The 71,625-nt window shown below is 38.6% G+C and overlaps 2 protein-coding genes across 2 annotated transcripts; both read left to right on the forward strand.

Annotated features, from left to right (window-relative positions):
- The first annotated feature begins 37,428 nt into the window (after window positions 1–37,428).
- Window positions 37,429–41,336, forward strand: LOC113466745. Its single transcript, XM_026822408.1, has 2 exons — window positions 37,429–37,668; window positions 40,472–41,336. The coding sequence occupies exons 1-2, from the start codon at window positions 37,598–37,600 to the stop codon at window positions 41,334–41,336; spliced, it is 936 nt and encodes a 311-aa protein (XP_026678209.1). The 5' UTR covers window positions 37,429–37,597.
- A 5,618-nt stretch (window positions 41,337–46,954) lies between these two features.
- Window positions 46,955–48,345, forward strand: LOC113466746. The gene is made up of 2 exons (XM_026822409.1): window positions 46,955–47,256; window positions 47,664–48,345. Exons 1-2 carry the CDS (start codon window positions 46,955–46,957, stop codon window positions 48,343–48,345), a joined length of 984 nt encoding a protein of 327 aa, XP_026678210.1.
- The last annotated feature ends 23,280 nt before the right edge of the window (window positions 48,346–71,625 follow it).

Raw genomic sequence — 71,625 nt, forward strand, 5'->3', positions numbered from 1 at the left:
TATGAAAGCGAACAGGACAGGATAGGAGAAAGCCGGCCGTTCCGAGAACGAACCTTAAAGGAGATTCCCTAAAAAAGGAAAGAGGAGAGAAAAAGAGGGAGAGATAGAAAGAAGAGAGAAGAGAGGGGGATAGAGAGAGAGAGAAATAGAATAGAATAGAATATAGGTACCTCTTGTTTATACTACCAGCATAGGACTGAAAAGTCCCTTTACTCTCGCAGTCTAAACAAGGTCTTATGTATTTGATTGGTAATAACATTCGAACTGTTTTTCAAGATCTTGCAAATAAATAAACAGAATGAAGATCCAAACACTTGATACTTGATATTGATATCGAGGTTTGGACTTTGCACATTGCATAGTTGACAAAGACTTGTAAGGCGTATCAAATAAATACCGAATCACTGATACTAAGCAATATCGGAGATGATTGGTATCTACACTATCTACTATGGTGACTCTTCACATCCTTTGTTAACTCCTGCTCGAATGGGATTAGAGGAGTTCTCCCTAACGTTTTGCGAACACCAATAATAAATCAGCATGTGCATTGTGCACTCATACCTACCTAGCTACGTCCCGAATATTCTCCGTCTTCGACAAGTCGACAACCCAGTCGAGACGGGGATAAACCTTATTCGGGACGTATGTGCGCTGCTTTGGGCAACTAAAACTTTTGGCCGTAAATTATAAGTTACGGAATCCGGTAAACACCCAAATTGTCATTTTCAATTTTCATGGGTAGGAAGTCAAACAATCAACCTATGAAAATGTTCAACAAATATCAAAGAATTGATTCTTCTCTTTGAAATCAAATAACACCATTTACCTATGAACACAAAAATACAAAAGATATAGGTACACCTACCTATAACAAAAGAAGAGGAAGAACAAGACTGCAAGATACAAGAGATACCTAAATACAAGACCTTTCTCAGACCTATTGTAATGGCGTCCGCCCTATAAAGATGATCTTTCATTCAAATGTTACATGTATTATTCTATTATTTAATGTTAACTCTATAACTATCCATGCTTTGATTCAAATGTTACTATTAATATTATATCTATAAAATGTTACATCTATCTGGTTTAATAATCTACTTGAATTACAACTCCGTGACCAATCGCTTTGTATGAACTCTTGGGTCCTTGGTTATTGAGATACCGAGTGCTGAGTGGTTCTTAGAACGACTGCACCAGAAGTTCAAGAGTGATATATAAGTGATAAAAGGAACCGCCAGCCTAGTTAGCTTGGTAGGTACGCGTCTGCTTTGTAAGCGCTAGGCTTCTGGTTCGAGTCCTGTGAAATCTTTCTCCTTTTTTTTTTTACTTTTCTCTGAAGAAATGTTGAGAATTGTGAAAAAACCTAAATGGGCAAGAAAAATTTTGCTGTTTCTGACCTACACTGGGGCTTGGTAGGGGCCCCTTTCTACAGCCCACATTGGGCTCAGCTAGTTAATTTGTTTAAAAATAAAAAATTAAAACCACGAGAAGACCTGCAGATGTACCTGTAGGTACTACATATTTGAAAAAGACAGATAGACACACATTGTCAGTACACCTGATGGGCACCAAGTCTCGAACCTCAGTCCCTCAGGTTGACAATCCACCTGTCCACTCGAGGAAAGATAAAGAACTGAGAGAGAGAGAGAGAGAGAGAGAGAGAGAGAAGAGAAGAGAAGAGAAAAAGAGTTTCTTGGAAAGAATACTCATTTTGAAAGTCTGAATACAAGAAAAATAAAGCAAGGCCTTTTCTGCAAAATAAAAAAATAAGCATTTTTTCCAACCCCTGCCTAAGGGAGGCCGGGAAAAGTGAGCAGCACGCAATTGCCCAAATGGTCACTCGTCCGAATACCAACCACGCGCAACGTTACCTAACTTCACTGATTCATTGGGAACTGGGATATTCAACCTGCCATCACCACTGGCTGGCTGGATGCAATGGGACAGAGGAATGAAGAACAGACGAATACGGGATGTGTTTAGTGGAATAGTGGCACATGTTGTGGTTTAACAGAACAGCTTACAGTAGCTTATCCATCTCCATCACCACATATCCACTTTCTACAAATCAATTGATGGATGAGTTCATTGGAAGTGAGAAAACTGGAGGGGGGGGGGCGTAGTTTTTTTTTTTTTTTTTTTTTTTTTGTGTGTCCATGTGACCCTTTAACGTTAAATGTCCCGAATTTTGAATTGAATAGAATTTACCACGTACGAATGGAAAAGTGTTTTTCAAGACAGGTGAGTGTTCTCCCGGGAATTAATTGATCATTAGACAGCATTTGGTTGATTTAGTAAGAACTAACGGGAGTTGGAAATTGGAGTCACCTATGTTCTCTGTTCATTCGTGCTTGTAACAGAAGTGGAAATTGTTCTTTATTTTAACAGAAGTGTTCTTTATTTTAACAAACTCCCTGTCACGAACAGAAACTTTTACCACCAAAAGCATTTAAATCCTACCTCGAGAAATACCTTATATAAAAAGGCATTCTATTCGGGGGATGAATTCCTGACGTGTTCCGATTCCGATTTAGTGGCCTAGAATGTGCCTGATGTCCCCACAAACCCCCGTTACCTAGATGATTGTTATCTGGTTACTAGAAATAAATAAAAACTCTTTTTAATTTTAATTTTAGATTTTCTATTTCTATTTTGTGCTTGTAACATGTAAACAATTTGTTTTGAGTTGAAATACATGAAACTTTGAAATTTGCTGATATGTATCAGTGGATAGGTAGGTATTGGATAAATGGATAAAGGCAAAGGGAGACATACTGAAATTTGTCAAAAAATCACATGATTTGACAAGGATTATACGAGGAGAACAGAAGAAAACTGTTTATTTTTCATTCATTGGTTTTACGGTTGTTTCCACAGTTTTTGCGCAACACAACTGTTTGGAGGATTGGACATTCAAATGGGATTTCTGCGTGACTGAAAGGGTCCCACTTTCCCACTCCAAAATTCCCGCTTAACATTTTTTCCCACTTTGTTGTCGAAACTTGCATCCAATATGTTCATTTGCGATGGTTTCGTCTGTGACAGGTCCCGACTATTTCGCGTTGCGGCCTTCAAAATGATGTATTTGTTTTCGATCAGTCTTTTTCTCGAATCGTTTCACCCAAATCTCTATTCAAGAAAACTCTCCCTACATCTCGTTTTGCCTGCATTTCCATCCCATCACATCTCATCAGAGATTCCGAAAAATAACACTCCTTGAGTTACACCACTTTCGACACTTTCAAGTTCATCAGTTTTCGCGAAACTTGAACTAATCCAAAGAGAAAAATATAACCAAAGTTAAAGTAGAAAACAGAGGTAAGTAAAGTCCTCGGCCTCGACGGCCTCTCAAAACATTCGCTTAGTGGATTAGCTAATAGCTAATGGTGCCACAATTCCAACCTTCTAAATTCTAAACAATCTGAACTGTAAACGAGTCTAAACCATCAACCCCCCTCAAGTTTTTTCGGGAGACAAAACATTTTAATCCCTTCTACACGAATTTTTTAATACTCCCATCGTTGTCAGTGGATTAGCTAATGGTGCCACAATTCCAACCTTCTAAATTCTAAACAATCTGAACTCTAAACCATCAACCCCCCTCAAGTTTTTTCGGGAGACAAAACATTTTAATCCCTTCTACACGAATTTTTTAATACTCCCATCGTTGTTTCGTAATTTGCGTTTTTCCGGGAAAGCTTCTGACAGGCAATTTGGACCCTCGCTTTCCAAACCCTTCCAACCTCTTTTCTCCGTCAAACTCCTTGTCTTTTTCATTATTTCCATCAACTCCCACAATGTTCAACAAACCTGGACCCTCCAGCTCCGACCCTCCTTCCAAACCTTCCTCTTTTTTTCCGTCAAACTCCGTCTCTAATTTTCTTTTCCACGATGTAATTACCATCAACTCCAACCGCTGTTCAACAAACCCGCAAAATGTCTTCGGGTGAACTTTGCTCCTTCCAAAGGTTTTGCTGATGGGAGATCTCATCAGCTGATGGGAGATGGGAGACCTGTAGTACGTCCCCGTCCTGTGCAGCTTTCGCCCACTCCGATTCTGCCCACCCTTCCATCTTCCATTCCTGCCCACACTCTGCCCATAATTCTGATTCTTCCCACACTTCGTTGATCTTCAGTTGTCAAGACGCTCGCCTGGTAATCAGGAGGGCATGGGTTCAACCCCAGCCGATCATAAAACAGCACATTAATCAGCAGGTAGTGTGTAATGTAAGTGTGTAATGCAGGTAGTGTGTCAGCAGGTAGCAGCTAGTGTGTAATGTAATCGTGTTGACTGTTTTGATATCGTATAATTCCTGGTTTTATCAAAGATCTCGATTTCCCCGTAGCCCGTGGGAAAACAAAGCAAGGGGAAATGAAGGGATAACAGATCTAGCAAGGATAACAGGAATTAAGTCACAAATAAACAAATTTCCCAGTCCTCCTCTTCCTCTACTTATCCTTCTCTTCTTCCTCCCTCACGCTTCTCTTTCTTCTCCTTCATTTCCTATTTCCTCCTTCTATTCCTCTTGTTATTCTTCTTTCCTTCCCTCTCTTTCTCCTCCTTTCTATTTCTCCTCATTCATCTCCTCTTCCTATTTCTTCTCCTCGACTTTTCTTCTTCCTCCTCCACCTTCTCTTCTCTTTCCTCGTTCTTCTCTTCTTACTCCTTCTCTTCCTTCTCCTCTTTCTTCTTCTTTTTCTCTTTTGTCCTATTCTTCTTCCACCTCCTCCTCCTCTTCATTTTCCTCCACCGTGTCATGTTCACCTTCCTTCCTTCCTTTTCCTCTTGCTTCATCTCCTATTTCTCCTCCTCTACTTCCTACATCTCTGCTGCTTCTTCCTCCTTCTCTTCCTTCTGCTATTTCTCTTCCATCCTCCTCCATCTCTCCTACTTCTACCTTTAATATCACTGGTTCTTCTTCTATTCTTCTTCCACCGACTCATGTTCACCTTCCTTCCTTCCTTTTCCTCTTGTTTCATCTCCTATTTCTCCTCCTCTACTTCCTACATCTCTGCTTCTTCTTCCTCCTTCTCTTCCTTCTGCTATTTCTCTTCCATCCTCCTCCATCTCTCCTACTTCTACCTTTAATATCACTGGTTCTTCTTCTTCCTCCTCCTCCTCCTCCTCTTCTTTTCTTCCTCCTTCTCTTCTTTCTATTATTCTCCTTCCATCCACCTCCACCTCTCCTCCTCCTCCTTTTCTTTTCTTCCTCCTTCTCTTCTTTCTATTATTCTCCTTCCATCCACCTCCACCTCTCCTCCTCCTCCTTCCTCCTCTATCAGACACGGACCATTTACATTACTGTAGTACAATTTTCATTACTCTCATCCGCCGAGAAGTGGAGGTGGGGATGGGAAATCAGGACGAGAAAAAAAAGGGTAAAAAAAGTAATAAAAAATGTTATTCCTGTTTTTTTTTTTTTTTTTTTTTTTTTTTTTTTTTTTTTTTTTTTTTTCGACCTAATTTTTGACTGAAGTTCAAAGGGTTAGGGGAAAGGGTTGGAGGTAGGTTAGGGTTGGGGGTGTATGGAGGCCTTTGAAGATAGCCTACATAGGGCCGACCGGGAGGGGTTTTTATCTTCGAACAACACTTCATTTTCAAATTAAAACATTTAGAGTGAAAAAAAAGGAGAAAAAATGCAAGTTAAAAAAAAGGAGTAAGTTGTCTTATAATACACAAACAGCCCTTTATTTTTTCTTCCTCCCCCCCTTTTTTTATTATTTTTTTTTCCTTAGAAAATAAATAATAAAAAAACTCATTTTCGGTGCCGCTTTGAGTGGCGTAGGTGCTGGGCGACCATTGCGCCATTCAAAATAGTGGAGGGAAATGCCAGTTTTATTTATTATTATTATTTTTTAAAGATGAGTGTTCCACCGCCGTTTTTATTTCGTAGCAATGGAACAACTGCTACATTAGACGCATGTGGCCTGTGTCGTAGCATGCCCATCCCGTAGTATGCCTCTCATCAGATGGGCGAGAAGAGACACAATACTTCCCATTTAGGTGCTGGCTCAACACGAGAACACCAGAAAGTAACCCGTTGAAATATTTGCAATCGAAAAACGAGTACAAACTTTTGTCGATGGTGGGATTCGAACCCGGGACCTTCTGCATGGCAAGCAAGCGCGCTACCACTGGACCAACCGTGCCCCCTAGTAGTGCCAGTCAAGGTCCAGTCACGGTCCGGTATCGGTCCGATCAAATGATTGTTGAAGGCAAGTAAATGTGAGTGTACACACTAGACGTTCTAGTCAAGTTACGGTAACGGTCAGCTCACAGTCAAAATTTGGAACATTCTCGCGACGAATCTTTTTGATCGGACCGAAACTGGACCGTGACCGGAGCGAGACTGGCACTGTAGTGTGAATAGGCAGCGATCAAGCAACGATCAACATTCCTTCGTTCAGACCAACTAGAAATGAAAGAAAAATGACCGAAGCATGACCGAAGCATGAACGTTGCTTGAACGATAGTGTGAATACTCAATCTTTTGATCGGACCGTTACCGGACCGTGACTGGACCTTGACTGGCACTATAGTGTGAATCAGGCTTTAATCTGTTAGAACTAGGGGCTCCATAGGACGCTTCGATCTCGGAATCCACACAGAGTCGACATCGTCGGTCGACTTCGAGAGAAGAAACCGTACATTGCCTCGACAATCGACAACATAGATTCACCTCGTCGATCGACGCGGTCGACTATGTGTTTTGCCGACCTTCAAACTGTTCGATTTCCGAGACGGTCTAAAACACATGGAAGCCAGCCTAGTTAGCTTAGTTGGTGGTGCGTCTGCCTTGTAAGCGCTAGGCCGCGGGTTCGATTCCCGCCCGGGGCGGATTTTATCTAGTTAAGCAAGGTCTTTTTACTGAATTGTTAGTTGTATGTATTATTCTTTAACCCATCAAATATACTTCCACGATGTAATTACCATCAACTCCAACCGCTGTTCAACAAACCCGCAAAATGTCTTCGGGTGAACGTTTCTTCTTCCAAAGGTTTTGCTGATGGGAGATCTCAAAATTTTCCTGTAGTACGTCCCCGTCCTATGCAGCTTTCGCCCACTCCGATTCTGCCCACCCTTCCATCTTCCATTCCTGCCCACACTCTGCCCATAATTCTGATTCTTCCCACACTCTCCCTCCCAATGAAGTGTATGAAGACAAGTTGAAGGGGCGAGATGATTTTCGGAAGGGGCAAGAAGGGCTTTTTGGAAGGGGCAAGTCGTTCTGGAAAGTTGAGGAAAGCCGCCAAGCTTGGTCTTCTGTTCCTGACACATTTCTAATTAGTGCCTCTCTCTCCTCCCGAAGTATAAAAAAAGCTCTAACTTTCCCCCAGTCGGGGCCACCCCGAAAAAAGGAGCTCTCCGCCACCCCGAAAAAAGGCATATTTGTTTTTGAATAAATTTGTTAATCCTTTCCAAATCTACTTGAAGGGGGTGGGGGGTTGGAGGAGGATTGAGAAACCTCTTTAATCGTCTCAGCGCGACGGGGGGCCCTAGGAGTTTCAGTGACGCAAAAAGACCGCAGAAACACTTTGGGGGAATTTTGTAAGGTGTTGTGTCAATTTTTTTGGGGGGAGCAGGAGTTTGTAAGGTGTTGTGACTGTAGTTTCAATACTGCCAATTTCTGGTTTCTATTTAAAGAGATGACCGGAACCTTTTAAGTCATATTTGGACAGCATTGAGCAGAAAAGAACCATCCATATTAAATTATGGAAATTTTCCCTATGGGTGATTCTTTTCTGCTCAATGTTGTAGGTTTGTCCTGCTTTTGAAGCTTAGTTGGTTGGTGGTAGCTCAGTAAGTTTTACATGAAAAATCCCTTGTTTTTTTTTTTTTTTTTTTTTTTTTGGGCTTGAAACAGGTCTACCTGATAGTGTGTGGCTCGCCTCAGAGCTAAAAGAAACTAAACGAAGGAGCTTAGAACTAAATTCAAATGTGAAAGTAGGTACATAAGTGTCGCCACTGATTTTTTTTTCCTCCTGCTAATAATTTTCATTTAGAAAAATAAAGAAAGTGTTACATAAAATAAAAAATTATAATAAAGAAAATAAAGAAAGGAAGAAAAAAATAATAATAATAATAATAATAATAATAATAATAATAATAATAAAGGATGAAAAGGATGACATGATGAAGGTCACAAAAAATGTTGTTTCCCCCTTAGTAGACCTGTTGAATTTGAACTTGAAGACTTGAACCACCAACCTCCAGATCCGAAGTCCACCGTGGTAAGCACTATCAGTGGCGTAATGGGTGGTTTACCAGTGATTATAAGTCTCTGATTGTACCATCGTCAGAGGATACACTTGAATATGGAACGTCTGTCTCACTTGTTTCATGCTTTAGTTGTGAAAACCAGCTGAAACTTTGATCTACATAATGCGTTTGACCTAGTAACACCTAACTCTCGTTTTACTTCCACAGTACATTTGACTAATAAATTTAGGAAAAACGTCAACTTGATCAAAAACAAGGTAGCTACAACCCACTAAATCACATTTTCCCTCCAAAGGCTGCCGATTTTCTTCCCTCGAAATCTGGGGTAACGAAAGGCTCTCCTGTTTTTACATTATTTTGTTTCGGCAGAAACATTTGTATATCTTTGTAGTATGTTTACACTACTATGTATTTATCTATGTATGTTTATATTTACACTATAGGGTACGTATGCGGTGCCGTTGTAAACTGTATTTATACATTTATTACATATTTATGCCACTAGATTTTATATGTATTTACCCGCCTTTGTGTTTTAACTCCAGAGCTTTTGTATAAGCCTTTGAAGAAATCTCGGGGTTTTTTATTACTTGACTTTTTTTTTTAAGAGGTTTGACAGAGGGAACTTTAACTGCTATGGTCTTATCGTCCCGAAATCGAAGAGAGAAGGAAGACAAGATTGGTGCCGTTGTAAACTGTATTTATACATTTTATTACATATTTATGCCACTAGATTTTATATGTATTTACCGCCTTTGTGTTTTAACTCCAGAGCTTTTGTATTTAAGCCTTTGAAGAAATCTCGGGGCTTTTTATTACTTGACTTTAATCCTGTAAAGATCCTGTGAATTAAGGAACGTCTTTGGTATGGTCGATCGACATAAACAAGTTCGCATTACGAACTTTTCTTTATTTTCACCAAAATACTATGCGTATGGATTCCAGGCGATCTGGGTCGACTCCGGTAGACTGTAATGTGGACTCCCCTGAAGAGTCACTGAACAGCATATTTATTTTTTGACTGACAGACCAAGGAAGAACACTTCTTGACAAAAGGGAAATGGACTTTTATCAGTCTTAATTCCTTACTGAAGGATCAAACAATCATTCTGGAATTCTGGATCGAAGTGACAAGTTGTACAACACTGTCCAAAATGTCACTTCATGAGTAGTGTTCCGAGTACCTACCTACTTAACGAAGTTTTTGACAGCAAAGACACGAGTATAGCGACAGCTCAGATACTTGACAATAAACTTGATAAAACCCAGGTACTTAATTCGAAACTCGTGCTGGACAAACTTTTTTCATTTAACAATTTTTATCAAACTTTCATAATAATTTAATTTGTTTGTTATTATGATTTTACAAAATCCTTTGCCACTGGTTTCTTGCCTTTGTAGTCCTTCTTCTCCTCCTTATTCTTCTTTTTCTTATTCTTCTTCTACTTCTTCCTCCTCCTCTTCTTCGTCTTCTTCTTCCTTCTTCTTCTTCCTTCTTCTTCTTCTTCTTTCTCCTTCTTCCTTTCTCGTTTTCATTAAGAGCAATTCTCTAGTGCCTCCAGTGAGAGAAGGAAAGGGACGAAGGAAGAATGGAGAAAACAAAAAAAGAGGAAAGAAGAAATTTTTTTAGTGATAAGATAAGATATAGACTCTTGGATAAAAAAAGGTGAGTTCGATTCTCGCCTGGGGTGAACGTTTTAAGGTTCGTTTTAAAATAAGGTTCGTTCTCGGAACGGCTGACTTTATCCTATCCTGTCCTTCTGTTTTTGATTTCGGGACGATAAGATCTCTGTTGTTACGGTTCCCTCTATCAAACATTTCAATCATTTCAATCCTCTCAATTTTAAGACCTACATTTTAAAAAAACATTTTTCTCACTCATATCAATCAATCTTGCCAACCACGAAAGCCAATGTCACTAGTCGCTACATTACCTACCTATTTTTCACTTTTTTTTATATACAAAAAGGACTTTCTCTCTCTGGCTGATAATTTTTATGGATCGAGAAAAAAATGGAAATACTTAATTACTTGATTGACGAGAGAGAGGGAGAGAGAGAGAGAGAGAGAGAGCGTAATGGGTGGTTTACCAGGGCACCCAGGTGACTTTATCCTATCCTGTCCTTCTGTTTTTGATTTCGGGACGATAAGATCTCTGTTGTTACGGTTCCCTCTATCAAACATTTCAATCACATATATTGGAAAGATTCAGGATACAATTACGGCGCTGTCAATTTTCACCTTTTATTTTGTTTTTATAAAACTTAAATAAATCATTATTTTTTCTTTCAGTAGGTGAGTAGATCCATAATCAAAATTAGACAACAATAAGACAATTTATTAACTTACTTCGGGTTAACCTGATGTTATTGTCCTATTTAGTATCAAAGGAATTCTTCGCGTATTCTTCTTACTTACCAGCTTTAATGATACCAAAAGTCTTAAATGTAATTTGGAACAAAAATAGGAACAGATAAGTAGAAAATGATTTAGAGCGAAAGAAAATTCAAGAGACATTCACGAGATAAATTATACATAAATAGCCTCTTTGCGCTCAAGCTCAAAAAGTGTTTTGTAGTACTAAGCGCCCAATGTCCATTTGAATGGACAATTTTTTTTGTACACATTCGGCTCAAGATAAGGTTTCTTAACGATGAAAAAAATAAATAAAATAAGTGAAGCACTTTTTATTTATCTATAATCGCCATTTTTGTAGACAAGGTCAAATGTCCATGAAAATGGACACTGAGCACTTAGTACTACAAAAATTATTTCTAGCCCGGGCACTTACTACTACAAACATTTTGTCCATTCAAATGGACATCGAGCGCGAAGAGGTTTTAAATACCTATGTATAGGCACATCATAAAGAGATAAATAATAAAATCATAAATACTCGTATAGCTGCATGAAGAATAAGAGAGTACATAAAGAATAAGAGAGAAAGGGAAACTAAAGAGCAAATTTATAAATAAGTTGTAAAATTTATAAATTAATTCAAAGATGGCGGAAGAAGGGTTAGAAATGACTCCGATAAGGAGGAGTAGTGAGTGCGAATGGCATATCCACTGAATTCTTCCACATCCACCAATTACTTTCTAGATCAATGAAGCGTGAATTATGAAGCATAATACGTTGAAAGTGGAGCATCAAAGATAATAAGTTGAAAATCGAGCATTATTATAAACATAATTATGATAATACATAGTAAGTTGAAAGTGGATATTCTCCGAATCTTGAAATTATTTAATGAGACGGTCAAATGTTCAGGAAATCATTGTTCGTTTTAAAATTATATTTAAGAAGAGTAAGAAGTTCCTATTTAAAAGATAAATCCCATTTTGTGTTTTAGATTTGATATATTGGGTCATAGATTTCATAATTATGCATAGATTTCAAATATTGGGCCTTTCTGATGATTTCAAGGACTTTGTAGGATAGGGATTTGTTTCCGGACTTGCCCGAAATTTTATTCTTTGAAGGCATTTTTACGTTTTTTTCCCCAAGTTACCTACTCGGTTTTCCTGAATTTTATCTTGTGTATAGGTGTCATTCTTTCAAGTGTGGCAACATTTCCCTGCATCTTGTTTTCTTCTGTGTTTGTGCATAGGTAGGTACATACGAGTATTTTGTACCTCTACCTATAGGTATTTGTTGTGTTTTTGTATATTTGTACCTATCTACGTGTGTTTTTCTTTTCTACAAAATAAATTGGAGCTTTATTGTCTAGGGATAAATTCATCAATTTCAGGAGGGAGGGGGAGAAAAGGGACATTCCTACTTTCCTACATGTAAAAGACATCTCCCTCTTCCCTTTCGTCTCTCTTCTTCTATTCTTTTCATTTCTCTCCTTCTCTCCTCTCTCTCCTCTCTCTCTCTCTCTCTCTCTCTCTCTCTCTCTCTCTCTTTCTTTCTCGCAATCTCTCTCTCTCTCTCTCTCCCTAAACTCTTTTCTTTTTGAATGTAGAATTGTAGATAGAGAAATAACTGTTACACTTCACAGGTAGTGTAACCAGTGGCGTAGCGTGGTCTAAATTCAAATGTAGGGCGTGTAGAGCCATGCACAGGTCTACCAAGCCCCATCACAGTACATGCCATTAATATTTATGGGCATTAGAGTGGGCTCTTGAGTTGTATGGCCGCCATACACGCCATACATACACGCTACGCCACTGAGTGTAACAGTTATTTCTCTATCTCTACATTCAATATGGACCTTCACAAAGTTACCAAGGCAATCTGAGGCATCCATCCAGATCTTTTCTTTTTCTCTTTGTCCTCCTCTACTCTTTTCTTCAATTTTCTTTTCTTCTCTTCTTTCTTCCCCTCTCTTCTTTGTGCTTCTCTTTTTACTTTCCTTATCCTATAGGAAATCCAAACACCATCAATATTCATCAGAAATATAATGATAGAATATGGTGGAGAGGCTTTGTACACAGCCGACCCGTACCCTTGGACGGAACGACTTAAGATTTGATGATGATCCTATAGGAAGGAAAGTAATGTAATCGGGTCAAATTTTCGATGGTCAGATTTTAGTGCCAAAACACGTTTTGAGGTCCCTAGAGCCTAAATCCAAAGTTTCAGCCATTGGTCCGTGTGTGTGTCTCTGTGTCTGTCTGTCTGTAAACAAAATATCTCAAAAACGGTAAGAGCTAGAGAGTTGAAATTTGGTATGTAGATGTCAAATGTGACAAGGACGCGACACGAAACTTTTGGTTAAGATCGGTGCAACGGTTGGCGGCATTTCACCGCTTTTTGGCGGTTTTCGGTGTAATTTAACAATATCTCGGGAACGGTACAAGCTAGAGACTTGAAATTTGGTATGTAGTTCACAAATGTGACAAAGATGCAACACAAAACGTTTGGTTGAGATGGTTGCTGCACTTGGCGGTATTTTGTCCGCTTTTGGGGGACAAGGATGCAACACAAAACATTTGGTTGAGATGGTTGCTGCGGTCGGCGGCATTTTGACCGCTTTTTGGAGGTTTTTGACCGTTTTTTGGCGGTTTTCAGCTATAGGGACAAAACGGTTAGAGATATTGTAAAAGTTAGGGTAAAAGAACACTCGAATAAGCATCATTCAATAGGATAAGGAAAGCTGTTCACACCAGATTTTTCTTTCTTATATTGTCTTCAGATGTTTTTCTCTTTTGGGAAGTAGGTATAGGTACTCGTATACCTATATTAAATTATGTCCCCTACCTCCCTATATTATGTATCTTATATCATGAAGATGAAAGCTCTAAGGAGCTCCCTCCTTTGTTTCAACAGGGCGGAAAAAAATAAAGGCTTTAAGTGAGATTAATTATGCGAGGTTTTTTTTACATTTACATTTTTAAGTTTTGTATTTACATTAAAGTCTTACCCTCTCGGTAAAGGGACTTTTCAGTCCTATTCGGGCAGGATAAACAAGGTATTCTATTCTATCTGGGCTCCTTCGACATCCAATTTCTCCCGTACCTGAGCATGTTCTCGGATTTCTGTCTCACCCTGTACACCAAGACCATCATGTATGTGCTCGTATTTATCTCCCTCCCTGGTATACGTCAGTCTTCTCCATTTTATGCTTCTGTGATGAGATCGTAAAATGTATGATTGCGCTCCAAAAACTTTCGCAAATACAAATGCGGTAGATGGTAAAGAGACTGGAGGAGGAGAAGGTAGATGAGAAAGAGACTGGAGGAGGAGAAGGTGGATGGGAAAAGACCGTGTGGATGGGGGAAGACTCTGTGGATGGGGAAGACTTGGTGGAGGAGAAGGTGGAGGTGGAGTGGAAGAGAGAGCCCTCTGGGGACAGATTAACCCATCTTAATATTTATCATATAAAAGTTTTCTTCACACATGAGCCTTTCGGTGATTGAGGGCGCTTTTCGCGAGGTTATGTCGGTTTTAAGGGTACGTGATCAAATCTTTTACCCTTGACATCGAATCTTTTACCTTTTTACTTTCCTTATCCTATAGGAAGGAAAGTAATGTAATCGGGTCAAATTTTCGATGGTCAGTTTTTAGTGCCAAAACCAGTAACCTCAGTACAAAATAGACTTAATGTGAGATCACGTGACGTGATAGTGGTGTGGCTGTCGTAATTACCTTCAGTGTTAAGGGAAAACTTTGACGTGACGTGAGAGTAGTGTGTTTCTACTTTATCGTCGCGAAACCCAATGTTCTGACTTTCTCCTGTTGACCCACTCACGATCAGGTAGGCCTGACAGGTAGACCTGATCAGGTGTACCTGTCAGGTCTACCTAATAGTGGCTGGCTTTATCGCCCTAATGGTGGGTCCAGACTTGTGCAATGCAACGCGCAAAGCAACGTGCAAAGCATTTGCATTGCACGATGCATTGCACAAGTCTGGACCCACCATAATAAAATTTACCAAAGGTCACATTAGGTGCCCTATTCCATCCTGTAAGAGTTACTGAGGAAGCTAAGAGACAAGAGACCTCCCTACAAAAAATAAAGAGAAAAAACTACGTAACTCTTCTCTCTTTTCTCTCTTTTTTTTATGTCACCCCTTTCGAGATTTCGAGGTGTCATCTTCGAAGGGTGCGTAATCAAAGCTTTTACCGTTGACATCGAATCTTTTACCTTTCTAAGCATGACATGATGAAGGTCACAAAAAATGTTGTTTCCCCCTTAGTAGACCTGTTGAATTTTAACTTGAAGACTTGAACCACCAACCTCCAGATCCGAAGTCCACCGTGGTAAGCACTATCAGTGGCGTAATGGGTGGTTTATCAGTGATTGTAAGTCTCTGATTGTACCAGCGTCAGAGGATACACTTGAATATGAAACGTCTGTCTCACTTGTTTATTGCTTTAGTTGTTAAAACCAGCTGAAACTTTGATCTACATAATGCATTTGACCTAGTAACACCTAACTCTCGTTTTACTTCCACGGTACATTTGGCTAATAAATTTAGGAAAAACGTCAACTTGATCAAAAACAAGGTAGCTACAATCCACTAAATCACATTTTCCCTCCAAAGGCTGCCGATTTTCTTCCCTCGAAATCTGGGGTAACGAAAGGCTCTCCTGTTTTTACATTATTTTGTTTCGGCAGAAACATTTGTATATCTTTGTAGTATGTTTACACTACTATGTATTTATCTATGTATGTTTATATTTACACTATAGGGTACGTATGCGGTGCCGTTGTAAACTGTATTTATACATTTATTACATATTTATGCCACTAGATTTTATATGTATTTACCCGCCTTTGTGTTTTAACTCCAGAGCTTTTGTATAAGCCTTTGAAGAAATCTCGGGGTTTTTTATTACTTGACTTTTTTTTTTAAGAGGTTTGACAGAGGGAACTTTAACTGCTATGGTCTTATCGTCCCGAAATCGAAGAGAGAAGGAAGACAAGATAGGAGAAAGCCAGCCGTTCCGAGAACGAACATTATCCCATCAGTATAAAATCCTCCCCGGGCGGGAATCGAACCCGCGGCCTAGGGCTTACAAGACAGACGCGCTACCAACTAAGCTAACTAGGCTGGCATTTACTTGACTTTAATCATGTAAAGATTTTGTGAAATAAGCAACGACTTTGGTATGGTCGATCGACATAAACAAGTTCTATTTTCACCAAAATACTATGCGTAGGTACTTTAAATGGATTCCAGGCGATCTGGGTCGACTCCGGTAGACTGTAGTGTGGACTCCCCTGAAGAGTCACTGAACAGTATATTTATTTTTACTTTCTATTTTGACTGACCGACCAAGGAAGAACACTTCTTGACAAAAGGGAAATGGACTTTTATCAATCTTAATTCTTAGATGAAGGATCAAAAAATCATTTTAGAATTCTGGATCGAAGTGACAAGTTTTACAACAGTGTCCAAAATGTCACTTCATAAGTAGTATTCCGAGTACCTACCTACTTAACGAAGTTTTTGACAGCAAAGACATGAGTATAGTGACAGCTCAGATACTTGACAATAAACTTGATAAAACCCAGGTAGGTACTTAATTCAAAACTCGTGCTGGACAAACTTTTTTCATTTAACAATTTTTATCAAACTTTCATAATAATTTAATTTGTTTGTTATTATGATTTTACAAAGTTTTATTATAATAAAATATCAAGTTCTTGTCATCATTTTGTTGAACTTGTATTGGAAAGATTCAGGATACAATTACGGCGCTGTCAATTTTCACCTTTTATTTTGTTTTTATAAAACTTAAACAAATTGTTATTTTTTCTTTCAGTAGGTGAGTAGATCCATAATCAAAATTAGACAACAATAAGACATTTTATTAACTTACTTCGGGTTAACCTGTTATTGTCCTGTTTAGTATCAAAGGAATTCTTCGCGTATTCTTCTTACTTACCAGGTTTAAAGATACCAAAGGACTTAAACATGTAATTTGGAACCAAAATAGCAACAGATAAGTAGAAAATGATTTAGAGCGAAAGGAAATTCAAGAGACATTCACGAGATAAATTATTTAAATATGTATAGGCACATCCATAAAGAGATAAAGAATGAAATCATAAATACTCTCATATATAGGTACATAAAGAATAAGAGAGAAAGGGAAACTAAAGAACAAATTTATAAATAAGTTGTAAAATTTATAAATTAATCCAAAGACAGTTGAAGAAGGGTTAGAAATGACTCCGATAAGGAGGAGTAGTGAGTGCGAATGGCATATCCACTGAATTCTTCCACATCCACTAATAAGTTTCTAGATCAATGAAGCGTGAATTATGAAGCATAATACGTTGAAAGTGGAGCATAAAAGATAATAAGTTGAAAATCGAGCATTATTATAAACATAATTATGATAATACATAGTAAGTTGAAAGTGGATGTTCTCCGAATCTTGAAATTATTTAATGAGGCGGTCAAATGTTCAGGAAATCATTGTTCATTTTAAAATTATATTTAAGAAGAATAAGAAGAAGAATTAAAGACGGAAATGCCGACCCCATATAGAAATGGGATAGGATAAGGTTTAGTGAAAGAAGAAGAAGAAGAAGAAGAAGAAGAAGAAGAAGAAGAAGAAGAAGAAGAAGAAGAAGAATTCTTGAACATAGCCGAATAGAATCTTCCTCCTCCTTCGGTGTGTATTACTTATTTCTGTGCGTATTTCTATCTGTTATATTACCTACTATCTAGTGTATTTTTCTGATTTCTTTTTTTATCGTATTTCTCTTATTACCTACCTATTGTGTATTTCTCTCGTTTCTTGTCTCTCTTTGTGTGTGTGTAGGTAGTTCTATTTGTGTGTTTCTCACGCTGCTTCATTATCTCCAAAGCTCTCCCCCGAAAAGCCTCTACTAATCACTCTTCTTACAACCCCACCAGTTTATTACCCACTCGGTTTTTTCCTCAAATGAGTTTGGTCTGTCAGAAAACGGAATTATTTACGATTATTTGTTTTAATTTTCTTCGAGATTTCGGGTGGGGGAGGTCAAAACGAGGCCCTTCTTCTTCCTCTTCTTCTTCTCCTCCTGCTGCTTCCTCTTCTTTTTCTTCTTCTTTTTTTTTGGTCTTCTCGTCCTCCTCCTCTTCCTCCTTTAGTCCTTCTCCTTCGTCTTCTTCTCCTCCTCCTCCTTCTTCTGCGGCTTCTTATTCTTCTACTTCTTCTTCTTCTTCTCCTCCTCCTTTAGCCCTTCTCTTTCTTCTCCTGCTAGTGTGTCTTCTTCTTTTTCTCTTTCTTCTTTTTCTCCTCCTTTAGCCCTTCCTGCTAGTGTGGCTTCTTTTTCTTCTTCTTCTTCTTCTTCTTCTTCTTCTTCTTCTTCTTCTTCCTCTTTCTCTCTTATCTTGTCATAATTGAGTGGAAGAATACATAAACACTCTTATGGGATCCCTTCCTTTTCCCTCCTTCCTAAAATTTCCCTCCCTCGCCTTAAAATTTCCCTCCCTCGCCCTAAATTTCCCTCGTACAAAACTGCCTGTGGTGAGTTTTATATTTACATAGGTAGAGATGAGTGTGTGTGGAGGTTAGAAAGGTGGATTTTTAGGATAAGGTAGTTAAGGAAAGGTTTTCACTTGTTTTTCATAATGTTTCGAATACAGGGTAAGGCCAGCCACTCACTACGAGGTAGACCTGACAGGTACAGCTGAAAAGGTCCGTCTGTCAGATCTACCTGATACCTGATGAGCATACACATTATAAGGTAGACCTGACAGGTCTACCTGAGGTGCTGGACTAAGTTGTAGTTTTTCGGAGGATTGAGGGCTCCCAGGATTGTACCTATAACCTTTTCAGTCACTTAGGTATGTATCTACTTTACTACCTTCCATGTCCGACTAAAAAAAAAGTGTTAAAAAGAATTGCGCCATGACGGGCTTTGGTATTAACAGCTGTAGAAAGTTAGAAAATCTTAAAGATCTAGTTTACTAACATTGATATACTACTATCAATGTTGTTGAAGCTGAATAAAAAATAAATATATACCTATGTTGGTAACTAAAAAAAAAGAAGAAGAAGCTCCTATTTAAGATAAATCCCATTTTGTGTTTTGGATTTTAAGATTTTGAAAATGCATAGATTTCAAACATTGGGTCTTTCTGATGATTTCAAGGACGTTGTAGGAAAGGGATTTGTTTCCGGACTTGCCCGAAATTCTTTGAAGGCATTTTTACATTTTTTTCCCAAGTTACCTACTCGATTTTCCTGAATTTTATCTTGTGTAGGTCTCATTCTGTCAAGTGTAGCAACATTTCCCTGCATCTTGTTTTCTTCTGTGTTTGTGCATAGATACATACGAGTATTTTGTACATCTACCTATTTGTTGTGTTTTTGTATATTTGTACCTACATATCTACTTGTGTTTTTCTTTTCTACAAAATAAATTGGAGCTTTATTGTCTAGGGATGAATTCATCAATTCGAGGAGGGGAGGGAGAAAAGGGACATTTCCTACATGTAAAAGACATCTCCCTCTTCCCTTTCGTCTCTCCTCTTCTATTCTTTTTATTTCTCTCCTTCTCTCCTCTCCTCTCTCTCTCTCTCTCTCTCTCTCTCTCTCTCTCTCTCTCTCTCTCTCTCCACTCTTTTCTTTTTGAATGTAGATAGAGAAATAACTGTTACACTTCACAGGTAGTGTAACCAGTGGCGTAGCGTGGTCTGAATTCAAGTGTAGGGCGTGTAGAGCCATGCACAGGTCTACCAAGCCCCATCACAGTACATGCCATTAATATTTATGGGCATTAGAGTGGGCTCTTGAGTTGTATGGCCGCCATACACGCCATACATACACGCTACGCCACTGAGTGTAACAGTTATTTCTCTATCTCTACATTCAATATGGACCTTCACAAAGTTACTGAGGCAACCTGAGGCATCCATCCAGATCTTTTCTTTTTCTCTTTGTCCTCCTCTACTCTTTTCTTCAATTTTCTTTTCTTCTCTTCTTTCTTCCCCTCTCTTCTTTGTGCTTCTCTTTTTACTTTCCTTATCCTATAGGAAATCCAAACACCATCAATATTCATCAGAAATATAATGATAGAATATGGTGGAGAGGCTTTGTACACAGCCGACCCGTACCCTTGGACGGAACGACTTAAGATTTGATGATGATCCTATAGGAAGGAAAGTAATGTAATCGGGTCAAATTTTCGATGGTCAGTTTTTAGTGTCAAAACACGTTTTGAGGTCCCTAGAGCCTAAATCCAAAGTTTCAGCCATTGGTCCGTGTGTGTGTCTGTCTGTAAACAAAATATCTCGAGAACAGTAAGAGCTAGAGACTTGAAATTTGGTATGTATTTCACGAATGTGACAAGGATGCAACACAAAACGTGGTTGAAATGGTTGCTGCGCTTGTCGGTATTTGGACCGCTTTTATCCTGTAGGAAGGAAAGTAATGTAATCGGGTCAAATTTTCGATGGTCAGTTTTTAGTGTCAAAACACGTTTTGAGGTCCCTAGAGCCTAAATCCAAAGTTTCAGCCATTGGTCCGTGTGTGTGTCTGTCTGTAAACAAAATATCTCGAGAACGGTAAGAGCTAGAGACTTGAAATTTGGTATGTAGCTGTCAAATGTGACAAGGATGCGACAGGAAACTTTTGGTTAAGATCGGTGCAACGGTTGGCGGCGTTTTACCGCTTTTTGGCGGTTTTCGGTGTAATTTAACAATATCTCGGGAACGGTATAAGCTAGAGAATTTGATATGTAGTTCACAAAAGGGACAAGGATGCAACACAAAACATTTGGTTGAGATGGTTGCTGCGGTCGGCGGTATTTTGACCGCTTTTTGGCGGTTTTGACCGTCTTTTGGCGGTTTTCAGCTAGGTATAGGGACAAAACGGTTAGAGATATTGTAAAAGTTAGGGTAAAAGAACACTCAAATAAGCATCATTCAATAGGATAAGGAAAATAATGTGCTGTTCACACCAGATTTTTCTTTCTTAAATTGTCTTCAGATGTTTTTCTCTTTTGGGAAGTAGGTAGGTACTCGTATACCTATATTAAATTATGTCCCCTACCTCCCTATATTATGTATCTTATATTATGAAGATGAAAGCTCTAAGGAGCTCTCTCCTTTGTTTCAACAGGGCGGAAAAAATTAAAGGCTTTAAGTGAGATTAATTATGCGAGGTTTTTTTTACATTTACATTTTTAAGTTTTGTATTTACATTAAAGTCTTACCCTCTCTTTAACCTTTTTACCTTCCTGACATACTGGGGACCTTCACAGTAACCTCAGTAAAATAGACTTAACGTGAGATCACGTGACGTGATAGTGGGTGTGGCTGTCGTAATTACCTTCAGTGTTAAGGGAAAACTTTGACGTGACGTGAGAGTAGTGTGTTTCTACTTTATCGTCGCGAAACCCGCAATGGTCTGACTTTCTCCTGTTGACCCACTCACGATCAGGTAGGCCTGACAGGCGGACCTGATCAGGTGTACCTGTCAGGTCTACCTGATAGTGGCTGGCTTTATCGCCCTAATAAAATTTACCAAAAGTCACATTAGGTGCCCTATTCCATCCTGTAAGAGCTAGTAAGGAAGCTAAGAGACAAGAGACCCCCCTACAGAAAATAAAGAGAAAAAACTACGTAACTCTTCTCTCTTTTCTCTCTTTTTTTTATGTCACCCCTTTCGAGATTTCGAGGTGTCATCTTCAAAGGATAAAAGGCTCCCCATTTGGTTCTTCTTCTCCTCCTCCTCCTCCTCCTTCTTCTTCTTCTTCTTCTTTCTCCTACTCTTCTTCTTCTTTTTCTTTCTCCTCCAGCTCCTTCTTTTCTCTTTCTTCTCTATTTTAATATTTATTTTTATAATTAAAATTTATTTACATTATGTAATTACACTGGGGTGACGTTAGAGAAGGAGGAGGAGGAGGAGAACCTTTGCCACTGGTTTCTTGCCTTTGTAGTCCTTCTTCTCCTCCTTATTCTTCTTCTTCTTCTTCTTCTTCTTCTACTTCTTCCTCCTCCTCTTCTTCGTCTTCTTCTTCCTTCTTCTTCTTTTTCTTTCTCCTTTTCTTTATTTCTCGTTTTCATTAAGAGCAATTCTCTAGTGCCTCCAGTGAGAGAAGGAAAGGGACGAAGGAAGAATGGAGAAAACCAAAAGAGAGTAAAGAAGAGATTTTTTTAGTGATAAGATAAGATAAGATAAGATATAGACTCTTGGATAAAAAAAGGTGAGTTCGATTCTCGCCTGGGGTGAACGTTTTAAGGTTCGTTTTAAAATAAGCATCTGAAGGTATGGTTATCTTGTGCATAATTCAGCGTGCGGGGTAAATTGAAAGTTTTTTTCAACTTTTTTTCCCCCTCCCATACCCACTAAATGAGATGGAAGACCCATTTTAGGACTTTGGTGGACAGAAGTGACTCGACATAACTGATGAGAAGTGAAAAAACGAGGAGGAGGAGGAGGAGGAGGAGGAGGAGGAGAAGAAGGAGGAGAAGAAGGAGGAGAAGGAAGAGGAGGAGGAGGAAGAGAAGAAGGAGGAGGAGAAGAAGAAAGAGGAGGAGGACGAGAAGAAGAAGAAGGAGGAGGAGAAGAAGGAGGAGAAGGAGGAGGAGAAGAAGGAGGAGAAGGAGGAGGAAGAGGAAGGAGAGGAAAAGGAGAAGAGACTGACAGGCACTCAAATAAATAATCTTTTTGGTATTTTTATTCCATCTTTATTCTTTATTTAATAAAATAAAGATGAACTATTCATCCCTTAAAAGACCAAGAGCCAGAAGTAGGCATGACAGTACTGCTGACTGTATATTACAGCAGACTCTTATATAGGTGACCAAAAAATACCTCTGCACGATAATACCCTAAAATTTAGGCCCATAGATAGTTTATTAAGTCCCGCCCCGCCAAGTCAAGAAAGTTTGACCGCGCTATAGATAGTTACTATAAAGAAATAAATAAGGAGAGAGAGATAGATAGAGAGGGAGAAAGAGAGAAAGAGAGAGAGAGAAAGAGAGAGAGAGAGAGAGAGCAAGATGGAAAAGGTCAAAAAGGTAGGGAACATGCAAAATATGAATAGAAAATAGAGGGGAGAAAAGGATAGTAAATAATATGAAATCTAACGAATATTTCCCACGGGACTCTTACCTTTATCCCTCTCTCTCTCTCTCTCTCTCTCTCTTTCTCTCTCTCTTTGTCCCTCTCTCTCCCTCTCTCTCTCTCTCTCTCTCTCTGTCCCTCTCTCTCTCCCTCTCTCTCTCTTACCTTTTCTCAAATGGAACCCTTCAAAATATATTTATATCCCTTTTCTTTCTCTCTCCTTACTGTAATTCAAAGGGAAATGACCTAAGGGTTTGCAAAAGAATGAGGGATAGGAGAGAAGGGGGAGGGGGAGGAGTTGGAAGTGGTGGGACTAACTATCACATCTTAAAATATTTTAGAGAGAGAGAGAGAGAGAGGGAGAGAGATAGTTATCATGTTAAATGGAAGAGGGTGCTTAGAGAGAGAGAGAGAGAGAGAGAGAGAGAGAGAGAGAGAGAGAGATAGATATTATCGCCACGGCAGGTTTCACTTTCTCCTATCCTGTCTTCCTTCTCTCTTTGATTTAGGGACGATAAGACCTTATTTGTTGTTACCGTTCCCTCTATCAAACCTAAATAAATAAATGAGGTTTGAATAATATCAATCACAGGTAATGGACATATTAAAGCCTCATTAAAATCAATACTAAAAACACTGATTGGCAAATTTCAATCAAAAAAGAAGAAAAATCCACTCTGACATTTGAAGGGTCGAATAAAATAAAAAGTTAAGATAAAGATTTTTTCATCCCCAAGTTTTAAATTATTTATTTTTTATTCCTCCTCTCGAACTTGATTTGACGGACCAAAAAATCAAGTGTTTTTTTTTTTTCAGTTTGTTTAAAAATCTGTAAATTTGTTCCTTTTTCTCCCCCTTTCTCTCCTCTTCTTCCCCTTTTTTCCGTTTTCCCCCTCCCCTTTCTTTCTCGTCTCAATATTAATTAAAAATCTTCCGCTTCAAGTTTGTTTAATTTTGAATTGATAGGGATATCGCAAGATTTCCTTTCTTGGCATTTTTTATTAAAGGGGCCAAGAGTTGATCCTTGAAATGAGTCCTTAAAAGGTTTGACCGTTCGATTGAATGATTCGAAATTGAAGCTTTTAGTAAGCTCGTTTAACTTTCTATTACTACAGTATAGCGGAGACTAGTAATGAAAGTATTGCAATCGGTCCAAATTTTCAAAATCGGGAAATGGTTGGAAATATCCGTTTTGGGATCCCTTCTATTCTTCTTCTTCTTCTTCTTCTTCTTTTTAAATTATACCTAAGATGTACTTGTAGGTAGATAGAAAAAGATAACTAGATTACCTAAGTATGTTGCTTTCTCCCAGTCTCTCTCTCTCTCCCAACCTCTCTCTCTCTCTTTTCTCCCTCTCCAAACCTCTCTCTCTCAGTCTCTCTCTTCTCCCTCTCCCAACCTCTCTCTCTCTCTCAGTCTCTCTCTCTCTCTCTCTCCCAACCTCTCTCTCTCTCAGTCTCTCTCTCTCTCTCTCTCAATCTCCTCCCATAACATAACTTTCCTTCTCATTATAAAAAGGCTGTGATTTTTGTTCTTTTAATTTTTGCAGGGTGCAATGGATTGTGATTATGACCCTATGGTTTCATTATCAGTATGGTTAGTACAGTGGACTTGGGGTCTGGAGGGCGTTAGTTCGAGTACACGTCTGGAATTTAGAACCGAAACCGTCCAGTAGGTACAAACCAAAGTACGAGCCAACTTCAAATCCAGAAAACCACATTACCAAAACATTTCAAGAAGAATCGAAAATGTTTTATCTAATATAAATATAAAAATGAATGTGTGTGTGTTTGTTTGTTCGAACTTTATGCCTGGCCAAACCGCTCATCCGATTGCTATGAAACTTTGTCAACTTATTGCTTGCACTCCCGTGAAGGTTATAGGCTATTTTCCGGTTCGTTTTTGTTAAGCTACGCCGAGCAAGACCACTAAATGGATGAGTGATATGAACGGCCATGCCTTAAGGATTTACTAGCTGAAATCCGGAGCGGGATTTCGGCTAGTAAACATATATATTATTTCAAGCAACTTCATATCTTTTGAAATAAATATTTTTTTTTTTTAATTTTTTCTATCTCTTTTCCACCCTCTTTCCCTCCTCTTACCTTTCCTCTTTCGTTCTCTTCCTATCTCTCCATCCATCCCTTACAAAAAGTCAAAAATCACGTTCAATTATTTTTTTCCTCCTGACGCAAAAAAAAAGTGAAAAAAATGAAAGACGGAAAAAAAAGAAATTTACAAATAAATTGTAAAATTAAATATTTAATCTGCCACATACATTTGCTTCTCCTTCTCCTCCTTCTTCTTCTCCTCCTCCTCCTCCTTCTTCTTCTTCTTCTTCTTCTTCTTCTTCTTCTTCTTCTTCTCCTCCTCCTGTTCCGCTTTCTCGCAGTATGATATTGAAATGTAGATTTCTTTAAAATAAATATGGGGAGTAAAAAATAGAGAGGTATTGAGAAAGGCGGGAGGAGAGGAGAAGGAAGAAGAGGAAGAGGAGGAGGAGGAGGAGGAGGAGGAGGGGAAGAAAGAAGAGGGTAGAATTAATAAACAGCCTTATTTTCTTTTACCCATATTTGTGATATTTAGAAGAAGAGGAGGAGTAAGAAGAAGAGGAGAAGGAGGAGGAAGAGAAAAAGAAGAGGAGGAGAAGCGGTAGGGGGAGGGAGATACTAATATGGAGGTAAAGAAGATTGAGTGTGAAAGGAAAAAAAGGACGAGGTGAAAAAGAAGGAAAAAATCATGTGCTTATTATAATACTAACATTTTTTTTTTGCCTTTATTTTGCGGGATTTTTTTCTCATACGCCTTCCTACATTTTCACCTTATGAGCGTGAATTAGCATATAGATTGTGTATTTTGTGCGACACCTTTGGTGGGAGAAATTATCGCTCCACGGCGGGAATTTTTATCTCTGGAGGGAGATATTAGGAGGAGGGAGACGTATTAGGAGAGAAGAGGGAAATTAGGTGAGAGAGGAGGGATGAATTAGATAAGGGAGGGGGAGACGCATTAGGTGAAGGGAGAAGGGTGGGATTTTTTCTTCTTCTTTTTTTACTTTCTATTTTTACAAGATTTTAAAGGGAAAGAATTGGAGGTGGTAAGAGAAAAATCATGTTTTTTAAAGTCTGATAATGCCCCAGCTTATAAGTAGGCACTATAAGATATCCGAGTTCATTGTACAATTCCATTCCAAGGGAAGTATAGATAGGAGAGAAGGCATGATCAAAAAATTTCGGAAATACATAAACACACGAAAAATAACTAACAGAAATAATCAAACTTAAAGAACGAAAGAGAAAGACAAAAAAGAAAAAAAAAAATATCGCTCCCTTCTTTCCAATCTTTCTCCTAATCGGAGAAATAGTAGAAACTCTTCCTTCTCCTAATCGACATAATTATACACTTAACTTAACATGGCGGAGGAGGAAATATGAAATTAAGAATGAAGTGGAAAAGAAGGAGGAGAAGAAAAAGGAGGAGGGGAAGGAGGAGAAAGAGGAGAAAGGGAGGAGGAGGAGAAGGAGGCTAATAAAAGGGAATCATTAATCAAAAATGAAGAGGATAGGGAGAGAGATAATATTGAGATGCAATGAGGTGAATAGAAAGAAAAAAGACTTGGAGAGCTTTTTCCTAGACGGAGTAATTTCACCGTCTACATGTAATATTACACACTTGTACGAAAGATGAATAACTTTTGATTCGCGCATCAACATTAATTACTCCCTATTAGAGTAAATTGCGAATAATTACAAACATTAGCAATTCTAAACAGAACCGAACATCTGATGGCCAATCACTGTTGCGGAAGAGTCTCATTTATGCATGTGAAACAATTCTGATTTGCGAAATATGAATTATCAAACCACCTTATCTGCGGTAAAAAAAGCAAACATTTACGCTGGATTTAACGTCGAATTAAAATTAATTTAGTTCAAGAAGCGCGCCACCAAAGGTTACCTGACCTGCATGAAGCCCGTCGCCGCCCAGATGGTAGACCGCCTGCACGCTAGCCAGGACGGCCAGTACCCTCTCCTTCCCGGCATTACCATAGTGCATACTCAATCTAATGGAACGGCCAGTGCTCAGGATGTTCTAACCCAGAATAGTGAGGCTATCAGCAAGAACAACATCTCTGAGGTAACTCTAGGCCTAGGCCCTAGTTATTAGCTTGGAGAGTAGTGAACCTGGGTTGCAAGCGCTAGGTAGCGGATTGAATCCTACCAAGGGCGAAGTTCGTCCTATAGAAAATAGATAGATGGTTCGTTCTCAGAACGGCTGGCTTTTCCTATCCTGTCCTCCTTCTCTCTTTGATTTAGGGACGATAAGACCCTATTTGTTGTTACCGTTCCCTCTATCAAACCTAAATAAATAAATCAGGTTTGAATAATATCAATCACAGGTAATGGACATTAAAGCCTCATTAAAATCAATACTAAAAACACTGATTGGCAAATTTCAATCAAAAAAGAAGAAAAATCCACTCTGACGTTTGAAGGGTCGAATAAAATAAAAAGTTAAGATAAAGATTTTTTTCATCCCAAAGTTTTAAATTATTTATATTTTTTATTCCTCTCGAACTTGATTTGACGGACCAAAAAAAATCAAGTGTTTTTTTTTTCAGTTTGTTTAAAAATCTGTAAATTTGTTCCTTTTTCTCCCCCTTTCTCTCCTCTTCTTCCCCTTTCTTCCGTTTTCCCCCTCCCCTTTCTTTCTCGTCTCAATATTAATTAAAAATCTTCCGCTTCAAGTTTGTTTAATTTTGAATTGATAGGGATATCGCAAGATTTCCTTTCTTGGCATTTTTTATTAAAGGGGCCAAGAGTTGATCCTTGAAATGAGTCCTTAAAAGGTTTGACCGTTCGATTGAATGATTCGAAATTGAAGCTTTTAGTAAGCTCGTTTAGAATTTCATTTCCTTTTTTAAATGACATTAAATATGATTGAAAACTTCATGATTTAATTGATATGCTCTTTCTTTTTTCCGAGTCCATCAAAGGCTTAGAAAAAGTCTTCCAAAGCACTTTTGAAAATTCCAATTTTTTCTTCCGAGTTATATTTTTTGTGGGCTCTTAAGTGAAAATTGTTACTTGTATTTTATTAACCAAATGTTTATTTCTGTTACAGGTATGTTACAAGTTACTGATCTCAGATTCAAACTACACGGTAATCGTTTCAATACTTTTTTAGAATTTCTAGCTGTTCAGATATAGGTACCCTACCTACGAGTATATAAGCTTTCTACTTTTTCTAGGTAGTTACCTATTTAGCTTTCTTCCAGTTACGTAGGTATTTATTAAACTTTTTATCATCCATCTTTTCTCATAATTTGTTTTTCGTTTATAGTTCAATAGTAAGTGCTTGCAAATTCTTGCGTATGTATTTTGTAATACATGTTTCATGATTTGTAAAATTTTTAGAGTTCAATGGAGACGTAGGTATTTGAGCTTTTTTTTTCGTAGCGTTGATAGCTGGAAGTCAAAAAGTCTCTCAGGGAACGAAAAATTATTTTGTGATAATATATATACTCTCTCATACTCGCTACTCAAAATAGGAGAGAGAGAGAGAGAGAGAGAGAGAGAGAGAGAGAGAGAGAGAGAGAGGGGAGGGAAAGGAAAAATACCTTTCCCTCTCCCTCTCTCTCTCCTCCTCCTCCTCCTCCTTCTTTTCTCCCTAATTTTTCGAAATATTTGAATTTCTCCATTTACCGAAAAGAAAGACGAAAGGTTTATTTGCATTGAGCATTTACATTTACATATTGGCAAGATCAACAACATAAGGGCATATACGTTTTGGAGGAAAAGAGGTTTTATAGAAAGAACTCGGGGGGCCGCCGCTTTTTACTTTTTGTTTTTCCGCTGAATATTTAGTTCTTAATTTTTCTTCTTCTAATATTCTCCTTCTCCTTCTTCTTCTTCTTCTTCTTCTTCTTCTTCTTCTTCTTATTTTGCATATATTTGCTCTTGAAATGTTGGGAGGTAATATCATAATAATTATGATGGCCAAAGAAAAGAAACCATCTCCATAGAATTTAATTTTAGTTTAGGAGATGTATTATTATGTAATTAAAAATTGTTAAACAAATATGGAAAATTTGCATTGAATTGAATTGAATTATTCTTCTTCTTCTTCTTTTTAAATTATACCTAAGATGTACTTGTAGGTATAAGATAGAAAGATAACTAGATTACCTAGGTATGTTGCTTTCTCCCAGTCTCTCTCTCTCTCTCTCTTTTCTCCCTCTCCCAACCTCTCTCTCTCTCTCTCAATCTCCTCCCATAACATAACTTTCCTTCTCATTATAAAAAGGCTGTGATTTTTGTTCTTTTAATTTTTGCATTTTTAATGCCCACTTCCCTACCTCCTCCCTCCCTCAGGCTGACAAGGCCATAATATATTTTTTACGACCTTCCCTTCTCCCCTCCCAATTACCCTCCCCTCCAAACGCCCCTCCCATTAACCTCTCGCCACCCCAAGATTTTTGGTGAGCGTATAAACCCTTTTATTCTTCTCCCACCCTAATTTTTGCATTTTTAATGCCCACTTCCCTACCTCCTCCCTCCCTCAGGCTGACAAGGCCATAATATATTTTTTTACGACCTTCCCTTCTCCCCTCCCAATTTCCCTCCCCTCCAAACGCCCCTCCCATTAACCTCTCGCCACCCCAAGATTTTTGGTGAGCGTATAAACCCTTTTATTCTTCTCCCACCCCTTCTTCGTTATTCTTCTTGATTCTTTTTCCACCTTCTTCCTCTTTTCCTCCTCCCTCTCTTCCTCTTTTGTTCACATTTTTAATAGAGTTTGGCGGAGTTTCTTGTTTTTTTCTTCTCCGCTTGATGGCTGTTGTTGATGGTTGGCGCTTTGCTTTTTAATTATTAAAATCTTTTCGTCGGGACTTGAAAATTATAAGAACGTAATATACACACCCCCACCCACCACCACGACCACCACCATCCCAACTCCTACCCATCAATAGATACTGCCAGGCCGACGATATTAATTTTTACTTTCCTTATCCTATATAGGAAGGAAAGTAATGTAAGAGATACGGTTAGAGATATTGTAAAAGTTAGGGTAAAAGAACGCTCAAATAAGCATCATTCAATAGGACAAGGAAAGTCGTGTGATGTTCACACCAGATTTTTTGCAGAAGTACGAGGAAGGATGGGAGAAGGAGGAGGAGAAGTAGGAGGACGAGAAATGTAGAAGAAGGAGGATGGGAGGAGAGAGTATTTTTTCACACAAGAAAGAAAATTAAAAGGCTTAAGAAAGAGAGAGAGGGAGAGAAAGTGAGGGCAGTGTGTGTTAAGTGAGACTCCTAACAGGAAAACTACTTGTATAGCTGGAGAGTGATGTCTGCATGGAAAACGGCCTTACTGATACTGATAGGTAGACCTGACAGGTATACGCCTGAAAAGGTCCGTCTGTTGTTGTTGTTGTTGTAGCGGCTTTAGCTTTCGCCGAATGGCGATAGCAGAATAAAGGAAAGATGTCTTTTTGTATCTGCTATACAACCTTTTCTATCATGTTGTTTAGTACATAGGTGCTTAGGGAATTCTACAAGGGGTAAAACTATAGGCAGACATGAAAATTCCGACCGACTAAAAAAAGCACGTTCTGAGGCAGGTATTTTTAATTACTGGCCGGAACTAAAAAATGTAATAGGTAGAAAATAAAAATAGCTTTTCTGAGTTTAAAAAGGGGTCAACATTTCAGCAAGTACATCGTAAGGGCTATAAAATCATCTATTCATCTGCGAGGTAAGTAAAAGTAGGGCTATAAAATGGATTTAAATCTTGCCTCGGTGGTGTAGTGGTCAAGGCGCTCGGCTGGTAAACAGGAGGGCGTGGGTTCAATCCCAGCCGAGGTATAGAATTTTATCCTCAATATAATTTGAGAATTTGACCACAATAATAGTAGTAGCTTACTGCTGGAGTAAAGGGACTTTTCAGTCCTATGCGAGCAGTATAAATAAGCACTATTATTATTATTATTATTATTATAATATTATTAAAGGAGGGGGAGATTTCATTTCAACATGATCTGTCTTCAAAATCTTGAAATCTTCATAATTCAACAATATTTTGACAATGTTTTCGATTTTCAGCATTTTCCAAGTAAGTATCCTGATATTTTTCTTTCCTCATTTCCTGATTTCTGTAACTTGAAAATTGAGTAGGCAGATCTTGAGCAAATTTTTACAAGCAAATTAGGCAATATTTTATAGGTAATTTTCTGGAGTTTACTACACTTCTAACCCCCTTTACCCTTTTCATTCTCAAAATTACTTAAGGGGGTTCCATTTTTCTCCCGAAATTTTTAATTAAGTATTTAGTATTACATTTTTCTGATTTTTCATCCCCCTTTCGAACTTTATCGTCTGTTATTTCAGGGTTTTTTTCCCCGTTCATAATTAATAAATAAGCTATTTGCCTGCCTTTTTTCGAGCCTTTAATTTGGGTTTTTTGTATAATATTGCGTTGTTTTCTTCATATTTCTACTCCTCCTTCTTCTTCTTCTTCTTCTTCTTCTTCTTCTTCTTCTTCTTCTTCTTCTTCTTCTTCTTCTTCTTCTTCTCTAATGTTTCCTTGCACTTCCTCATGTATTTTTCGTGAATATCTTGTTACATTTTTCATTTCATGACTTGTCTGTTGTTTTTGAGACATGGAACGCTTCAAAAGTGGAAATCCGAAGGAGCATGCTTTTCATAATTCTAAGGAGCTGATTTTTTTTTCCATCTTTTTAAAAAGAAAATGCTTCAACAAAGGATAGTGCGACCTATTTATCTGTGATGTGTAGTGGGAACTGAATGATGAATCTGTAATTCCGCAGTTAACACCTGAGACCAGAGCTGATTCTAGGGAAGTTAGTAGTTTGTTCTAAGGAGCCAGGTTCAATACTTTTGTATCTAGGATACAAAAATGTACCCACCTACATTGGATCAGAGTCTATTATAAATATTAGAACACAAAGAATTTTACTTCAATTTTTACGATTTTCAGGCATTTTTTTTTTTTTTCCAAGAATTTTTAGTGTTAGAAAGAAAAGGAATTAAAAAATTACCTCCACTTCAGCAGAGGCAAAAAAGGTTAATTTTTCTCTCTCCCAAGATTCTCAACTTATCTAGATAGAGGTAATACAATTCCTTCATTAATCTAAATTAACCCCTTCGCGCTCACTCAACCTGACGTTAACCCATCCTTCCCATTGTCACCAGTTCATCACCACTTATTTATTCATTTTTATTCCTCGAGAAAGAAGAGGGGGGGGACAAAAAGGGGTGAGAAATTTAAAATTCAAGAAAAGTTCACACAAAAAAATGGGAAAAAGGAAGAGAATCAGGGGGAGAGGGAGAAAATGAAGGAGGGAGAAAGGAGGGGGATTGGAAAGAGGTAAAAAGGAGGAAGAATATGTAAAAATTCCAAATGTGTAAAAACTTCTTTTGGGGGGATGGGGACTCCAGCAGACGCAAAAAAGGCCAATTTTTTCCCTCTCCCAAGTTTCTCAACTTATCTTTAGAGGTAATACAATTCCTTCATTAATCTAAATTAACCCCTTCGCGCTCACTCAACCTGACGTTAACCCTTCCCTCCCATTGTCACCAGTTCATCACCACTTATTTATTCATTTTTATTCCTCGAGAAAGAAGAGGGGTGGACAAAAAGGGGTGAGAAATTTAAAATTCAAGAAAAGTTCACACAAAAAAATGGGAAAAAGGAAGAGAATCAGGGGGAGAGGGAGAAAATGGAGGAAGAAAGGAGGGGGATTGGAAAGAGGTAAAAAGGAGGAAGAATATGTAAAAATTCCAAATGTGTAAAAACTTCTTTTGGGGGGATGGGGTTGAAATTTTTAGGGAAACTGAGGGAAAAAACACACAGGAAAGGGAGGAAACACACACAGGAAAGGGGGGAAACACATGGGAAAGGGGATAAAAACACATGGGAAAGGGAAGAAACACATGGGAAAGGGAGAAAAACACATAAGGGACTCCTGAAATAAATTAGAATGAAGAATACGAATCAACCGTTGAATTTCAGGGAGGTGGGGAAAATATATTCCTCCCACCATTCAACAATCAACACCTGTAGACAGAAAGCTTTTGTCTCTCATATATGTATGGTGATGCACATTTGAGACGGGGGAATTCATGAAAAGGACGAAACGAGATGTGGATTTTGTTTTGTCTCGTAAAAATACGAAAATTTTTCGTCTTCAAATTTTCGCCGGAGTCCACCCCATAGTAGAAGACGGAAAATAAAATATCTACGGCCCTGTGGGAGAGATGTTAAGAGAAATCGAAGTGATCAAATTTAAAAATGAAGTCAATAAATTTCTCATTATTTACATTGGCACTACTCTCAGATCACTGAAGTTAAGCAACGTCGATCCTGATTCACATATGGATGGGTAAGACCACAAATTCAAGAGACGAATTTGGGTTCTCGATGATTTTGCATTGAGTTTTAAAATCCTCTCTCTCTCTCTCACTAACTCATACACTCATCTTCTGTCTCGCCCTTTCCACAAAACCGAAGGAAAAAAAAGAAAAGAGAATTTTTTTTTGCATCTTAACAGAAATTCATTTTTCAATTTTCAACTTTGCAGTCTTTCCCCCTCTCCCTCCCTCTTAACTCTTTCCCTTCCTCCTCCTCTTCCTTCTCCTCCTACTATGTACTCGTATTCCTCCTTTAGTCCTTCTCCACCTCTCTCTCATGTCTCTCTCTCTCTCATGTCTCTCTCTCCCCCCCTCCCTCTCTCTCTCTCTTTCTCTCTCTCTACCTCTCTCTCTCGAAGGAAGAAGGAGAACGAAATGAAAAAAAAGACCAAAAAGAAAACCAGGAAGAAATGAAATAGGTAGGAGTAATAGAACGATATGCAGGAGGAGGATAAAGAAGAAGAAGAAGAGGGAAGAAGAAGAAGGAGGAGGATAAAGAAGAAGAAGAAGAAGAAGAAGAGGGAAGAAGAGGGAAGAAGAGGGAAGAAGAAGAAGGAGGAGGAGGAGAAAGAAGAAGATGATGAAGAGAAGACGGAAGTAGTTGAGAAACCACTCAAAGTCCCTCTTGAAAAGTCTCAACGGAACAGAATGACCCTCCATCTTCCGGAATCTTATTTCACGTTTGAAGTGAAGATCTAAATATTTGAGATAATATCCCATCAAGATGATAGCAGTGGTGGATATTAAGTAACCCCGCCTGCTGAGAACCGTCAACTGCCACATTAGACTCGTGTGGTCTGTGTTGTAGAATGCCCATACGCTAATATGAGAGAGAGAAAACTGTTTAATCGCCGTTTGCATTTCGTAGCAATGAAACAACTGCTACATTAGACTCCTGTGGTCTGTGTCGTAGCATGCCTATCCCGTAGTATGTTACTCATCAGATGGGCGAGAACATACACAATACTTTCAACACGAGAACACCAGAAGTACCTAACCCGTTGAAATATTTTTGCAATCGAAAAACCAGAGCAACTTTTGGGAATTCGAATCCCACCATGGAGGATTCGAACCCGGGGCCTTCTGCATATCAAGCAATCGTGTTACCACTAGGCTAAACCTGCCCCTCTTCCTCTTGAAAGTAGAATCCCCTTTCCCTTTTATAAGTTCACCCTTCGCTACTGACGAATGAAACTTATTAAAAAGGCAATCGGGAATAAAGATCAAGAGGCCATCACTTGAAGTATCATCATCTATTCTGAATATTCAAATCAGATCTAACCAGACTTTACCAGACGTCTTCCGGAAAAACATTCTACATGCCACACTATTCCAATTGTTATTTTATCAAACTAATTTCCATTGCTTGATATTCAATATTGTTTTCTTGTTTGTCAATTTCTATGTCTTTCCCTTTTATAAGTTCACCCTTCGCTACTGACGAATGAAACTTATTAAAAAGGCCATCGGTAATAAAGATCAAGAGGCCATCACTTGAAGTATCATCATCTATTCTGAATATTCAAATCAGATCTAACCAGACATTGCCAGACGTCTTCCGGAAAAACATTCTAGATGCCACACTATTCCAATTGTTATTTTATCAAACTAATTTCCATTGCTTGATATTCAATATTGTTTTCTTGTTTGTCAATTTCTATGTTCTTTTTTACAACTAAAACAAAGTATTTTGGCTAAAAAAAATAGGTATCAGCCTGTTTTCTCACCGAAATCATTCCCTGAAATTTTCGCGCACGACTACGTAATTTTAACTTTTAACTCCTGCGAAGTCAAATTTCCAGTATAAAACCTACAAAGGTTACCGAAGTTATAAAGTTACCAAAGTTATAAATTTACCGAAGTTATGAAGTTACCGACGTTATAAAGTTGGCCAAATCCGTTATGAATCGGTTGAAAAGCTGCCGGACCTTCCGCCGTCCGGGCAAACGACATCTGAAGAGACACCACGAGACCTTCAGCTTCATAACGCGAAACAATCTGGCGTTCCAACGTAAGAACCCTGCCAGTAAGAACGGCAACGTAACTCGGTACTAAATTTACCGAAGTTATGAAGTTACCGACGTTATAAAGTTGGCCAAATCCGTTATGAATCGGTTGAAAAGCTGCCGGACCTCCCGCCGTTATAGTCCGGGCAAACGAGATCTGAAGAGACGCCACGAGACCTTCAGCTTCATAACGCGAAACAATCTGGCGTTCCAACGTAAGAACCCTGCCAGTAAGAACGGCAACGTAACTCGGTACTACTCATCAGATGGGCGAGAACATACACAATATACTTTCAACACGAGAACACCAGAAGTACCTAACCCGTTGAAATATTTTTGCAATCGAAAAACCAGAGCAACTTTTGGGAATTCGAAGGAAGAGAAGAAGAAAAAGAAGGAAGAGAAGAAGAAAACAAGACAAATTAACAGAAACAAAGTTTGATCAAAAGTGGAGATGAAACATACCTACCTAGTAAATACGACTTTCTCTATGCCATTTCAATCAGGGAACAACGAGCAACATGGGTGAAAAAAACATGGAACCCGTTGTTTGAAATCTCCTGTATATCATTTTAAACAACGATCGACTTTTGTGAAAAACCATGTGGAACCTGTTGTTTGCAACCTCCTGTATATCATTTAGGATTTTAGAACATACAGTTACACACTGTGTTACATATGCACGTAAAGACTTAATATGAAGTCAGACTTTTCATATAAATGTGTTATAATGTTATTAGTTATTATGTTATTAAGACCATTATGGGACCGCGCAACGGTGATTAGAATTTTATAATGTCTCAGACACATTTTAACCCCCAGACATAATATACCCCATTATTATGTACATATTATGTTAATATTTATGATGGCAATCACTGACAAACATTTCTAAGTGTTTTACTTATACCTACGTACCTATGTTGAACGCATGCAAAATACGTGTTTGAATTTTGTAAATAAAGTTCTAATGTTGCCAACATGAAAGTCCTATGACACTCCAACAATGTTGCTAACACACCCTGATCCCCCAGACATAATATACATTATTATGTACATATGTTAATATGTATGATGGCATATTCTCATAATCACTGATGACAAACATTTCCAAGTGTTGTACTTATACCTACGTTACGTTGAACGCATGCAAAATACCTACGTGTTTGAATTTTGTAAATAAAGTTCTAATGTTGCCAACATGAAAGTCCTATGACACTCCAACAATGTTGCTAACCACACCCTGATGCGTAGGGAAGGTACTGTGTACATACTTATAAGAACATGTGCATTGTGCACAAGGTACAAGAGAGTAATTTAACTTGAAAAAGGTGGGCATTTTCTATCACCAAGTAAAGAAGAAGAAGAAGAAGAAGAAGAAGAAGAAGAAGAAGAAGTAAAAAGGATGAATGTCAAAATAAGATAAAAATTGTCCAACGATTTTCAAGTTTTTTTTTTTTTTTTGTTGCTAACACACCCTGATGCGTAGGTGAGGTACTGTGTTCATAATTATAAGAACATGTGCATTGAGCACAAGGTACCTACAAGAGAGTAATTTAACTTGAAAAAGTGGGCATTTTCTATCACCAAGCAAAGAAAAAGAAGAAGAAGAAGTAAAAAGGATGAATGTCAAAATAAGATAAAAATCGTCCAACGATTTTCAAGTTTTTTTTTTTTTTTTTTTTTTTTTTTTCATTAGCCAGACAAGGTCCGTCTGTCAGGTCTGATACCTTATAGTGAGTGGCTAGTCTTACTGATTTTTACCAACCAACTTACCAAGGAAATTAAGAAGCTAAACCGCCTTCAGCAATCCACGCACACAGCATCAGCTCTCGCTTTGTGAAAAATTATTTCTACTCCTTACAATTTTCACAAAGAGGAATTTTCACGAAAAAAAAAGCCAATTTAGCGCCAGTCTTTTGTTTTTAACAAAAACCCCCACGGGAGAATGAGTGCCCCCCCCCACAGAGGGAGGGGAGGTTAGGGTTCGACTTCTTTATTGGAAAACATTTTTGTAATTAACATTTTTTCCGCGGTTTTTACGTGGGAGGAGAATGGGGGAGAGGAAATTAAAAGACAGCGGAGGCGGAGAACATGTTGAAGAAGGAAGAGAAGAAGAAAAAGAAAAAAGGAGAAGAAGAAAACAAGACAAATTAACAGAAACAAAGTTTGATCAAAAGTGGAGATGAAACATACCTAGTGCCAGCTTAGTTGGTAGTGCGTCTGCCTTGTAAGCGCTACGCCGCGGGTTCGATTCCCGCCCGGGGCGGATTTTATCCTGATGGGATAATGTGACAAAATTGAAAATGAAAGGAAATTGGAAGTAGGGAAAAGCAACGTGCGAAAGGAAGTAAAAACTGTCAAAAGTATAGACTTGGACTTTATAAAACTGTACGAAAATGACAAAAATAGAAAAGTTGAGGCGCAGAGAAATAAAGCCATTCACAAATCAAAGACAACTGTTGGTAATATGAAGAGTTTCCTGAATAAAAGTAATAAATTGAAGGTAGAACTAAGAAAGAAACCCTGTGGGACGGCTACCAATCATGCCCAACAATCAAACGCTGAAACCGTTTAGTGAACACAACACTGGAAACTCTGCAAACAAAAATGACTCCCGTGGTGAACCAAGACAAACAAAAAATGTCGACAAAAGTGAAAATCAAAGGAAATTGGAAGTAGGGAAAAGCATAGTGCGAAAGGAAGTAAAAACTGTCAAAAGTAGGTGTCGACAAAAGTGAAAATCAAAGGAAATTGGAAGTAGGGAAAAGCATAGTGCGAAAGGAAGTAAAAACTGTCAAAAGTAGAGACTTGGACTTTATAAAACTGTACGAAAATGACAAAAATAGAAAAGTTGAGGAGCGACTTTATAAAACTGTACGAAAATGACAAAAATAGAAAAGTTGAGGAGCAGAGAAATAAAGCCATTCACAAACCAAAGACAACCGTAGGTAATATGAAGAGTTTCCTGAATAAAAGTAATAAATTGAAGGTAGAACTAAGAAAGAAACCCTGTGGGACGGCTTCCAATCATGAACCAGAGGTGAAAAGATCGTGTAACGAAACATTTGCCAAATGGTGCCAAGTGAAACGTCCGGACCTCGCGTGGAGAACTCACAAACATCTGATGAAGAAAAAACCCAACAAATCCATCAGACTGCTTCAAAAGCAAATGCTACCGAATATTCTACAAACCAGTCTAGAAAACCCCTTCAGGATACAGAAACTACGACCAACCGTGGGCAAGAAGAAAAGCGCCAAAAAGCTGAAGAATAAGAAAGGGAAAATGGGTAAATTTTTTAAACAGCCAAAAGTTGAAAACAAGAGGCAACCAAGAAAGAACCTAAGACCAAAACAGGATGGGAATGGTATCAAAAACAAAAGACAAAGGAAAAGAAGACAAAGTAAACACCAAAATAGAAGTGTTAAGAAGAATACAACACCTGTAAAAGAGTTGAGGGAAACTACGACCAACCGTGGGCAAGAAGAAAAGCGCCAAAAAGCTGAAGAATAAGAAAGGGAAAATGGGTAAATTATTTAAACAGCCAAAAGTTGAAAACAAGAAGCAACCAAGAAAGAACCTAAGACCAAAACAGGATGGGAATGGTGTCAAAAACAAAAGACAAAGGAAAAGAAGACAAAGTAAACACCAAAATAGAAGTGTTAAGAAGAATACAACACCTGTAAAAGAGTTGAGATTTGAAAATATGGAAAAAGGCCAATTGAAGAAGACCAATCTTGCCCCAATTGAAAATGTCAAAGAGGAAGTACTGAGGTTGAATACTGCAGTGGGGGAAGTATCCATTAGAATGGTCTAAAGACTCTAAAGCTGAACAATGATCAATATGATTCTTATGCTAATAAAACTAGTATCTTCTCAAAAACCCAATAAAAAATGTCTAAGAATTAAAACAGGACAGGAGAAAGCTAGTCGTTTCGAGAACGAACGTTAAGGTAATGTTACACCATTATGCAAACGTTTGCAAACAATGCGTGCTTGGTGTAGCATTACCTAGGGTTGGGACATCGAGACGAAAACATCGATGTTCGATACATCGATGTTTTTAAACTTCGATATATCGAGTATCCGATGTATCAGCGCACATTGTTTGCAAACATTTGCAAACAATGCGTGCTTGGTGTAACATTACCTGAAAAACCGACAGCAGCCGGATCAAATCCGCGCACACACGAACGCTGTTTGCAAGCCAATGTTTGTGGAAAAATGATTGCAATCGCGCTTGGTGTAACATTACCCTTACCTGTTCAGGATAAAATTCGCTCGGGGCGGGAATCATATTGTAGTATCTCGCCTCAACCGTTTCGCGTGGCTGACCATGGCAGGTACAGTTCCCTCTGTCAAACCTCTTAAAAAAAACATACCTAGTAAATACGGCTTTCTCTCTGCCATTTCAATCAGGGAACAACGAGCAACATGGGTGAAAAAAACATGGAACCGTTGTTTGAAATCTCCTGTATATCATTTTAAACAACGATCGACTTTTGTGAAAAACCATGTGGAACCTGTTGTTTGCAACCTCCTGTGCGGAGATTCAACACCCTCGAAGTCAGAACGAAACAGATAGTCCTCAGGACGAGACCAATAAGGTGGCAGCGTTGGAGAACTCAACGGTGAAAATCTCGCCTCAACCGTTGGTGATCAAAGAGGACAGGAATTTGGAGAAGGCTCACTTTACACTGACAAAATCCGAGGTACAGGGAATGCTGTCGAAATGGAAGCGTGCCAACCCAACAACGAGAGAGACTATTCCTGAGTCAAGTACCAATTTGGAAGTTCCTGCCAAACGCATTGAACTACCACACAAAGACGGTCCATCTGCTTTCTCCAGATATCTTCAAGCTATTGCCTTACAGAAAACTGGATCCAGCTCAAAGAATTTCAGCCCTCCTGAAAAAATCGCCATGAAATCACCTCGTGATGATGATGAACGTGAAGGAGCGATCCATCTCACGTCAAAACCATCCCTTAAAGATAGCGCTATCCATAAGGAATCTTTGGAAAAGGACAACATACAAGTGAAAAGCTCTATCCATATGAAATCGTTGAAGAATGAAGTGAAGAATAAAGTGAAAACACCGGTCAATATGCCCGACTGGTACGTCCCACCGTACGTCAGAAACAACGTGTTTCTCATGAAATCGTTGCCCAACAATGAAACGCTGAAACCGTTTAGTAAACACAACACTGGAAACTCTGCAAACAAAAATGACTCCCGTGGTGAACCAAGACAACCAAAAAATGTCGACAAAAGTGAAAATCAAAGGAAATTGGAAGTAGGGAAAAGCATAGTGCGAAAGGAAGTAAAAACTGCCAAAAGTAGACCAATCATGGACCTCAGGTTAAAAAATCGTACAACGAAAGTTTTACCAAATGGTGCCCAGTAAAACGTCCCCAACTCGCGAGGAAAACTCACAAACATCTGAAGAAAAAAGCCACCATGAAACTCGCCATGAAATCACCTCGTCATGATGATGAACGTGAAGGAGCGATCCATCTCACGTCAAAATCACCCCTTAAAGATAGCGCTATCCATAAGGAATCTTTGGAAAAGGACAACATACAAGTGAAAAGCTCTATCCATATGAAATCGTTGAAGAATGAAGTGAAGAATAAAGTGAAAACACCGGTCAATATGCCCGACTGGTACGTCCCACCGTACGTCAGAAACAACGTGTTTCTCATGAAATCGTTGCCCAACAATGAAACGCTGAAACCGTTTAGTAAACACAACACTGGAAACTCTGCAAACAAAAATGACTCCCGTGGTGAACCAAGACAACCAAAAAATGTCGACAAAAGTGAAAATCAAAGGAAATTGGAAGTAGGGAAAAGCATAGTGCGAAAGGAAGTAAAAACTGCCAAAAGTAGAGACTTGAACTTTATAAAACTGTACGAAAATGACAAAAATAGAAAAGTTGAGGCGCAGAGAAATAAAGCCATTCACAAACCAAAGACAACTGTTGGTAATATGAAGAGTTTCCTGAATAAAAGTAATAAATTGAAGGTTGAACTAAGAAAGAAACCCTGTGGGGCGGCTTCCAATCATGAACCAGAGGTGAAAAGATCGTGTAACGAAACATTTGCCAAATGGTGCCAAGTCAAACGTCCGGACCTCGCGTGGGGAGAAGCGGAGGGATTAAATAAATTTAATATCGCGTTTTACGCGATTTTTCAATCTCTTCCTTAATTCTTCAACATTCCCCTTGTTATGCAACTATGTTTCCTCCCCCCCTTAATCAGGGTGTCTACTAAGTGAAGAAAAAATCAAATACCCTGACTTTTCCCGGTTTTCCAGTCTGGTGGACACCCTGTTGTTTTAGACATGAGAGAGGGAGGGGAGGGGTGATTTTAGACACGAGAGAAGGAGAAGAGGAAATTTTCAGAAAGGGGGAGAGGGATTTTTTTTGAAAGGGAGGAGAGGGATATTTTAGAGGATGGAAAGGGAGAATTTCGAGGTATAGGTAAGAGGTAGGTAAGTTTGATTGATCTGCCTGAAGGACGCTAATAGTTTGATGGATGACTTGGCCATGGGAATTGGAGGGGAGAGGGAGGAGGAGGAGGAGTAAGGTAGGGGAGGGGGAAACGCTGGGAGTTTAGAGGTGTAAGTTTGGGGAACATCTTACGTCCTAAACCAGCGAGGTTGGGAATCTAGATTCTAGACCTTTGGTTGCCCGATGCGATGTTAGAAAACCTAGAAGACAAACCAGAAAATTTCTGCCTCACCCGAGACTCGAACCCAGCTCAACCCAGTAAAGAGCGAACCACTCGACTACAGGAAACACTTATATTACCTTTTCCTTTTTTTTTCTCCTTCCTCTTTTTCTTCTTCTTCCTCCTTCTCCTTGTCCTCCTCCTCCTCCTCCTCTTTATAATTCTCCTGATGGATGATGCCATTCCTTCTCCTACTCTCCCTCTTCCTCCTCCTCCTCCCGCCCAAAGTGAGGACATCATCTTTCCCAAAGGAGAGGGAGGGCTCTTTTTTTTCATATTTTATTAATATGAGCATTTTCTGTAATTAACTTTTTAACCGAGTTTTTTTTTCCTCCTCCTTTAGAAATCATTAATCTAAAACCCATAAATTTTAGACATGAGATGGTAAAAAAAAAAATCTTCCTTTTACTCCCTGTGAGCTTTTGTTTATTGAAAACATCTCGATGTGCTTATTTAGCCCCCTATAATACATATTAATATTGGTTATTCTCTTCTTATTAAATAAAATTGGTGGATGTGACAATTTTCTGCCAGGTTTTTTGTGTTATAATTATTCTCTCTCCCTCTCTCTCTCTCTCTCTCTCTCTCTCTCTCTCTCTCTCTCTCTCTCTCTCTCTCTATGTATCTTTTCTTCATTTTCATTCTAAGGCTCTCTCTCTAGATTTATAGTGTTTGAGAGAGGGAGAGTGAGTGAGCGAGAGAGAGAGAGAGAGAGAAAAAAAGGGAGAGAGAGAGAGAGAGAACATAGAGGGAAAATTATGTTTTTTATACTTGTCCTCAAAACCGTCTTCAGGGCCTTGTTTTCATAAAATTTTGGTGTAACACGCTTCGTTCAAAAAGAATGGACTGACATTAATCCATACTTAAAGCAGTTCAATCCAGAAAAAAAGTCTTCTTAATCCGTTAATCCAGTTAGAATCATCCAGTCTAAACCCCTCCTAGTATTGAAAGGTCTCTGGACTGACTTATAATACATCCAGATTCCAGAATCTAATACAGCATTTTTTTAATCAACTTTCCCCCCTCCCTCTCTTTCCTCCCTCCGTCTCTTTCCCCCTCTCTTCCTCTCTTTTCCCCTCCCTTTCTTTCAAGCCTTTTTACATTATCGGTACCTTTGATGTGGTCGTTTCTTGCAGAATTTCCCCATTTTTGCTATCGAAGGAGGAGAAAGAGGAGAAAGGGAGGAGGAGGAGAAGGAGGCTAATAAAAGGGAATCATTAATCAAAAATGAAGAGGATAGGGAGAGAGATAATATTGAGATGCAATGAGGTGAATAGAAAGAAAAAAGACTTGGAGAGCTTTTTCCTCTCTCTCTCTCTCTCTCTCTTTCTTGGGCTGTTTTTTTTTCTCAGGAAATTGTGGTTTTCATTCTTTGTCAAGAGATGGTATGTTATGGAAATACGGATATGGCTTTAATTTTATAAAAAGAAGAAGAAGAAAGGAAGAAGAAGAAAAGAAGAAGAAGAGGAGGAGGAAGAAGTAGAAGAAGAAGAAGAAGAAGAGGAAGAAGAAGAAGAAGAAGAAGAAGAAGAAGAAGAAGAAGAAGAAGAAGAAGAAGAAGAAAAGAATAAATTTAGACCACTTGAAAATTATGTATTATTTTTCTTTTTGAACAATGTCGAAGCTGTTGTAAGTCTATAGGTAGATTGGAAGGTAGAGCGTCTGCCTTCTCGGCGCTAGGTCGCAGGTTCAATTCCAGCCCGGGGTGAATTGTATCCTAAAAGGATAAAATTCCTTCTTGTCTTCGCCACGGCAGGTTTCGCTTTTTCCTATCCTGTCCTCCTTCTCTCTTTGATTTAGGGACGATAAGACCCTATTTGTTGTTACCGTTCCCTCTATCAAACCTAAATAAATAAATCAGGTTTGAATAATATCAATCACAGGTAATGGACATTAAAGCCTCATTAAAATCAATACTAAAAACACTGATTGGCAAATTTCAATCAAAAAAGAAGAAAAATCCACTCTGACGTTTGAAGGGGATGTAAAAGAGAGATGTTAAGAGAAATCGAAGTGATCAAATTTAAAAATGAAGTCAATAAATTTCTTATTATTTACATTGGCACTACTCTCAGATCACTGGAGTTAAGCAACGTCGATTTTGGTTGTCATTTGGATGGGTAACAACTAACAACAGAACACCAGAAATTCACAAATATTTTTGATTTAAGAGACGAAGTTACTCGTAGGTGCTCGATGATTTTGTATTGAGTTTGTCTATCTACCTCCATGATTATAAAATCTTTGTTTTTACTTAAAATTCTCTTTCTCTCACTCATACAGCATACACTCATCTTTTGTCTCACCCTTTCCACAAAACCGAAGGAAAAAAAGAAAAAGAAAAGAGATTTTTTTTTGCATCTTAAGAGAAATTCATTTTTCAATTTTCAACTTTGCAGTCTTTCCCCCCTTTCTCTCCCTCTTAACTCTTTCCGTTCCTCCTCCTCTTCCTTCTCCTCCTACTATGTACTCGTATTCCTCCTTTAGTCCTTCTCCACCTCTCTCTCTCTCATATCTCTCTCTCATGCCTCTCTCTCTCCCTCTCTCTCTTTCTTTCTCTCTCTCTCTCTCTACCTCTCTCTCTCCCTCTCTCAAGTCTCTCTCTCTCTCTCATGTCTCTCTCTCTCATGTCTTTCTCTCTCTCTCTCTACCTCTCTTTCTCTCTCTCTCTCTCCCCCCCTCTCTCTCTCTCTCGTTCTCTTCCTCCTTCTTCTTTTCTCCCTAATTTTTCGAAATATTTGAATTTCTCCATTTAGAGGAAAGAAAGACGAAAGGTTTATTTGCATTGAGCATTTACATATTGGCAAGATCAACAACATAAGGGCATATACTACGTTTTGGAGGAAAAGAGGTTTTTAGAAAGAACTCGGGGGCCGCCGCTTTTTACTTTTTGTTTTTCCGCTGAATATTGATTTATTTCTTAATTTTTCTTCTTCTAATATTCTCCTTCTTCTTTCTCTTGCTCTCCTTTTTCAGCTTTAGTTTTATATAGGTACATATATTTTTTTTCTTTTTTTTTTTTAATTTAAGCAAGGGTCTATTAATTGTAATTTATTTTTGAAAATATTGTACCAAATACATGAGACCTTGTTTAGACTGCGGTCTCCAATCATTCCTGTATGAATTCATTATTTATAAAGGACTTATCGAAAGCGGAGAGAGAGAGAGAGAAAAAGTTGAACAAAACTTCTTCATAGGGTAGGAGAAAAAAAAGTTAGTCTTATTAAAAAATAAAGCTTAGGAAAAATAAGAAGAAGGAGATGTAGGAGAACAAGGGAGAACTGGACGAAGGAAGAAGAAGAAGAAGAGGATAAAAAACGAAGAGAAAATATCCAAGAAGATGGGAAGGAAGAGTATCTTGCAAAGTAGGCAAAAGACAAGGAAAGCGGACAAAATAAGATTTAAGGAAGAAGAAGAAGAAGAAGAAGAAGAAGAAGAAGAAAAAAAGCAAGGGGAGGACGCACAAGAAATAGGAGTCCAACGACAAGATGCAAAAAAGTTGAAAAAAAAAAAAAAAAAAAAAAAAAAAAAAGGGGCGAAATGAAAAAGGGGAAGAAGAGAAGAGGAATTTTAGAAGGAAAAAAAAAAAAAAAACAAGAAGATTGAGACGAAATGAAAAAGGAGAAGAAGAGAAGTAGTATTATAGAAGGAAACCAAACAGGTCGAGGTGTAAGAGAATGTGGGGAAGAAAGAAGTAAAAGAGAAGGAAGAAGGAGAACGAAATGAAAAAAAAAGACCAAAAAGAAAACCAGGAAGAAATGAAATAGGTAGGAGTAATAGAACGTTATGCAGGAGGAGGATAAGAAGAAGAGAAGAAGAGGGAAGAACAAGAAGAAGGAGGAGGAGAAAGAAGAAGAGGGAAGAAGAAGAAGGAGGAGGAGAAAGAAGAAGAAGAGAAGACGGAAGTGGTTGAGAAACCACTCAAAGTCCCTCTTGAAAAGTCTCAACGGAAAGGAATGACCCTCCATCTAACCGTCCGGAATCTTATTTCACGTTTGAAGTGAAGATCTAAATATTTGAGATAATATCCCCTCAAGATGATAGCAGTGGTGGATGTTAAGTAACCCCGCCTGCTGAGAACCGTCAACTGCCACATTAGACTCGTGTGGTGTGTGTTGTAGAATGCCCATACGCTAATATGAGAGAGAAAAAAATGTTTAATCGCCGTTTGCATTTCGTAGCAATGAAACAACTGCTACATTAGACTCCTGTGGTCTGTGTCGTAGCATGCCTATCCCGTAGTATGTTACTCATCAGATGGGCGAGAACATACACAATACTTTCAACACGAGAACACCAGAAGTACCTAACCCGTTGAAATATTTTTGCAATCGAAAAACCAGAGCAACTTTTGGGAATTCGAATCCCACCATGGAGGATTCGAACCCGGGGCCTTCTGCATATCAAGCAATCGTGTTACCACTAGGCTAAACCTGCCCCTCTTCCTCTTGAAAGTAGAATCCCCTTTCCCTTTTATAAGTTCACCCTTCGCTACTGACGAATGAAACTTATTAAAAAGGCAATCGGGAATAAAGATCAAGAGGCCATCACTTGAAGTATCATCATCTATTCTGAATATTCAAATCAGATCTAACCAGACTTTACCAGACGTCTTCCGGAAAAACATTCTACATGCCACACTATTCCAATTGTTATTTTATCAAACTAATTTCCATTGCTTGATATTCAATATTGTTTTCTTGTTTGTCAATTTCTATGTTCTTTTTGTACAACTAAAACAAAGTATTTTGGCTAAAAAAATAAAAAAATAGGTATCAGCCTGTTTTCTCACCGAAATCATTCCCTGAAATTTTCGCGCACGACTACGTAATTTTAACTTTTAACTCCTGCGAAGTCAAATTTCCAGTATAAAACCTACAAAGGTTACCGAAGTTATAAAGTTACCAAAGTTATAAATTTACCGAAGTTATGAAGTTACCGACGTTATAAAGTTGGCCAAATCCGTTATGAATCGGTTGAAAAGCTGCCGGACCTCCCGCCGTTACAGGCAGGGCAAACGAGATCTGACGAGACGCCACGAGACCTTCAGCTTTATAAGAAGTTACCGACGTTATAAAGTTGGCCAAATCCGTTATGAATCGTTTGAAAAGCTGCCGGACCTCCCGCCGTTATAGTCCGGGCAAACGAGATCTGAAGAGACGCCACGAGACCTTCAGCTTCATAACGCGAAACAATCTGGCGTTCCAACGTAAGAACCCTGCCAGTAAGAACGGCAACGTAACTCGGTACAGAGGGACGAAGAAATTAAAGCTCAACAAGTTTGTCAACCTAAAGCCCAAGTTCATGAACTTCTACGCCAAGTTCCGTCGGAATAGACTCAGGAACGCTTGTCACGGTGATGGTCCTCGGAAGGTGACGAAACGTGTTCCTTTTAGGTAATTATTCAGAAGCCACGACAATGAAAGCTCCTTTTTGCGTTTAACCCTATAATAAGACTGGTCACTGCTCATTTGTGAAAGCTCCCTTTTGCGTTTAACCTAACCCTGTAATAACACTGGTCACCGCTCAATTGTGACAAGTCCTTTTTGTTTTTAACTTAACCCTAATTTTCCATTGGCCTGACTTCTGAACAAGTACCTGCCTTTCAGATTCAACAACAAGAAGACGAATAACACGTTGCCTCCACTGAAACTGACCGATCCTTCTAAATACGTGGTTGTACCTGTTTAACCTAACCCTATAATAACACTGGTCACCGCTCAATTGTGACAAGTCCTTTTTGTTTTTAACTTAACCCTAATTTTCCATTGACCTGACTTCTGAACAAGCACCTGCCTTTCAGATTCAACAACAAGAAGACGAATAACACGTTGCCTCCACTGAAACTGACCGATCCTTCTAAATACGTGGTTGTACCGTCACGCTACATGCAGTTCTATGAGAAGTATAAGCAGAGGAAAGCGTTGCCAGTTAATGCGATGGATAACCATGCGGAGATTCAACACCCTCCAAGTCAGAACGAAACAGATAGTCCTCAGGACGAGACCAATAAGGTGGCAGCGTTGGAGAACTCAACGGTGAAAACCTCGCCTCAACCGTTGGTGATCAAAGAGGACAGGAATTTGGAGAAGGCTCACTTTACACTGACAAAATCCGAAGTACAGGGAATGCTGTCGAAATGGAAGCGCGCCAACCCAACAACGAGAGAGACTATTCCTGAGTCAAGTACCGATTTGGAAGTTCCTGCCAAACGCATTGAACTACCACACAAAGACGGTCCATCTGCTTTCTCCAGATATCTTCAAGCTATTGCCTTACAGAAAACTGGATCCAGCTCAAAGAATTTCAGCCCTCCTGAAAAAATCGCCATGAAATCACCTCGTGATGATGATGAACGTGAAGGAGCGATCCATCTCACGTCAAAACCATCCCTTAAAGATAGCGCTATCCATAAGGAATCTTTGGAAAAGGACAACATACAAGTGAAAAGCTCTATCCATATGAAATCGTTGAAGAAGCCATAAGGAATCTTTGGAAAAGGACAACATACAAGTGAAAAGCTCTATCCATATGAAATCGTTTAAGAATGAAGTGAAGAAAATAGTGAAAACACCGGTCAATATGCCCGACTGGTACGTCCCACCGTACGTCAGAAACAGCGTGTTTCTCATGAAACCTTTGCCCAACAATCGAAAAAAGTGAAAACACCGGTCAATATGCCCGACTGGTACGTCCCACCGTACGTCAGAAACAGCGTGTTTCTCATGAAACCTTTGCCCAACAATCAAACGCTGAAACCGTTTAGTAAACACAACACTGGAAACTCTGCAAACAAAAATGACTCCCGTGGTGAACCAAGACAACCAAAAAATGTTGACAAAATTGAAAATGAAAGGAAATTGGAAGTAGGGAAAAGCAACGTGCGAAAGGAAGTAAAAACTGTCAAAAGTATAGACTTGGACTTTATAAAACTGTACGAAAATGACAAAAATAGAAAAGTTGAGGCGCAGAGAAATAAAGCCATTCACAAATCAAAGACAACTGTTGGTAATATGAAGAGTTTCCTGAATAAAAGTAATAAATTGAAGGTAGAACTAAGAAAGAAACCCTGTGGGACGGCTACCAATCATGGACCTCAGGTTAAAAAATCGTACAACGAAAGTTTTACCAAATGGTGCCCAGTAAAACGTCCCCAACTCGCGAGGAAAACTCACAAACATCTGAAGAAAAAAGCCACCATGAAACTCGCCATGAAATCACCTCGTCATGATGATGAACGTGAAGGAGCGATCCATCTCACGTCAAAATCACCCCTTAAAGATAGCGCTATCCATAAGGAATCTTTGGAAAAGGACAACATACAAGTGAAAAGCTCTATCCATATGAAATCGTTGAAGAATGAAGTGAAGAACAAAGTGAAAACACCGGTCAATATGCCCGACTGGTACGTCCCACCGTACGTCAGAAACAACGTGTTTCTCATGAAATCGTTGCCCAACAATGAAACGCTGAAACCGTTTAGTAAACACAACACTGGAAACTCTGCAAACAAAAATGACTCCCGTGGTGAACCAAGACAACCAAAAAATGTCGACAAAAGTGAAAATCAAAGGAAATTGGAAGTAGGGAAAAGCATAGTGCGAAAGGAAGTAAAAACTGCCAAAAGTAGAGACTTGAACTTTATAAAACTGTACGAAAATGACAAAAATAGAAAAGTTGAGGAGCAGAGAAATAAAGCCATTCACAAACCAAAGACAACCGTTGGTAATATGAAGAGTTTCCTGAATAAAAGTAATAAATTGAAGGTTGAACTAAGAAAGAAACCCTGTGGGGCGGCTTCCAATCATGAACCAGAGGTGAAAAGATCGTGTAACGAAACATTTGCCAAATGGTGCCAAGTCAAACGTCCGGACCTCGCGTGGAGAACTCACTGTACTAAATAAAATTTTGAATTCTTCCCAGGTGATGTTCGGAGTAGACACTTCCGTAAGCCATTGTGCTGCTGGTCCTTTTAATGCTTGGCCCAGTGTTAGAATAAGATCACTCCCAAACCTAGGGTTTTCAGAAAAACAAACGTCTGCTGTTTGAAGCCAGGCTTTTGCATCAACATTGTCCAGAGAAGGATTGAATTCGGGCAAAGTTAGGACTCTATTATTTTTGACCAATTCTCTCAATAATTCCCGTACCTCAGGATAGGGTTGGGACATCGAGACGAAAACATCGATGTTCGATACATCGATGTTTTTAAACTTCGATATATCGCGTATCCGATGTATCGTAATCAAAAACATCGATGTTGACATCGATGTTTTTGTTCCGATGTAACAATGTTTTCAAAACATCGATGTCCGATGTAACAATGTTTTCAAAACATCGATGTCCGATGTAACAATGTTTTCAAAACATCGATGTCCGATGTAACAATGTTTTCAAAACATCGATGTCCGATGTAACAATGTTTTCAAAACATCGATGTCCGATGTAACAATGTTTTCAAAACATCGATGTCCGATGTAACAATGTTTTCAAAACATCGATGTCCGATGTAACAATGTTTTCAAAACATCGATGTCCGATGTAACAATGTTTTCAAAACATCGATGTCGGTGTCCCAACCTAGGGTTGGGACATCGAGACGAGAACATCGATGTTCGATACATCGATGTTTTTAAACTTCGATATATCGAGTATCCGATGTATCGTAATCAAAAACATCGATGTTGACATCGATGTTTTTGTTCCGATGTATCGATGTTTTCAAAACATCGATGTCGATGTCCCAACCCTAGCATTACCTGAAAAACCGACAGCAGCCGGATCAACTCCGCGCACACACGAACGCTGTTTGCAAGCCAATGTTTGTGGAAAAATGATTGCAAACGTTTGCAAACACTGTTTGCAAACGATGCGCGCTTGGTGTAACATTACCTTTACCTGTTCAGGATAAAATTCGCTCGGGGCGGGAATCATATTGTACACTCGTATTTATGAACAAGAATGATCGTTCTTAGATCAGTCTCAAGTTTGTTCATAAATATGGGTGGTAGTCTCTAACCTTGTGATTTTCGCGTGGCTCCTCTTAGAACTTCTTGATGACATGGAGATGACTTTATTTATTTTTTAGAAATACCTTCATTATTTTCATTTTCGTTTATTAGATCTTGTTCGGAGGAAAATAATGAGAAAACAGGACAGAAGTTAGCAAACAAATGAAATGGAAAGTAGGGAGGACAAGAGGAAGAAGAAGATGAGGAGCTCTAACCTTGTGATTTTCGCGTGGCTCCTCTTAGAACTTCTTGATGACACGGAGATGACTTTATTTATATTTTAGAGATACCTTCATTATTTTCATTTTCGTTTATTAGATCTCGTTTGGAGGAAAATAATGAGAAAACAGGACAGAAGTTAGCAAACAAATGAAATGGAAAGTAGGGAGGACAAGAGGAAGAAGAAGATGAGGAGGAGGAGGAGGAGGACATGAGGAAGATGATGAGAATGAAAACAATTTCAAAGAAATACCTTCCTACCTTACTAGGTAGGAAAAAAAATGACAAAAGAATTTAGTAGTGGAATCGCACATTGTAGAAATTTCTAAAAAGATAAAATTTGAGGAAATTTCACCAATAGAATCTAGAATGTTGTAGGTAATATTGTCAGTGAAGACATAACCAAATTCTTGGAGACTTTTGAAGACCTATGCCCATGTGGCTGTGAAATTTCAACATTTTCTCAAGTTGGTTGATCATGTTGATGCTATTGTCTGCCAGCAGTTTCCACTGTTTCCAGATTGCTTTCTGCTTCTATTTCTTGTTTCTTTCCATTTCTTTGTTTCTTCATCGCCCATTATGACATACTTTGTGTCCATCATCTTGCACACTCTGCACCACTTGTGGATTGGACTTTGGACGGGTCTTGTCTATTTTACAAGTTTCTGGTGGAACATTTATAGGATTATAGGTTTTGTATCTTCTACGGTTTGGTTTGCCATATTTTCATTCTCTCCTACATTTGGTGGAAATCTTTTGAGGATTGTAGGTAATATTGTTAGTGAAGACATAACCAATTCCTTGGAGACTTTTGAAGACCTATGCCCATGTGGCTGTGAAATTTCAACATTTTCACAAGTTGGTTGATCATGTTGATGTCATTGTCTGTCTGCCAGCAGTTTCCAGACTACTTTCTGCTTCCATTTCTTTCTTTCTCATTTCTTTCTTTCTCCATCACCCATTATCACATACTTTGTGTCCATCATCTTGCACATTCTGCACCACTTGTGGATTGGACTTTGGACGGGTCTTGTCTATTTTTACAAGTTTCTTGGGGAAAATTTATAGGATTATAGGTTTTGTATCTTCTACGGTTTGGTTTGCCATATTTTCATTCTCTCCTACATTTGGTGGAAATCTTTTGAGGAAGCACCCCCTAAATACTTTTTGCTCTTGTCATTTTAATTTCATTTTCTTCGTATTCCTTCTTTTTTTTATTTTATTTTTTCATTCTAATATAGGAACCTAGATATACGTACAGGGAGAGGGACACATGCCTACATCTCGAAATAATCTTATTATTTTTTTTAAAAAAAAATACGAAAAAAAGGAAGTTTCATTCTTAAATTGTAAATAATATGTTTTTCTTTTTAAAATTTTGTTGTTATTTTTTTATACCTTTTTTTCGGGGAGGATTATTATTTTTTGTCTGCAATCTGCAATGAAGCAAGGACTCCTGGGAGGACCGGGGTAATAGCAGGGTCGGGACGGGGTAAGACCGGGGTAGAAGCAGGATCGGGACGGGGTCGGAGAACGAAATTGCTTCACCTGGGGGCAAATGTTTTTTTTCTCTTAATGGGGAACATTCGAATTTAACTGCAGCCACTTTCCGCATTGGAAAGAAAGAGAATGGTGTCAAATCGACTTGAGTTTGCCCAGAAGATGATTGTATCTGCTATGGATAAACTTGGCTCACAAAGAGGTCTTCTGCCAGGTTAGTTATTTAGCTTGGAATTTAGTGTCCCTGTCACATATAAGGTCTAGGTCACAGTTCGATTCCCGCCCGGGGCGGATTTTATCCTAAACTGATAAGGTTTGTTTCAGTTCGTTCCCGGAACGGCTGGATTTTTCCTATCCTGTCCTTCTTCTCCCTTCGTTTTTTGAGACAATAAAACTTCCGTTGTTGAAGACCTCTGTTGTTGGATGAAAAGTGCAAAGGAATAAGGTAGGAGGTGGTAGGATAAAAGGGAATAAAGGAAACCAGTTAGAATTAAAAGAGGCGTAATGAAGGGAAGAAAGAAGAAATAGAAGAAGAAACGAAAAGAAAACGAAGAAACGAATGGGAAGTATTGTGTCTCTTCTGGCCCATCTGATGAGAGGCATACTACGGGATGGGCATGCTACGACACAGACCACAAGCGTCCAAGAAAAAAAGGAATTTGGCTCACAAAGAGGTCTTCTGCCAGGTTAGTTATTTAGCTTGGAATTTAGTGTCCCTGTCACATATGAGGGCTAGGTCACAGTTCGATTCCCGCCCGGGGCGGATTTTATCCTAAACTGATAAGGTTTGTTTCAGTTCGTTCCCGGAACGGCTGGATTTTTCCTATCCTGTCCTTCTTCTCCCTTCGTTTTTTGAGACAATAAAACTTCCGTTGTTGAAGACCTCTGTTGTTGGATGAAAAGTGCAAAGGAATAAGGTAGGAGGTGGTAGGAAAAAGGGAATAAAGGAAACCAGTTAGAATTAAAAGAGGCGTAAAGAAGGGAAGAAAGAAGAAATAGAAGAAGAAACGTGTCTCAGCGTGTTCTTCTTCTTCTTCTCCTCCTCCTCCTCCTTCTTCTTCTTCTTCTTCTTATGCCTCTTGCTCTTATTCTTTCTCCTCTTTTCCCTTTCTCTCCTTTTCTTTATATTCTCTTCTTCTTCTCCCTCTCCTCTCTCTCTCTCCTACTAATAATCCTAATACTTCGTAAGGAAGCCTCAGGGCCCGAGGGTGTTTGATTTTCTCTACATGGAGCTTAATAACCCGTGCTCTAACTAGCTCGTACACATAGAGCCCTAATACAATTAGTAACACATGAACTACACCTAACACACGTATTAGGAGAGTAGGCGGAGTAGGAGGTAGAGAAACGTATTAGGAGAGGAGGACAAGGCGGAGTGGGGGGAAGAGAATGTGGAAGAGTTATACATATTTAGGAGGAGATAGGTATAGGGAGGAAGAGATATATTATAGATTATAGGAGAGTAGGAGGTAGAAGAGTTGTATTTAGGAGGAGATATGTATAGGGAGAAGAAGAGATGTAGGTATTAGGGGAGTGGAAGTAGGAGAGATTGATTATTAGAGTGGAGAGAATGAAAAAGGAAAGGTAAAATCGAAATGGCGTTAAAAATGTTAAAATTTCAAGACTTTGAGATAAAGTTTGATTTAACAGAGGTACTTTTAGGTCTAAACCCTAAAACAACCTCAGAGTTGTGTAGTGTTTAAGAGTGGTGTCGACTTCGGATCTGGAGGTTGGTGGCTCGAGTCCAGGTCAAGTCATAAAAAATTACCTACTCGTTGGTGTATTTAGCGGGGTCAGGCTCAACACAATTTATATTGCTTATAATAATTCTAACTATGATAAGTAGGGATATGTGACGTAAAAAAACTTGCGGGGTAAAATAGAAAGAAACCCCGCACGACCCATCTTATGTTGGGCAACCTGCGTATATAATAGGCAACCCAACCTTAGACCTCCCGCATTTCTCACCCATCTTCAGGAGAAAAGGAGAAATTTAATCATAACTTTTTTCTCTCCTGCATTTCCTGCTCTTTTTTTTATACTTCTCCAGAAAGAAAGCTCGGGAGAAAGACATAAAAACTTTTGCTTTTTCCTGGCAAATGTCTCCCCGGGGAGGCCTGTGTGTGCTCTTATTCTTTCTCCTCTTTTCCCTTTCTCTCCTTTTCTTTATATTTTCTTCTTCTTCTTCTTCTTCTTCTTCTCTTCTCCCTCTCCTCTCCTCTCTCTCTCTCTCTCCTACTAATAATCCTAATACTTCGTAAGGAAGCCTCAGGGCCCGAGGGTGTTTGATTTTCTCTACATGGAGCTTAATAACCCGTGCTCTAACTAGCTCGTACACATAGAGCCCTAATACAATTAGTAACACATGAACTACACCTAACACACGTATTAGGGGAGTAGGCGGAGTAGGAGGTAGAGGCAATGTATTAGGAGAGGAGGAGAAGGGGGAGTGGGAGGAAGAGAATGTGGAAGAGTTATACATATTTAGGAGGAGATAGATATAGGGAGGAAGAGATATATTATAGATTATAGGAGAGTAGGAGGTAGAAGAGTTGTATTTAGGAGGAGATATAGGGAAAAGAAGAGATGTACCTATTAGGGGAGGAGGAAGTAGGAGAGGTTGATTATTAGAGTGGAGAGAATGAAAAAGGAAAGGTAAAATCGAAATGGCGTTAAAAATGTTAAAATTTCAAGACTTTGAGATAAAGACTCTGCCCCGATGAATCTCTGGGAAATTAGTGGCGATCAAACGACAACAAAGAAAAATCCCTCTAATACAATACTAAAAGAAACAAATAAACAATCCTTTTGCTTTACCTAAATTCTAGAGCAGGGAATCGTACAATGATTGACACGAAAATTTCGTCTGCGGCGCTATAATGTCTTTATATGACCCCCAAACATACAGAATTGATGTTTGGCGACACGCCAAAAGTACTTTGAGGTGTCAAGTCTGCGTACTACCTATTCAAAAGTTTGAAAACCCCTGTTCTAGACGAAGGGAAAGCAAAAATCATCAGAATAGAATAAAGACGGCTTGAAACAGTTGAAACTTAGAGAAACTCGTGAATTTTCATCTCTTGGCGAAAGTCGTACAAAACCCAGAAGGAATCAGGGAGGAAAAAGGGAGAAAATAGTTGGTGGGAGGGGAAAAAGGGAAAAAAAAGAAGGCCAGGGGGGATTTTTTTTCGAGGGTTTGTTAGAGAGGGAGAGAGGGAAATATTTATTTATGTTTTGTCGTGTAAAATGTACTTTGTAAACATAAGTAGGTAGATGTGTTCGAAATAGAAGATTGCCTATTTTCCTCTTTTTTTCTGTTTTCTTTTTCTTCTTCCTCCTCTTCTTCTTCTTCCTCTTCTTCTTCTTTTTTTCTCCTTCTTTTTTTTTTTCTTCTTTTTCTTCCTGCTTTTTTTTAGTCCTTCAGGCTATTTTCTCACTGTATACAAATATGGGGTAGTTATTTCTGTATTTGTATTATCCCCTCCCCCCCCCCCCCCAGTGGGGGGGGGGACTCTGCCCCTATGAAATAGTGGCGATCAAACGACAACAAAGAAAAATCCCACTAATACAATACTAAAAGAAACAAATAAACAATCCTTTTACTTTAACCTAAAATTCTAGAGCAGGGAATCGTACAATGATTGACACAAAAATTTCGTCTGCGGCGCTACAATGTCTTTATTTGACCCCCAAACACACAGAATTGATGTTTGGCGATACGCCAAAAGTACTTTGAGGTGTCAAGTCTGCGTACTACCTGTTCAAAAGTTTGAAAACCCCTGTTCTAGACGAAGGGAAAGCAAAAATCAGAATAGAATAAGGACGGCTTGAAACAGTTGAAACTTGGAGAAACTCGTGAATTTTCATCTCTTGGCGAACCCAGAAGGAATCATCGCAGCATCAAAAGAACTTCCAAATTTTGAATCCAAATGAAGCAATTCTTCGGCACTGGATCTACTCATATAGTCCTTAAACAAGAAGACGAAGAAGAAAGAGGAGGAGGAGGAGGAGGAAAACGAAAGTGCCTTCTCGACTTAATTATGTGATATTTTTCACGAAAATGAGAGATAGAGGTCTGAGAAAGGGGAGGAGGAGGAGGAGGAGGATGAGAGAAAGTGGAAAATGCTTTTCTTTATTTATTTACAGCTTGGAGGCATTTTTTCTGCCGACCTGATGTTGGGTTACGGAGGTTTTTCTCCGTGTTTCTCCACAGAAAAGATAAAAAGGTTATGAACGATCCTTAATTTGTTTAATTTTATACCTTTTTCTCATCTCATCTCTCGTCTCTCTTTCTCATTTTTTTTTCTTCTTCTTTACTTTCCTTATCCTATAGAAAGGGAAGTAACTTAGGTAATCGGCGGAAATTTTCGATGGTCAGTTTTGACGTTCCAAGGAACGTTTTCCAGAGCCATAATTAATCCAAGGCCGTGTTTGTGTGCATCTGTGAACAAAATAAATGTCTCGAAAACGGTGAGAGCTTACGTACAATAAGAGACTTGAAATTTGGTATGCTTCAGTCAGCAAATAAGACAAGACTTTGGGTAAGATCGGAGCAAAGTTTGGCCGTATATGGACTTTTTTTAAGAGGTTTGATAGATGGAACTATAATTGCCGATTCCTAACGTCCCGAAATCAAAGAGAGTAGGAAGTCTTTAAAGTAAAGAGAGTAGGAAGTACATATTTCTGGACATGGTCTTCACTTGACTGGAGTGAACACCATGTCCAGAAATATGTATGATATTGTACCTACTTGACCATTATCTCAAACTAAACAAAAGAGTAGGAAGTCTTTAAAGTAAACATCAAACAAGTTGAGGAAAGTCGTGTGATGTATAATTGTATACGCCACAGTTTTTACTCTTCATTTCTGTTTCTTTTTAATTGATGTTTTTTTTTGTATTTCTCCAGAATGGAAACATAAGGGTTAAGGAAGTCTCGGGACGCTCTAGGCTCTAGGGCCAGGGTTTTTGACAAAAGAAAAAGGGTAATGTTACTTACAATCATAATTCAGATAATAACCCCATTAGTTTCTTTTAATCTTTGATTTTCATCTTGATGAGCCATGAAAAGGAATTATTATCGAAAATGAACATATTTAAAACATTAAAAATTAAAATACGTACATTACCTATTAAAATAAAGGATTTAGACATTGCCTTTTGAGCGATGTGAACTTGTGAACCCTAATTCCAAGAATTTATTTTCCCATTGGGAGTAAGGAGTAACCAAAATGTTTTTTTTTTTTTTTTTTTAAACACCTAAATGGTCTTATCGTCCCGGAATCGAAGAGAGAAGGAAGACAGGATAGGAGAAAACCAGTCGTTCTGAGAATGAAAATTATCATCAGGATAAAATCCGCCCCAGGCGGGAATCGAACCCGCGGCCTAGAGCTTACTATCAATGTTGTAATTTACATAAACGGTGACCTTTCGACACCACTCAGGGTATCATCGTCAGACCAAGTCGTTAACCTTGATATTTATTTATTTTGTTTCAGGTAAGAGGAAGCTCTAAAATCAGAAAATAGAGAAGAGAAGAGACAGCCAAAGGAAAATTGGCTATTTTGAGACAAAACTGGTCGGTAAAAATATTGTCTGTATAAAACTATTTAACATAGGTACGTGTTTACATAAGTGATAGAAACACAATACATATACCTAATTACCTACCTACGTATTAGGTACCTACATACCTAAGTACACATAAAAAATATTACATGATTCCCTCTACTTTCTTTTTTCCCCCGTTTCTCCCTCTGAAAGCTTTTTTATCCCTTCCTTTCTTCCCACACCATTTCCCGTCTCCCTTAACACCTATAATATTCCCTCTTTATCCTTTGATTGTCCCTTTTCAAGTCCGTCTTCCTCCCTCTTTTTTTCCTTTTCCTCCCTTTTCTAGTCCCTCTTTTTCCCTCATTCTCCTCCCTTTCTAGTCCCTCTTTCTCGATTTCTTCCTCTTTCCCTCTCTTTCTTCTTCTCTTCCTTAAGATGTCATTTTCCGCCAAGTCCTTTTCCGTCTCTCCCCATTTCACTTCCGTTCATCTCAGACCATCCCTTCCTCCCTTCGTTTCATCCTTCCCTTCAAATACATAACGTCTCATATATCTCAGACCATCCCTTCGTTTCATCCTTCCCTTCAAATACATAACGTCTCATATATATCTCAGACCATCCCTTCCTCCCTTTTCTCTCCCTCCCTTCAAAATCTTCAAATACATACCGTCTCATATCTCATATACCTACCCTGATAAATTTATTGCAAAAAGAAGAAGAAGAAGAAGAAAAAGAAGAAGAAGAAACGTAGAAACGTAATAGGAAGAAATTAATAAAGGTAGGTTCAAAAACTAAGGCAGATTTGAGTATACGCAACTCCGTTATTATAAGTTCTCTCTGTCATACCACAAAAAATTAATTCTAAAATCATAGGCATTACAAATAAATAAAATTATTATTAAAAAAATAATAAAACAAGCACATCCACCACTGTGTATAATAGCAGGTATGTAACATTGTAACATATTATATGCTCAGTGCTCAGATAATAACATTACCTACCTACCTACCTACCTACCTAAAATTTCAAGTACCTAACCGTGTATTTAGGAGTAAAAAAAGCTGACAGGAAATATTAAACAAAACGGTTACAATTTAGTAAAAAAATAAATATAAAAAAAGCGTGTAATGAAAATATAATATGTGGAAATTCAGCCGATGAGAGTGGAATAGCACGAAACTTGCTCTTAAAAAAAAAGATTAAATATTATTTTAATAAATTTAAAATAGAGATTTTTTTTATTATTATTATTTTTAAAGAGGTTTGACAGAGGGAACTGTAATTGCTATGGTCTTATCGTCCCGGAATCGAAGAGAGAAGGAAGACAGGATAGGAGAAAACCAGTCGTTCTGAGAATGAAAATTATCATCAGGATAAAATCCGCCCCAGGCGGGAATCGAACCCGCGGCCTAGAGCTTACTATCAATGTTGTAATTTACATAAACGGTGACCTTTCGACACCACTCAGGGTATCATCGTCAGACCAAGTCGTTAACCTTGATATTTATTTATTTTGTTTCAGGTAAGAGGAAGCTCTAAAATCAGAAAATAGAGAAGAGAAGAGACAGCCAAAGGAAAATTGGCTATTTTGAGACAAAACTGGTCGGTAAAAATATTGTCTGTATAAAACTATTTAACATAGGTACGTGTTTACATAAGTGATAGAAACACAATACATATACCTAATTACCTACCTACGTATTAGGTACCTACATACCTAAGTACACATAAAAAATATTACATGATTCCCTCTACTTTCTTTTTTCCCCCGTTTCTCCCTCTGAAAGCTTTTTTATCCCTTCCTTTCTTCCCACACCATTTCCCGTCTCCCTTAACACCTATAATATTCCCTCTTTATCCTTTGATTGTCCCTTTTCAAGTCCGTCTTCCTCCCTCTTTTTTTCCTTTTCCTCCCTTTTCTAGTCCCTCTTTTTCCCTCATTCTCCTCCCTTTCTAGTCCCTCTTTCTCGATTTCTTCCTCTTTCCCTCTCTTTCTTCTTCTCTTCCTTAAGATGTCATTTTCCGCCAAGTCCTTTTCCGTCTCTCCCCATTTCACTTCCGTTCATCTCAGACCATCCCTTCCTCCCTTCGTTTCATCCTTCCCTTCAAATACATAACGTCTCATATATATCTCAGACCATCCCTTCCTCCCTTTTCTCTCCCTCCCTTCAAAATCTTCAAATACATACCGTCTCATATCTCATATACCTACCTTCCTTGTTGAACCCTCCTATATCTCAGTTCCAGTGGCGTAGCGTGGTCTAAATTCAAGTGTAGGCTGTGTAGGACGTGTAGGGCTCATGCACAGTTCTACCAAGTCCCATCACAGTACATGCCATTAATATTTATGGGCATTAGAGTGAACTTTTGAGTTGTATGGCCGCCATACACGCCATACATACACGCTACGCCACTGCTCAGTTCAAATATGTCTCATTTTACCGATTCTATACCTTATTTTTTCCCTCTTACCTCCCTCCAAACATATTTAGTCTATTACCGGTGGATAGTTTACAATAGCTCTGGGAAATCTCTGAACCCGACAGTAAATACAGGATAGGGAGGAAAAAGGGAGAAAATAGTTGGTGGGAGGGGAAAAAGGGAAAAAAAAGAAGGCCAGGGGGGATTTTTTTTCGAGGGTTTGTTAGAGAGGGAGAGAGGGAAATATTTATTTATGTTTTGTCGTGTAAAATGTACTTTGTAAACATAAGTAGGTAGATGTGTTCGAAATAGAAGATTGCCTATTTTCCTCTTTTTTCTGTTTTCTTTTTCTTCTTCCTCCTCTTCTTCTTCTTCCTCTTCTTCTTCTTTTTTTCTCCTTCTTTTTTTTTTTCTTCTTTTTCTTCCTGCTTTTTTTTAGTCCTTCAGGCTATTTTCTCACTGTATACAAATATGGGGTAGTTATTTCTGTATTTGTATTATCCCCTCCCCCCAAAAATTCCTATTTCTTTCTATTTTATCCAAGTTTTTCTTGTGTAAGTTGTTTTTTTCTTTTTCTTCTCCTTTTCTACCTATTTTTTTTCTGTGTGTGTTTGCTTAAATCTACATCACAAGTTTTTGGATTTACTTTTTTTTTTTTTTTTTTCGTAGACTTTTCTTACATTTTGCAGTCCTTGAATTTTCTTTTTCTTTTTCTTCTCCTTTTCTACCTAGTTTTTTTTTCTGTGTGTGTTTGTCTGCCTCACAAGTTTTTGGATTTACTTTTTTTTCTCGTAGACGACTTTTCTTACATTTTGCAGTCCTTGAATTTGTACAAACAGGTATACCTACAAATAACACTTAACTACTTCTCTTCGATTCTGACTCGAAATCAAAATCATCTTTTTTTTAGGGGATAAGGGAGAAAGAAAGACGGAGAGAGAGAGAGAGAGAGAGAGAGAGAAGAGGGAGAGAAAGAGAAAGAAAGGGAGAGGATGACATTGATGGTACAGTTTTTTGTGAGGTAAAAAAAAAAACTTTGAGTGAAAAATAAAAGCAGGAGGAATAGGTAATATTTATAATAATACCTACATTACCTATACCTACTCGTATGTGAAGAAATTTTAAGCAGAAAAAAAAATATATATATACCTAGGGTTTGGGTTAGGTAAAAGCGTAAAAGTTGAAAGAAAAGGCATGACATTTGTGCATACATTATAGGAGTAAACAGCTGATGTTAAGAACATTATGAATGTACATAATAATGTGAAGAAATGCTAAATGCATTTCTTTTACTAAATCTACATACCTATCTACCTACAGGCTGTTGAGGAGTTAGAAGTTATATACCTCTCCATTTTTGAACTTGGCAGCTTTTTTTCCACTTTCAATTTTTCGAGGGATCTCATTAATTTTTGTCCATCTTCATACTTTAGTTTTGTCTACATCTTTACACCTTGATTTCTTGAATCAACCAAAAGACAAAAAAAGTGTGAAAAACGCATATGAAAAAAAATAAATTTAAATAAGTATACAGGTAGGTTATATATAAAAAAAAAAGATATTTCTCAGAAATAAAGCACCACATTTTCAATTATTATGCAAAAATATTCGTCAGGGGGGGGGGGGGGAAGGTTTTTTTTTTTTCCCCAGATTTTTTTTTCTGTCTTTTTACTTTTTTTTTTATATAGCAACATCTTCCTGCTCTCCCTCTCCTTATTCATTCTCCTCCTCCTTCTTTCTTCTCCACCTCTTCCCTTGTCCGGCTTGTCCCTTCTCCTCTTCCTCTTCCTCTTTCACCTCCTCCTTCTCCTCCTCTTCTTTCTTCTTTGTTATTGTTGGTTTGTGTACTTCTGATATCCTTCCTCTTTCTCTCCCTTCTCCTTTCTTCTTCATGTCCTGGATTTCTTGTATTTTTTTTTTAGTTTTCAGTATTTTTTCTTTCTTTCGTTTGTATTTTTTTTTCTCCTCCTCCTCCTCCTCCTCCTCCTCCTCTTCTTCTTCTTCTTCTTCTGTCTCCTTCTGTTGATGACACTGGGAACATTTACACTTTCCACTTGAATTGAGAACAATAAAAAAAAAAATCGGGAATGTTGGAGTTTTATTTTTTGTCTGATGGGATGTGACAAATGTTGAGTGACAAATTGACGCCACTTCTGGACATCAGTTGATTTCAGTAAGTTGATAGGTACTCCTCCTCCTCCTCCTCCTTCTCCTCCTCCTCCTCCTCTTCTTCTTCTTCTTCTTTCTCCTTCTGTTGATGACACTGGGAACATTTACACTTTCCACTTGAATTGAGAACAATAAAAAAAATCGGGAATGTTGGAGTTTTGTTTTTTTGTCTGATGGGATGTGACAAATGTTGAGTGACAAATTGACGCCACTTCTGGACATCAGTTGATTTCAGTAAGTTGATAGGTACCTATGCTTTTCGAGTTGATATCAAAGAAGAACTTGAACACAGTCCTAATTTTGACTGGTCCTAATCCTAATTGTTAAATTGATAAACATGAAATAAATATATTGAATCCAATCATTAGTGGAAGAGCCTTTTTTCTTCAATATCTACCTTCTTAAGTATTTTTGTTGAATTTTCAAGCTTAGCAATAGATAGGTATCACTGTGAAATTGTGCAGTAGGCAGGTGCCTTTTTCACCGTAAAGTCTTTGAACATTTATTTTCACAAACAAATTAAAATTACTAATACAACAGATTAAAATTAATAACACGATCTATTAGGTTTGAAACACTAGAACTCACTAATTCAACTAATTGGGCTTAGATAGCTATGTCATGCTTGGGAGAGAATACGTAGGTAGTTTACAAAACACAGATTTGGAGAGAACTCGTTGTACTCTACCTGAACAAAAATTGGGTCGGGAGAGAACTCGGTGACGCCCGACTGAAAACCTAATTTCGTAAAACCTCACACACTATCATTCTATCTACCCGAAGGCATTTCTTCAAAGCACGAGTAGGGTATACCCGTATATACGTATAGCTATAATATATCTTTTTCCCTGGGTTTCGTATCCTGCTGGTATTTTTTAATAAAAAAGTACATTGTATGCGAGTGTACCTATCTTTCTCTAGGTATGCAATTATTCCTTTGATATTTACCAGTATGAGAGAGAGAGAGAGAGAGAGAGAGAGAGAGAGAGAGAGAGAGAGAGAGAGAGAGAGAGAGAGAGAGAGAGATTCAGCTAGTGTATCTATACGTACGTGTAGGTATATGCTAAAACATTTACCTACTCATTCTCTTACATTCCCTGTTACATGACATTTCACATTTCGCCGTCTTTCTTATCATCAGTCTGTCGCTATTTTCACCGTTTAAAAAGTAACATCAACTTCCGCCCCCCCCTCTCTCTTTCTTTCTCTCTCTCCCACTCTCTCCCTCCCTCTTTCTCCTCTCTCTCTTTCTTTCTCTCTCTCTCTCTTGTGAGGGGAAATTACCCTGTCAATCATCGTAGTTAGTTGTATTTTAACAATAATACAAGAGTTACGTTACCTATATTTATACCTAACTCTGTAGGTATATATACCTGATGTCTTCTTAATATTTCTACGAAGGTAGGTATTTACCTACCTTCCTGACTACCTACCTACAGAGGGTATCAATCTTTCTTCTCCTTCTCCTTCTCCTCCGCCTTTTCTTTGTGAAAAAAGTATGAACATTGGCAAGACTACCCTGTAATAGAGTTTTTTTGTACATCTCCATTCTCCATGTAGAGCTGTTTAGGAGAAACCTTATATCGAACCTTGGCTGATAGGAGAAAGTTCGCCCCGAGTAAGAATCGAACCTGCGAACTAGCGCTTACAAGGCAGACGCTACCCTCCAAACTAACTAGGCTGAAAAATAAATTAAAAAAAAAAAAATAAATAAAAAAAATTGATTTAAGGTTTAAATTTTTTATTCAGATTTCCGTACCTATTTAGATTTTAATTCCCTCCTCTCTTTCCCTCCAAAACATATAATTTATCACCAATCGAACTTAATTCTCCCAACCGGCTGCCAAAAAATCCCTCTCTCCTCTTTTTTCCCTTCCTCCTCTCTCCTTTTTCTTCTTATTTTTTTACTTCCCTGTCCTCTCCACTCTTTTCCTCTCTTCCTCTCTCCTTTATGTTCTTAATTTTTGAACTCTCCAGTGTTCTTCATTCTTTCCTCTCTTAATTCTTCTCCTTCTCTCCCTCTCAATTCTTTCTCCCCCCCCCCCGCTTCTTGCGGGATAAGGATAAATAAATAAAGGGAAAATGTCATTGAGAACCCATCGGCTTGTTGACTTCTAATCTTTTCTCCCTCTCGTCCTCCCTAACTCCGTCTTTTTCGTCCCTCCTTTCCCCCCTTCCCCTCTCTTCCTCCGATTTCTTTCCTTATCTCGGTTAAAAAAAAGAAAAAAAATGGGGGAAAAATAAAAATAAATAAATAAATAAGTGCCCCCTTCAATTTCTGCATTCCTCCCTTGACATTTTCCTCCCCTCTTCTCCTCCTCCCTCTCTCCTTCTTCCCCTCTCTTCCTTGTTTCTACTTCGTCCTTCCTATCAAATTAGTATTTTTTTTTCTTGGATTCTTTCTCAAATCTCTCTCTCTCTCTGTGTCTCTCTCTCTCTTTCTCTCTCTCTTTCTCTCTCTCTCTCTCTGGTGTTAAGAACGCTCAAGTGCTGGAACTCTTTGTTATTCTCTCTCTCTTCTTTCTTCTCCTCCTCCTCTTCCTCCTCCTCCTTCTCCTCCTCCCCCTTCTCCTTATTCTTCTTCTTCTCCCCTATCCATTTCCGTCAAACGATTTCACTAATTAGGTAAACTGGATTTTTTTTTCTCTGTTTCTCACAGCCTCTTCAGGGTATAAGTTTTCTTTAAGAGGTTTGTTTTTTCTTTTTCTGAAGAGGTTTGACAGAGGGAACTGTAACTGCTATGGTCTTACCGTCCCGAAATCGAAGAGAGAAGGAAGACAGGATAGGAGAAAGCCAGAGAGTAGGCGGAGTAGGAGGTAGAGAAACGTATTAGGAGAGGAGGACAAGGCGGAGTGGGGGGAAGAGAATGTGGAAGAGTTATACATATTTAGGAGGAGATAGGTATAGGGAGGAAGAGATATATTATAGATTATAGGAGAGTAGGAGGTAGAAGAGTTGTATTTAGGAGGAGATATGTATAGGGAGAAGAAGAGATGTAGGTATTAGGGGAGTGGAAGTAGGAGAGATTGATTATTAGAGTGGAGAGAATGAAAAAGGAAAGGTAAAATCGAAATGGCGTTAAAAATGTTAAAATTTCAAGACTTTGAGATAAAGTTTGATTTAACAGAGGTACTTTTAGGTCTAAACCCTAAAACAACCTCAGAGTTGTGTAGTGTTTAAGAGTGGTGTCGACTTCGGATCTGGAGGTTGGTGGCTCGAGTCCAGGTCAAGTCATAAAAAATTACCTACTCGTTGGTGTATGAAGCGGGGTCAGGCTCAACACAATTTATATTCCTTATAATTGTATTTAGGAGAGTTGTATAAAGGGGCTTTTCAGCCCTATCCCGAAAGTGCCTGGGAATAATAATTCTAACTATGATAAGTAGGGATATGTGACGTAAACTTGGGTAAAATAGAAAGAAAACCCGCACGACCCATCTTATGTTGGGCAACCTGCGTGTGCGTAGATATATGATGGGCAACCCAACCTTAGACTACCCGCATTTCTCACCCATCTCCAGGAGAAAAGGAGAAATTTAATCATAACTTTTTTCTCTCCTGCATTTCCTGCTCTTTTTTTTACTTCTCCAGAAAGAAAGCTCGGGAGAAAGACATAAAAACTTTTGCTTTTTCCTGGCAAATGTCTCCCCGGGGAGGCCTGTGTGTGCCCTGTGATGCCTTGTACAGTGGGGGGGGGGACTCTGCCCCTATGAAATAGTGGCGATCAAACGACAACAAAGAAAAATCCCACTAATACAATACTAAAAGAAACAAATAAACAATCCTTTTACTTTAACCTAAACTTTGTAGTCTTTTGTACATTTTGTTTGAGTGTTCTTTTGTTTTTTTAGGGATTTTTTTTCTTCTTCTTCTTCTTCTTCTTCTTCTTAGTGGGGACTCAAGTTGTGTGCTTTATATGCTCGATTTAGTTCGTTTTGAGACTTCAAACAATGGCTTGGCCAGCCTAGTCAGCTTGGATTTTCGCACGTCTGCTTAGGTCGCGGGTTCGATTCCCACCCGGGGCGGATTTTATCCGAGACAGATGAGGTTCGTTCTCGGAACGGCTGGCTTTCTCCTGTCTTGTCCTCATCTCTTCGCTTTTGGGACGATAAGACCTTAGCAGTAACAGCTCTGTCAAAACTCTTACAAATCATTCTTTTAATTTTAATTAAATTTAGGCACCTACTCTTTATTACTTTTTACTTTCCTTTTATATTTCATTTTATTATTATTATTTTTTGTGTTTGTTTAGTTTTAGTGTAGGTATTTTTTTCTATTGTCATTTTTGTAAAAAGGGTTAATCCCGTAAATAAATAAATAAAAGTTTGAGTTTTCGGTGAAAATTTCCGAGGACTAGACATCATTCTAAGATTTCTAAGGCCGTGTTTCAGCCTGAGTGGGGCCAGAAAACGACAGCAAGCAACTGTCACCCATTCGGAAAGTAACCACGCGCAACGTTTGCTTAACTTTCGGTCGGAACTAGTGCACTCAAAAGTTGATACCTTCCACATCTTCTTGTTAAAACTTTGTGCTGTTTCTATTGTCTGGCCAAAAATTTCAAATATCGATTACAGCTTTAGTTTTTTTTTTTTTTTTTTTTTTCAAAAAAGTTAAAATCACTCCTTCAGTTGAAAACCCGGCTGGGCTCAGCACGCTTTATGAATATCAAATATCACTCTCTAATATCTGTCTTCATAATGTTATTGTATTATCATTTCGTAATTTATTCAAAACATTGCCTATGGGTTACAAAATGAATGGTAGTTGTGCCCTCCGTGTACGTCTATTATTTTGAAATGCTATACCTATATGTACATTTCAATGTATTTATTATTGTTATGTAAATAGATTATGATGTAAATATAGTTTGTATTTTAAATAGGTAGGTACGTAGATTAACAAATATGTACGTATCTGAATATTAGCGTACCTACTTACCTTTTTCAGATATAATTAACAGTACGTAACGGGGCTATGGGAGGCAGATTGGCCACAGGACGATTTGGAGGAGGAAGCTTGTCGAGGCAAGGGATTAACTTCGGTCTGACATGCCACGGCAGTAAGTAAGTAGGTATTCGGAACGGAAATAAATTTTCGTCAGACACCGTCAGCCCGAAAAAGCCAGCAGCACCCGATAGCCAAAATGGTCACCCCTTCGAATATCAACCACAACTACCACAAATTTAATGATTCATTGGAATCAGGTATATTTAACGTGCTATCATCGCGTCGCGTCGTTGTAACGACAATACCGGGCAAAGTTTGCAACGCGTTGGCTGAAACGGGTCATAAGCAAACTCCAAAACTTGAGTTACGCCAGCCTAGTTAGCTTAGTTGGTAGTGCGTCTGCCTTGTAAGNNNNTTGTGTTTGGTCCCAACAAATATCCTGGTACAAACGCACACACACACACACACACACACACACACACACACACACACACACACACACACACACACACACACACACACACACACACACACACACACACACACACACACACACACACACACACACACACACACACACACACACACACACACACACACACACACACACACACACACACACACACACACACACACACACACACACACACACACACACACACACACACACACACACACACACACACACACACACACACACACACACACACACACACACACACACACACACACACACACACACACACACACACACACACACACACACACACACACACACACACACACACACACACACACACACACACACACACACACACACACACACACACACACACACACACACACACACACACACACACACACACACACACACACACACACACACACACACACACACACACACACACACACACACACACACACACACACACACACACACACACACACACACACACACACACACACACACACACACACACACACACACACACACACACACACACACACACACACACACACACACACACACACACACACACACACACACACACACACACACACACACACACACACACACACACACACACACACACACACACACACACACACACACACACACACACACACACACACACACACACACACACACACACACACACACACACACACACACACACACACACACACACACACACACACACACACACACACACACACACACACACACACACACACACACACACACACACACACACACACACACACACACACACACACACACACACACACACACACACACACACACACACACACACACACACACACACACACACACACACACACACACACACACACACACACACACACACACACACACACACACACACACACACACACACACACACACACACACACACACACACACACACACACACACACACACACACACACACACACACACACACACACACACACACACACACACACACACACACACACACACACACACACACACACACACACACACACACACACACACACACACACACACACACACACACACACACACACACACACACACACACACACACACACACACACACACACACACACACACACACACACACACACACACACACACACACACACACACACACACACACACACACACACACACACACACACACACACACACACACACACACACACACACACACACACACACACACACACACACACTTCCATCTCTCTCAATTCCTCCTTCTTTCTCTTCCTTTCTTTTTTGTTTACTTTTAATACCTTCCTCTACCTACTCTTCGTTATTCTATTTTCCTCTTTGTGTTCAACACAAATAATTCCTAGTGCAAACAACATCCCTTAGCTCAGGGGTTCTCAACCTTTTAGTAAACACGTACCACTTGAAATTTTCAGAGATTTTGACGTACCACCTTATATTTATATATGGCTAGCAAGGTGGAGGTTGCAAGATCGAGACCCACTTATGACATTTTTTTAATGATGTTTGTTTCTTGATTCGTTCAATAATAAAATCACGATTTTTTTTAGTTTATCAATTATTTTGATTAATTAAAGTCTTAAAACCCCACCATTCAACATTTTTTATTGTTATTATTAATATATGACTGCGTACCACCTAAAATGTATCCACTTTGTGTATAGTCCGATGATCTTAAGGTACTCCAGCATGGCTTTCACTCCCTCAGGCTCATCAAGAAGGGAGAGGGCTTGCAGCCTAAGGAACAACGAACAGGTGCATGGCGGATGCAGTCTAATAACTTCAAACTATAACTAATATTATTAACTAATGTTTGCTTTTATAATAATGTGAGTTGATCATCTTTTGAAAAAAGTAGGTAGGTAGGTACCTACAAAAATACCCTTAATTAAAAAAAAAAAAAAAAAAAAAAAAAAAAAAAAAAGGATCTTTCTTCTCCTTCTCCTCCGCCTTTTCCTTGTGATAAAAGTATGAACATTGGCAAGACTACCCTGTAATAGAGTGTTTTTGTACATCTCCATTCTCCATGTAGAGCTAGCTGTTTAGGAGAGACCTTATATCGAACCTTGGCTGATAGGAGAAAGTTCGCCCCGGGCAAGAATCGAACCTGCGTCTTAGCGCTTACAAGGCAGACGCTACCCTCCAAGCTAACTAGGCTGAAAAATAAATAAAAAAAATTGATTTAAGGTTTAAATTTTTTATTCAGATTTTCGTACCTATTTAGATTTTAATTCCCTCCTCTCTTTCCCTCCAAAACATAGAATTTATCACCAATCGAACTTAATTCTCCCAACCGGCTGCCAAAAAATCCCTCTCTCCTCTTTTTTCCCTCCCTCCTCTCTCCTTTTTCTTCTTAGTTTTTTTACTTCCCTGTCCTCTCCACCCTTTTCCTCTCTTCCTCTCTCCTTTATGTTCTTAATTTTTGAACTCTCCAGTGTTCTTCATTCTTTCCTCTCTTAATTCTTCTCCTTCTATACCTACCTTCCTTGTTGAACCCTCCTATATCTCAGTTCCAGTGGCGTAGCGTGGTCTAAATTCAAGTGTAGGCTGTGTAGGACGTGTAGGGCTCATGCACAGTTCTACCAAGTCCCATCACAGTACATGCCATTAATATTTATGGGCATTAGAGTGAACTTTTGAGTTGTATGGCCGCCATACACGCCATACATACACGCTACGCCACTGCTCAGTTCAAATATGTCTCATTTTACCGATTCTATACCTTATTTTTTCCCTCTTACCTCCCTCCAAACATATTTAGTCTATTACCGGTGGATAGTTTACAATAGCTCTGGGAAATCTCTGAACCCGACAGTAAATACAGGATAGGGAGGAAAAAGGGAGAAAATAGTTGGTGGGAGGGGAAAAAGGGAAAAAAAAGAAGGCCAGGGGGGATTTTTTTTCGAGGGTTTGTTAGAGAGGGAGAGAGGGAAATATTTATTTATGTTTTGTCGTGTAAAATGTACTTTGTAAACATAAGTAGGTAGATGTGTTCGAAATAGAAGATTGCCTATTTTCCTCTTTTTTCTGTTTTCTTTTTCTTCTTCCTCCTCTTCTTCTTCTTCCTCTTCTTCTTCTTTTTTTCTCCTTCTTTTTTTTTTTCTTCTTTTTCTTCCTGCTTTTTTTTAGTCCTTCAGGCTATTTTCTCACTGTATACAAATATGGGGTAGTTATTTCTGTATTTGTATTATCCCCTCCCCCCAAAAATTCCTATTTCTTTCTATTTTATCCAAGTTTTTCTTGTGTAAGTTGTTTTTTTCTTTTTCTTCTCCTTTTCTACCTATTTTTTTTCTGTGTGTGTTTGCTTAAATCTACATCACAAGTTTTTGGATTTACTTTTTTTTTTTTTTTTTTCGTAGACTTTTCTTACATTTTGCAGTCCTTGAATTTGTACAAACAGGTATACCTACAAATAACACTTAACTACTTCT

The sequence above is a fragment of the Diaphorina citri genome, unplaced genomic scaffold (genome assembly GCF_000475195.1).
Source record: "Diaphorina citri unplaced genomic scaffold, Diaci psyllid genome assembly version 1.1 scaffold325, whole genome shotgun sequence".
Taxonomy (NCBI): domain Eukaryota; kingdom Metazoa; phylum Arthropoda; class Insecta; order Hemiptera; family Psyllidae; genus Diaphorina; species Diaphorina citri.

Excerpts from the sequence above, each read along its gene's own strand:
- LOC113466745 (XM_026822408.1), top strand. The coding sequence starts at position 37,598 with ATGAAGAGTTTCCTGAATAAAAGTAATAAATTGAAGGTAGAACTAAGA. Across the intron at positions 37,669-40,471 it reads AAACCCTGTGGGACGGCTAC|CAATCATGGACCTCAGGTTA; the intron begins CAATCATGCCCA and ends CCAAAAGTAGAC.
- LOC113466746 (XM_026822409.1), top strand. The coding sequence starts at position 46,955 with ATGAATCGTTTGAAAAGCTGCCGGACCTCCCGCCGTTATAGTCCGGGC. Across the intron at positions 47,257-47,663 it reads ACGAAACGTGTTCCTTTTAG|ATTCAACAACAAGAAGACGA; the intron begins GTAATTATTCAG and ends CCTGCCTTTCAG.